The following is a 72,089-nucleotide window of genomic DNA, read 5'->3' on the forward strand; positions in this document are numbered from 1 at the left end:
ATGTACAACTTGCAGTTAAAATAAATTAATTTCATGTACAATGGAATTAAAAACAAGAAAGTACTTAGGAATATATCTTACAAAAAAGTGAAAAGGTTGTACTACAAGGATTATAAACATTATTGAAAGAAATTTAGAAGACCTAAATAAATGGAAAGATCTACCATGTATATAGATTGGAAAACTTAAGTTGGTTATGATGATAATATCCTTTACACTGATCTACACACTTAATATAATCTCTATCAGAGCTTCAGCTGCCATTTTTTTTCCAGAAATTGGGAAACCATAATGCATATGGAGATACATGAAACACAAAATAGCCAAAACAATCTTAAAAAAAAGAACAAATTTGGAGTTCTCATACTTCTTAACCTCAACATTTACTACAAAGCTAAACTAAACCAGATTGTGTGGAGCTTATGTAAAGATAGACAAATAATCAATGGAAGAGACTCAAAAGTCCAGAAAAAAACTCTTACACTTTCCACAATTATGCCAAGACAATCCAATGAGCAATGAATAGTATTTTTTAAAAATGTTGCTGGGACAGCTAGATATCCCCGTATAAATGAGTGCTGCTAAAACCCTACCTCACAATGTACAAATAATTAAATCAAAATAGATCATAATTCTAAATTTAAATGTTAACATTGACTTACCAAGTTCTTGCAAGAAAACAGGACTAAATTATTGGGATTTTGGATTAGCCAATGACTTTGGAGATATTACACCAAAATCACAAGTGGCAAGAAAAAAAAAACAGATAAATTGGACTTCTTCAAAATTAAGAAATTTTGTGCTGAAAATGATAGACTAAAACATAAAATGGCAACCTACACAATAAGAGAAAATATTTTCAAATCATATATCTGATAAGGGGCTTTATATACAATACATAAAAATTCTCACAACTCAATAAGAGAAATAACTCATTTAAAAAATAAACATTTTACCAAAGATTATATACAAAGGACCAATAAGCACATTAAGAGATGCTTAATATTAGCAGCTTTGAAGAAATACAAATCAAACCCATAGTGAGCTCTTACTTCACTATTATGATTATATCATAAAATATGAACAATAACAAGTGTTTGCAAGGGTATGGAAAAATAAGAACCCTCATTCATTGCTACTGAGTTTGTAAAATGATGTAGCTACTCTGAAAAACAGTTTGGTCATTACTCAAAATGTTAAACATATTGTTACTTTGTGGATGTAATTTCAATTCTAGATATGTAATAAAGAGAAATTAAAACATATACTCATGCAAAAACTTTCACACAAATGTTTACAGCAACATTATTTATAATAGCCCAAAAGGAGAAACAATGCAAGTGTCCATTTGTATTGAATAGATAATGGATATATTGAGTGGATGAACAGATTAAAAAAAATTGGTGTATATAAAACACGGAATACTATTTGTCGACTAAAATGAAGCACTGAAACATGCTATGACATGGATAAACCTTAAAAACATTATGCTCAGTGGAAGAAGGTAGTAAACACTAATAACACATTATGAGATTCTATTTATGTGAAATGTCTCGAACTGACAAATATACATAGACAATAGTAGTTGCCAGGAGATGAGGAAAACGAAAATGGAGTGTTACTGCTAATGGGCATGTGGTTTTTCTCAGGGGTGATGAAAATATTCTAAACTTAGTAGTAATGATTGCACTCTGTGAATATGATTTTAAAAACTCACTGAATATACATTTTAAGAGGGTAAATTTCATGGCATATACATTGTATCATAATCTGTACTGTTTTCCATGGAGGTAGTACAAATTTACATACTCACTAATAGTGCACAAGTGTTTCCTTTGCTCCAAATTCTTTGCAACACTTGTTATTTCTTGTCTTTTTGATAATAGCCATTCTAACAGGTGTGAGGTGATATCACGTTGTGGTTTTATTTGCATTTCCCTGATGATTAGTGATGTTGAGAAACTTTTGGTTCCTGTTGGGCATCTGTATGTCTTCTTTGGAAAAATGTCTCTTCAGATGGTTTGTCCGTTTTTTTTTTTTTTTTTTTTTTTTTTTTTTTTTTTGGCGGTACACGGGCCTCTCACTGTTGTGGCCTCCCCTGTTGCGGAGCACAGGCTCCGGACGCGCAGGCTCAGCGGCCATGGCTCACGGGCCTAGCCGCTTCGCGGCATGTGGGATCCTCGCGGACCGGGGCACGAACCCGTGTCCCCTGCATCGGCAGGCGGACTCTCAACCACAGCGCCACCAGGGAAGCCCAGTTTGTCCGTTTTTAAATGGGATTGTTTGGTGTTTTGCTATCGAGCTGTATGAGTTCTTTATGTAATTTTTTGGTATTAACCCCTTATCAGACATACGATTTACAAAACTTTCTTTCATTCCATAGGTTGCCTTTTTATTTTTGATGGTTTCCTTTGCTATGCAGAAGCTTTTTAATTTGTTAATAGTCCCGCTTGTTTATTTTTGCTTTTGTTTCCAAATTCAAAATATCATTGCCAAGACAGATGTCAAGTAGCTTACCCACTATGTTTTTTTCCCAGGATTTTTATGATTTCAGGTATTGCATTCAAGTCTTTTACCTATTTTGTATTAATATTTGTGTATGGTGTAAGTTAGGGGTCCAATTTCATTCTTTTGCATGTGGCTGTCCTGTTTTTCCAACACCATTTATTGAAGAGACTATGCTTTCTCCATGGTATTTCCTTGGCTCCTTCATCATGAATCAGCCGTATATGCAAGTTTTTTCTGGGTTCTCCATTTTGTTCCATTGATTAATGTGTCTGTTTTCATGCCAATAACATTCTGTTTTGATTATTATAGCTTTGTAGTTTGAAATCAGGAAGCATGATGCTTCCAGCTGGTTCTTCTTTTCAAGTCTACTTTGGCTATTTGGGGTCTTTTGTGGTTCCATATAAGTTTTAGGATTGTTTTTTTCTTTTTCTGTGAAAAAAAACCATTGAAATTTTGATATGGATTGCATTGAAACTGTAGTTTGCTTTGGGTAGTATGAAAATTTTAACATTAATTGTTTCAATCCATGAGCATGGAATATCTTTCCATTTATTTATGTCATCTTCAATTTCTTCATCAATGTCTTATAGTTCTCAGTGTACAGATTTTTCACCTCCTTGGTTAAATATATTCCTAGGTATTTAATTTTCTTTGATGCAATTGTAAATAAGGTTGTTTTCTTAATTTCTCTGATAGTTTATTAGTGTGTAGAAACACAACAGATTTCTGTATATTATTTTTGTATGCTGCAATGTTACTGAATTTATTTATTCAAATAGTTTTTTGGTAAAGTCTTTAGGGTTTTTTAATATATAAAATCATGTAACCTGCAAAGAGTGACAGTTTTACTTCTTCCTTTCCAATTTGGATGTCATTTATTTTTCTTGCCTAATTGTTCTGTCTGAGACTTCCAATATTATGTTGAATAAGAGTGGCAAGAGTTGTCTTGTTCCTGAGTTTTGATGAAAAAGTTTCAGTATTTGCCATTGAGAGTGATGTTACCTGTGGGTGTTTCATATATGGCCTTTATTATACACATTATTCTATACTCACTTTGTTGAGAGTTTATCATAAATGGGTGTTGAGTTTTGTCAAATACTTTTCCTGCAACTATTGAGACAATCATATAATTCTACCGTTCTTTTTGTTAGAGTTGTATCACATTGATTGATTTGTGAATGTTGAATATATGTTCTTTTCTTCATTCCATGTTTCTCTGTTCACACTCCCTCATCTCCACCCTAGTTCCTTATAACAAATTTATGTATTTGAGTCACTTTCTCAGGTTATGGTTTTCAGTGAAACACAAACTAAGACAAATGTGAATGTGGATAAGTTGGTAATTTGGCATAATCAAGCTGCCTTCTTGAAGTACTTACTGGTGACATTATAAGAACACAAATTCTTGCCCTGTGTTTACCTCTATCTTCTTTCCAGTAGTATGTATCTTTTCAGTTTCTGTGTAGCCTGAATTATTGCTTCATATACATATAAAATTTTGGCAGCAGCTGAAAACTGAGATTTCTGATCATGTTTTCCTCACAGTCTCTGCCTATTAGGAAATACTCTGCACAGAAAAATAATTTTCATTGTCCTTTAAATTCTTGTTATTTATATCTACAAGTTGGGGAGGGCATCCCCTAATTATGAAGCCCATCTGGGTAGTTATCCAAATATCAATGGCTGTATCTGGATTGACCATAAATAGAGAAAAGAAGAGAAGAAAAGCACATTTTTATCTTAGAAAATTATATTTGTTTTGAAAACTCATACATTTTTAAATGACGCATTTACACCCAAGATAAATCAAGCAAACTCTATAAGAATTATCTGTTTTGACTTTAAAAATTGACTACCTTATGAACACTTTTATTGAAAGGTGAATAAAAGAGTACCCAGAGGCCTTTTCAATGGAGCTTCAATTAGATGAAACTATATTATTCGTTAGCATGCTGTGTTTCCCATTACTTGGTGATCAAAAGAAAAACTCCAAAGATCCTTAGGATGCAAGATTGATTACAGACTGATTCAGCAGTATAATCACTAGCTAGTGCAATCTCAGCATGAATGGAGTCCCCAGAGAGCTAGTTGCTATCTGATAGCACTACAGAAGGGAGAAATCAAATGACTTCTAGAATGTAGATTGGTTTGTGTTGCATTAAACAGGAAAGGATTATATCTCACACTGTCATCCATCCTGGCATCTGAGAACAGTGCATCTAAAACATCTCATTTCCACGGAAGGTATACATCAACTTTGCTGCATTGCCTGATTCAGCAACTCCTGGGAAGAAAGGGAAACTGCACAGTTGCTATGTGAAAACAGCTGCAATTAATTATAGTGTGCTTTTGGTTCTTGTCAAGGACCCAAGACTAATTTTTCATTATTATTCAATTTACATCCCTTATGTTGATCATTCTCCCTTAACATTATACATCCAAAACACAGTATTTTCTGTCTAAAACAATAATTGCAATAACTATTGAAGGGCATTGGGAATAAGGGCAAAAACAATGAAAGACAATTATTGGGATCTAGTTCTAGTTCTGAATTATTGGGATCTGAAGACTGAATTATTGGGATCTAGTTCTAGTTCTGCTAAAATCTAGCTATGTATTTGTAAGTAAATAATTGAACTTGTATCAATATATGCATCAATAGGCTCATCTAAAAATGGAATAATTATATTTGGAATTGCTGTATGCAGGAGTTCTGGATTTTATATTTTTTAATTTTACTTAAAATTTTAGCTATGATTCTCTGAATAATTATACGTGTTTCAAATAGAACATAGCCATTTTCAACAGTGTTGAACCAAATTAACTGTAGTGAATAATTCACATTTGTATTTTAAATTCCTCTTGACCATTTGTTTAATAACTTAAAAGTTTAGCGTAAGGGACAGACTAACAAAACACTTCTAGAAAATAATCACATAGAAATCATATTGCTGAAACATCAAATCTGTGTAGGTTTATAACAGATTTGGAAAAATAAGGGAGAATTTATCTAGTCTTTTCTTTTTTTTATAAGGATCTTTTCAGATCCAAAGTAAAATATAGTTTATAGAAAAATATTAGTGTTGCTTTTTTTTTTCGGTACGCGGGCCTCTCGCTGTTGTGGCCCAGCGGCATGTGGGATCTTCCCGGACCAGGGATCTTCCCGGACCGGGGCACGAACCCGTGTGCCCTGCATCGGCAGGCGGACTCCCAACCACAGCGCCACCAGGGAAGCCCAATCTTAGTATTTCTTTTTCTTTGTTTTTTTTTTGCGGTACGCGGGCCTCTCACCGTCGCGGCCTCTCCCGCTGCGGAGCACAGGCTCCGGACGCGCAGGCCCAGCGGCCATGGCCCATGGGCCCAGCCACTCCACGGTACGTGGGATCTCCCCGAACCGGGTCACGAACCCGTGTCCCCTGCATCGGCAGGCGGACTCCCAACCACTGCGCCACCAGGGAAGCCCAATCTTAGTATTTCTTGATTCACTTGATCATCATCCCAGATCAACAAAAGAACTAGAAGGGGGTTGGTAAGAGTACACTGATGATGCATCAAAAGACCTTTCTTGGATACAAAGGCAGTAAATTGAACCTGGCAAATTGTCTAGCAGGGGAGATGGTTTTCAGTCTAATGAAGAAAGGCCCTTTATAACAACTAACAAATGACAATCAGTGTTATTCTAGGAAACCTTCCATTGAACACTGTCCCTAAGGAGGAATTTAGAATTGTTTACCTAGTTTTTTATCTAGGCTCCATGCTTATTCTAGTTCTGCTATGTCTTCAATGGCTTATATTATGTATTCAGGTATTTTCTCTTTTCCCTTCTCCTCTTTTTTTTTTAATGTTCATCAAAATTCTTTAGACTACATGGAATTAGAACTTGAGCTATTTTTGATGTCCCTGCTTTATTTCTGAGTTTGTATTGAAATCTTATGTATTTCTCTAGTTGTCATATTTCTATTGCTATTCCTCTAGCTCTTTACTACCACATTTAACTCAAAACACAGAAATGGCTTCCTAACTGATTTGTTTTGTCTTTAAACTGTTATTTCTGCCAATCCATTTAATGTAAAACTGCCAAATTAATTTTTCTAAAATATAGATTTCATTCTGCCGTTCCATTCTTCAAAATTCTTCAGAGAATCTCCATTGAATACAGTCTAAAAGACACACCCCCTAAACTGATATTAAAATCAATTTAAAATTTAGTCTTGAAATGCTTTCCTAAACCTACATGAAAATTCTGTTTGTAATACATGGTCATTTGAGCTTGTCTTACTTTTGCTGCTTCTCAGAGAAATGGATTAGGGTTTCACTAGATGTACCTATGCCAAACTAGACTCATATAGATGTGTAAAATCACAGGATTTTCAAGCAGTCTTATTTTGGTTTAATTATATTGTGTTGTGCCTAAACTAAATAATATAAACTATTAAATACAAACCTACAAACATTTCCCACTGTTTGTTCAAGGTATACTCTAAGTTTGTAGAAAGTTTGCTTGCAGAATTAGTTTATCTGGTTATGTTTATATAGCTTAAATAAAAGATACTTGGTACTATATAAGTTATATAACATTTAAAACACTAACACAAAAGTAATTGCCATTAGCCAGAATTCTGTTAATATGTAGAGTGGATTTCATATATATTAGAATCCAAAGATGCAAACCATTAGAACACACACACACACACACACACACACACACATGCACACACTGGTCCTTTAGCAGAAACAAATAACTAAAAACCAGCAGATGTTGAAATAATTTTTTTAGCAGTACAGATCAACAGAATGAAATAATTACACATTGAAAGAATTAGAATGCATTGGAAATTTTTAAAAATCAGACAAAACATTAACTATGTTTTATAGAAATATAAAAATTCCTGTAATTCAACTCTGCATTTTTCATAGGTTCCACTCTGGAAGAGTATGGTTTTCCCTATTTAATATTTGATTAGGAGTGGCTAACCCTACGGGCAATATTTCTCAAAATGAATCATATCTGTTGTCCATACTAAATCTCTAGAGATTATGATATAATTGGAAAACCAATATTTTAAAGCAAAAGTTCTCAGATGACTCAAAATATCAATCAATGAGGAAAACCCCTTTCTATCTAGTCACACATATGTGACATCTTCTTTATTCATTCATTAGTTGACAGTAGCCTAGGTTGTTTCCATATCTTGGCTATTGTGAATAATGTTGCAACAACAAATGAGATCATATATCTCTTCAATATTCTGTTTTTATATCCTTTGGATGTATAACCTGGCATGGAATTACTGGATCATATGGTAGTTTTATATTTAATTTATTGATGAACCTTTATATTGTTTTCCATAGTGGCTTCATTAGTTTACATTTACACCAACAGTACATACGAGATCCCTTTTCTCCAAATCCTTGACAACACTTGTTATGTCTTGTGTTTTTGTTGAAAGCCATTCTAACATGTATAAGATGATATCTCATTGTGGTTTTGATTTGTATTTCCCTGATAATTAGTGATGCTGAGAACTTTTTCATGTACCTGTTGGGCATCTGTATGTCTTCTTTGGAAAAATGTTTATTCAGTTCCTCTGCTCATTTTTTAAATTAGATTATTTCTTTTTCTGTTATTGAGTTTTACAAGTTCTTTATATATATAGTATATTAATCTCATATCAGATATATGGTTTGCAAACATTTTCTTCTATTTTGTGGATTGCTTTTTCATTTTGTTGATGGTTTCTTTTGCTGTAAAGAAGCTTTTTAGTTTGATGTAGTCCTCATTATTGGTTTTTGCTTTTACTGCTTGTGATTTTGGTGTCATATTCAAAAGATTTTTGTCAAAACCATTGTTGAGGAGGTTTTCCCCTATTTTTTCTTCTAGGAAGTTTTAAGGTTTCAGTTATGTTTAATTCTTTAATCCACTTCAAGTTAATTTTTCTGAGTGTTGTATGATAGGGATTCAACTCTGTTTTTCTGCATGTAGTTATCCAGTTTTCCAAACACCATTTATTGAGAAGACTATCCTTTCCCCATTGAGTATTCTTAGTTCCTGCGTTAAATATTGGTTGACCATATATACAAGGGTTTATTTCTGGACTCTCTATTATGTTGCATTAGTTTATGTGTCTGTTTTTATACCAGTACTATACTGTTTTGGTTACTATATCTTTATAGTATAACTTGAAGTGTGATGCCTCAGGCTTTCTTTTTTCTTTCTTTCTCAGGATTTTTTTTGGCTATTCAGTGTCTTGTGTGATTTCCTACAAATTTTAGGATAGTTTTTTCTCTTACTGTGAAAAATGCCATTAGAATTTTGAAAGAAATTTCACTGGATCTATAGATGGTTTTTAGTGGTGTGAAAATTTTAGCAACATTAATTCTTTAATTAATGAACATGAATATCTTTTCATTTGTTTGTATTGTCTTCAGTTTCTTTCATCAACATCTTGTAATTTCATGTACAAGATCTTTTACCTTCTTGGTCAAATTCATTCCTAAGTATTTTACTGTTTTAGATGCTATTGTAAATTGGATTATTTAACTTATTTTTTTCAGATATTTTGTTGTTACTGTATAGAAACACAGCTGACTTTTCAGTGTTAATTTGTATCCTGCAAATTAACGGATTAAATTGAATTTGTTGATTAATTCTAGCAGGTTTTTTGGTGGAGTCTTTAGGATGTTCTACATATAATAGCATATCACCTTCAAACAAAGATGATTTTACTTCTTCCTTTCTGATTTGAATGTCTTTTCTTTCTTTTCTTTGTCTTGCCTGATTGTTTTAGTTAGGACTTCCAGCACTATGTTAATTGAGAGTGGTGAGAGTGGGCACCTTTGTCTTGTTTCTGACTTTAGGAGAAAAGATTTCAAGCTTTCACTGTTGAGTTTGGTGTTAGCTGTGGGTTTGTCATATATGGCCTTTATTATGTTGAGGTATGTTCCTTCTATATACAATTTGTTGACAATTTTTTATCATGAACAAATATATTTTGTTAAATGTTTTTTCTGCATCTTTAAAGATGATCATATGATTTTTATCCTTCATTTCATTAGTGTGGTATATTACAGTTATTAATTTAGGCATGTTGAATAATCCTTGCATCCTAGTGATAAATTGCACTTGATCATGATGTATGATCCTTTAATGTGCCATTCAGTTTGTTTTGTTAATGTTACATTGAGAATCTTTGCATCTATATTCATTAGGGATATTTGTCTATCGTTTTTTGTTTGTTTGTTTTTTATTGTAGTGTCCTTATCTGGCCTTGATATCAGAATAATGCTGGCCTCTTAAAATGAATTTGGGACTATTCCTTTATCTTAAATTTTTTGGAAGAGTTTGAGAAGGATTGACATTAATTCCTTTTTAATGTTTGGTAGAGTTCACCAGTAAAACCATGTGGCCCTGGGCTTTTCTTCTGGGGAGGTTCTTGATTACTAATTGAATCTCCTTATTCATTATTGATCTTTTAATATTTTCTATTTATTCATGATTCAGTCTTGGTAAATGCTCTATTTCTAGGAATTTACCCATTTTCTCTAGATTATCCAACTTGTTGGCATCATTTTTTTTTTTTTTTTTTTTGTGGTACACGGGCCTCTCACTGTGTGGCCTCTCCTGTTGTGGAGCACAGGCTCCAGACGCGCAGGCTCAGTGGCCATGGCTCACGGGCCCAGCCATTCTGTGGCATGTGGGATCTTCATGGACCAGGGCACGAACCCATGTCCCCTGCATCAGCAGGTGGACTCTCAACCACTGTGCCACCAAGGAAGCCCAGGCATTCTAATATTCATAGTAGTCTATTATAATCCTTTGCATTTCTGTACTATCAGTTGGAGTGTCTCTTTTCATTTCTGATTTTATTTATTTGAGTTTTCTCTACTTTTACTTAGTTAGTCTAGCTAAATGCTTGTCAGTTTTGTTTTCTTTTCAGAATATCAACTCTTAGTTTTATTGATTGTTTCAATTGTTTTTCTGGTCCCTATTTCATTTATATCTGCACTGATCTTTGTTATTTCCTTTCTTCTGCTGACTTTAAGCTTATTTTGTTCTTCTTTTTCTAGGTCCATAAAATGAAAGTTAAGTTGTCTATTTGAGGTCTTTCTTTTTTCTTAATATACTGATTTATTGCTATACACTTTCCTCTTAGAATTGCTTTTGTAGCATCCCATAGGTTTGATATGTTTTTATTTTTCAATTTTCATTTGTTTTAAGATATGTTTTGCTTCCTTTCTGATTTATTCTTTGACCCATTTGACCCAGGAGTATGTTGTTTAATTTATATATATTTGTAAATTATCCAGCTTTCCTCCTATTATTAATTTCTGTTTTCATATTTTGTCATCAGAAAAGGTACTTGGTATGATTTCAATCTTCTTAAATTTGCTAAGATTTGTTTTGTGTTCTATCATATAATTCATTCTGAAGAATGTTCTGTGTGCAATTGAGAGGAATGTGTATCCTGCTGTTGTTGGATGGAATGATCTATAATTGTCTCTTAGGTCCATTTTGTTCTAAAGTATGGTTCAAGTCCAAGGTTTCTTTATTCATCTTCTGTTGGGATCATCTATCCATTGCTGAAAGTAGGGTATTGATGTCCCCTACTATTGTATTGTTGTCTATTTTTCTCTTCAGATCAGTTAGTATTTGCTTAACATATTTAGGTACTCCAATGTTGTATACATATATATATTTATGATTTCTACTTGAGGAATTGAGCACTTTATCCTCATATAAGGACCTTCATTGTCCTTTGTTACTGTTTTTGGCTTAAAGTCTATTCTGTCTGATATAAGTATAGCTACTCCTGGTCTTTTTTTATTTCCACTAGTATGAAATATCTTTTTTCACCCATTTACTTTGAGCCTATGTATGTCATTAAAATTGAAGTAGTCTCTTGTCTCTTGTAGGCAGCATATTGTTTTTTTTTCTTTTTTTATTCAATCTATCTAGCCACTCTATGTGACTTTTGATTAGAGATTTCAATTCATTTACATTTATATTAGTTGTTTCTAGGTACGGACTTACTAATGGCATGTTTTAATTGTTTTCTGGCTATTTTTTAGTTCCTTTTCTTTTTTGGTGGTGTTCTTGACACCTTCCTTTGTGAAATAGTGATTTTCTGTATTGGTATGTTCTAATTCTCTTTTCTTTATCTTTTGTAAATCTACTATAGGTTTTTGCTTTGTGGCCACCAGGTGGTTTACATAAAACTGTGTTGCCATTTATTTAGAGTGCAGTGCTTTTTGAACATAGTAGGCACTCAATAGTTCCTATTTTATTTACTAATTAGCTTTTATTGTTTCTTATAAAGTTGATAAATAATTTTAAGATAAGAAGAATAATTTTAAGAAGATTTTAAAATAAACTATCTTTATCCAATTAGACTATGATAGTCATAACATCATATAAGGTAAGATCTTACATAGCAGAAATGACTCTAAGAAAATGCATCATTAGATCCATCAAACCTTAATTCAATGAGGATTGTGTTTATTTGCATTCTATGGAATACCTGATAGAATGCCTTAATGAAATAGTTGTTCATCTTTCTCATGTTTTCTAATATGTCCAGAGATAAGCATTTTAGGATGGGTAAAAACATGATGACATCAAGGAAACAGACATTTTCTAATTATCACTTGGACATTCTAATACCTTAAGGGTATATTCTATCCTTTTGGTTTCAAGATGGCTGCTGCATCATCAGTCACTGCATCTGTTTTCCAGCCTAAATAAAAATAACATCCAAGGGAGAAGGATATGGCCTATAAGAAGGAAAGCACAACCTAACTTCTGCTATGACTCATTTAATGGATCATCCCTGACTGAAAAAGGATGGAGCTGATAACAAGCACCAATTCTAGTTCATGTAGCATAAAGGGTTCTGATGGTAATGAAGAAGGAAAGTATACTTTTTGGAGAAACAATAGCAGAATATTATACAAATATATAATCAGTACCTACTATATAAAAGGCATGACTTTGTGTTCTTGGATAAGTATTATGTTATTTAATATTTATCCTAAGTGATAGGTATTAATTTCATATTGTTTATTCTTTAAGAAAATTAATAAGGACCTACTGAATAGCACAGGGAAGTATACTCAATATCTTGTAATAACCTATAATGGAAAAGAATATATATGAATAACTGAATATAAACATACAGATATATATGTAACTGAATCACTTTGCTGTATACCTGAAACTAACATAACATTTTAAATCAACTATACTTTAATAAAAATAAAACAATTTTTAAAAAAGAATAAAAGAGAAAGAAAAAGGAAAACTAATAGATAAATTATAAGTAACTTGCCTATGGACATTTAGCTAGTAAGTAGAAAAATTCAGATTTGAAATCTAGTCTTCTGAATCAACACCTTTGTTCTTATACACAAAAGATACACATTTTATTTTGTCACCTTATTATGAGTAAAATGGTAGTGAAAGAGGAAAAAGAAAGATGAATTATAGGGAAATTCTCTGGCTTTGGTTAACAGAATTTTTCAGAACAGCACACACTTTTGCAAACAACCAAGGCATTAATTTGATACAAATGTGAGACCTGAAATGTTGCCTTTGTAGAATAGCATCCCAAAGGCAATATAAAATCTTTATCCATTAGATTGAACTTTAGTGTTCTGCAAAATTTTGCCCCTATAGTAGATTACAATAAACAAGAGTGATTAGTCAGCAAGGACAATGTAACACGGATGTTACCACCATCATTCAAAACTATGCACAACTGTACATTATTATTTTCCTGGGCCTAGCTTTAAACATAAGTCTTAAGAGCCTGTATGTCATCATAATGTAAGTACTGCATCATTAGTCTAGCTATACATTTTCTTCATAGGGAAATAAATGGTGTTTATCTTTCCCATTATTTTTGGCCCTTCAGTGCTTGACCTCTATATTGCATGTTGTTCTAAAGAAGATTCAGACCTTGAAAGAAGTTAGGTGTGTATTTGATAACAGTGGACTATGTTAATGTTTGCCTTTTCCCCCTCAATCATAATTTTTACTTCTTATAATTTGTGGTTTACATAACTTTAATTTTATAAGTAATTATTTAAATTTTAATTCATAACAATACAAGTAGAGTTTTATTCCATATTACAACCTTGTTAGGTATAGCACATTTAAAATTTCACTTCGGATTAGGAACTAAGATGGAGGAGTAGAAGGACATGCTCTCATTCCCTCTTGCAAGAACACCAGAATCACAACTAGGTGCTGGACAATCATTGACAGGAAGACACTGGAACTCACCATAAAAGACACCCCACATCCAAGGACAAAGGAGAAGCCACAATGAGATGGTAGGAGGGGAGCAGTCACAGTAACATCAAATCCCTTAACAGCTGGGTGGGTGACTCACAGACTAGAGAACACTTATACCACAGAAGTCGACCCACTGGAGTGAAGGTTCTGAGCCCTACGACAGGTTCCCAACCTGGGGGTCCAGCAATGGGAGGAGGAATTCCTAGAAAATCAGACTTTGAAGGCTAGTGGGATTTGATTGGAGTACTCTGAGAGGGCTGGGGGAAACAGAGACTCCACTCTTGGAGGGCACACACAAATTAGTGTGCGCGTCGGGACCCAAAGGAAGGAGCAGTGACCCCAGGGGAGACTGAACCAGACCTACCTGCTAGTGTTGGAGGGTCTCCTGCAGAGGTGAGAGGTGGCTCTGTTTCACCATGGGGACAAGGATACTGGCAGCAGAAGTTCTGGGAAACACTCCTTGTCGTGAGCCATCCCAGAGTCGGCCATTAGCCCCACCAAACAGCCCAGGTAGGCTCCAGTGTTGGGTTGCCTCAGGCCAAACAACCAACAGGGCGGGAACCCAGCCCCACCCATCAGCAGTCAAGTAAATTAAAGTTTTACTGAGCTCTGCCCACCAGAGCAACAGTCAGCTCTACCCACCTCTGATCAGGAAACTTGCACAAGCCACTTAGAAAGCCTCATCCACCAGAGGGCAGACAGCAGAAGCAAGAAGAACTACAATCCTGCAGGCTGTGGAACAAAAACCACATTTGCAGAGAGATGGACAAGATGAAAAGGCAAAGAGCTATGTAACAGATGAAGAAACAAGATAAAACCCCAGAAAAGCAACTAAATGAAGTGGAGATAGGCAACTTTCCAGAAAAAGAATTCAGAATAATGATAGGGAAGATGATCCAGGACCTCGGAAAAAGAATGGAAGCAAAGATTGAGAAAATACAAGAAATGTTTTAAAAAAAACCTAGAAGAATTAAAGAACAAACAAATAGAGATGAACAATACAATAACTGAAATGAAAACTACACTAGAAGGAATCAATAGCAGAATAACTGAGGCAGAAGAATGGATAAGTGACGTGGAAGACAGAATGGTGAAATTCACTGCTGCAGAACAGAATAAAGAAAAAAGAATGAAAAGAGATGAAGACAGCCTAAGAGACCTCTGGGAAAACATTAAACACAACATTCACATTATAGGGGTCCCAGAAGGAGAAGAGAGAGAGAGAAAGGACCTGAGAAAATATTTGAAGAGATTATAGTCAAAAACTTCCCTAACATGGGAAAGGAAATAGCCACCCAACTCCAGGAAGTGCAGAGAATCCCATACAGGATAAACCCAAAGAGAAACATGCTGAGACACATATTAATCAAACTGGCAAAAATTAAAGACAAAGAAAAAATATTAACAGCAACAAGGGAAAGATGACAAATAACATACAAGGGAACTCCCATAAGGTTAACAGCTGATTTCCCAGCAGAAACTCTACAAGCCAGAAGAGAGTGGCATGATATACTTAAGGTGATGAAAGGGAAGAACCTACAATGAAGATTGCTCTACCCGGCAACAATCTCATTCAGATTCAATGGAGAAATCAAAAGCTTTACAGACAAGCAAAAGCTAAGAGAATTCAGCACCACAAATCCAGCTCTACAGCAAATGCTAAAGGAACTTCTCTAAGTGGGAAACAAAAGAAAAGAAAAGCACCTACAAAAACAAACCCAAAACAATTAAGAAAATGATCATAGGAACATACATGTCGATAATTACCTTAAATGTGAATGGATTAAATGCTCCAACCAAAAGACACAGGTTTGCTGTATGGATACAAAAATAAGCCCCCTCTATATGCTGTCTACGAGAGACCCACTTCAGACCTAGGGACACATACAGACTGAAAGTGAGGGGATAGAAAAAGATATTCAAAAGAAAGCTGGAGTAGCAATACTCATATCAGATAAAATAGACTTTAAAATAAAGAATGTTACAAGAGACAAGGAAGGACACTACATAAAAATGAAGGGATCAATCCAAGAAGAATATATAACAATTATAAATATATATGCACCCAACATAGGAGCACGTCAATACATAAGGCAAATGTTAACAGCTATAAAAGAAGAAATCGACAGTAACACAGTAATAGTGGGGGACCTTAACACCTCACTTACACCAATGGACAGATCATCCAAAATGAAAATGAATAAGTAAACAGAAGCTTTAAATGACACAATAGAACAGATAGATTTTATTGATATTTATAGGACATTCCATCCAAAAACAGCAGATTACACTTTTTTCTCAAGGGCGCATAAAACATTCTCCAGGATAGGTCACATCTTGGGTCACAAATCAAGCCACAGTAAATTTAATAACAATGAAATCATATCAAGCAACTTTTCTGACCACAATGCTATGAGATTAGAAATGAATTACAGGGAAAAAAAGTAAGAAACACAAACACAAGGAGGCTAAAAATACGCTACTATGTAACCAAGAGATAACTGAAAAAATCAAAGAGGATATCAAAAAATACCTAGAGACAAATGACAATGAAAACACGACGATCCAAAACCTCTGGGATGCAGCAAAATTGTTCTAAGAGTGAAGTTTATAGCTATACAAGCCTACCTCAAGAATCAGGAAAAGTCTCAAATAAAAAATCTAACCTTACACCTAAAGGAACTAGAGAAAGAAGAACAAACAAAACCCAAAGTTAGCAGAAGGAAATAAATCATAACGATCAGAGCAGAAATAAATGAAATAGAAACAAAGATAACAATAGCAAAGATGAATAAAACTAAAAGCTGGCTCTTTGAGAAGATAAAACAAAATTGATAAACCATAAGTCAGACTCATCAAGAAAAAGAGGGAGAGGACTCAAATCAATAAAATTAGAAATGAAAAAGGAGAAGTTAGAACGGACACTGCAGAAATACAAAGCCTCCTAAGAGTCTATTACAAGGAACTCCACGCTAATAAAATGGACAACCTGGAAGAAATGGACAAATTCTTAGAAAGTTATAACCTTCCAAGACTGAAACAGGAAGAAGTAGAAAATATGAACAGACCAATCACAAGTAATGAAATTGAAACTGTGATTAAAAATATTCCAACAAACAAAAGTCCAAGACCAGATGGCTTCACAGGTGAATTCTATCAAACATTTAGAGAAAAGCTAAAACCCATTCTTCTCAAACTCTTCCAAAATTTGCAGAGGAAGGAACACTCCCAAAAGCATTCTATGAGACCACCTTCACCCTGATACAAAAACCAGACAAAAATACTACAAACAAAGACAATTACGGACCAATATCACTGATGAATATAGATGCAAAAATCCTCAACAAAATACTGGCAAACAGAATCCAGCAACACGTTAAAAGGATCATACATGATGATCAAATGGGATTTATCCCAGGGATGCAAGGATTCTTCAATATATGCAAATCAATCAATATGACACACCATTTTAACAAATTGAAGAATAAAAACCATATGATCATCCCAATAGATGCAGAAAAGGCTTTTGACAAAATTCAACACCCATTTATGATAAAAACTCTCCAGAAAGTGGGCATAGAGGGAACCTACCTCAACATAATAAAGGACATATATGACAAACCCACAGCAACATCATTCTCAATGGTGACAAAATGAAAGCATTTCCTCTAAGATCAGGAACAAAACAAGGATGTTCACTCTCTCCACTATTATTCAGCATAGTTTTGGAATTCCTAGCCATGGCAATCAGAGAATAAAAAGAAAAAAAATAATACAAATTGGGAAAGAAGAAGTAAAACTGTCACTATTTGCAGATGACATGATACTATACATAGAGAATCGTAAAGGTGCCACCAGAAAACTATTAGAGCTAATCAATGAATTTGGTAAAGTTGCAGGATACAAAATTAATGCACAGAAATCTCTTGCATTCCTATACACTAATGATGAAATATCTGAAAGAGAAATTAAGGAAACACTCCCATTTATTACTGCAACAAAAAGAATAAAATACCTAGGAAGAAACCTACCTAGGGAGCCAAAAGTCTTGTATGCAGAAAACTATAAGACACTGATGAAAGGAATTAAAGATGATACCAACAGATGGAGAGATATACCATCTACTTGGATTGGAAGAATCAATATTGTGAAAATGAGTATACTACCCAAAGCAATCTACAGATTCAATGCAATCCTTATCAATTTACTAATGACATTTTTTACGGAAGTAGAACAAAAAAATCTTAAAATTTGTATAGAGACACAAACGACCCCCAATAGCCAAAGCAGTCTTGAGGGAAAAAAACGGGGCTGCAGGAATCAGACTCCCTGACTTCAGACTATACTACAAAGCTACAGTAATAATGACAATATTGTACTGGCACAAAAACAGAAACATAGATCAATGGAACAAGATTGAAAGCCCAGAGATAAACCCACACACCTATGGTCAACTAATCTATGGCAAAGGAGGCAAGGATATACAATGGAGAAAAGGCAGTCTCTTCAATAAGTGGTGTTGGGAAAACTGGACAGCTACATGTAAAAGAATGAAATTAGAACACTCCCTAACACCATACACAAAAATAAGCTCAAAATGGATTAGAGACCTAAATGTAAGACCGGACACTATAAAACTCTTAGAGGAAAGCATAGGAAGAACACTCTGTGACATAAATCACAGCAAGATCTTTTTTGATCCACCTCCTAGAGTAATGGAAATAAAAACAAAAATAAGTAAATGGGCCCTTATGAAACTTCAAATCTTTTGCACAGCAAAGGAAACCATAAACAAAACAAAAAAGACAACCCTCAGAATGGGAGAAAGTATTTGCAAACAAAGCAATGGACAAAGGATTAATCTCCAAAATATATAAACAGCTCATGCAGCTCAATATTAAAAAATGAACAACCCAGTGCAAAAATGGGAAGAAGATGTAAATAGGCATTTCTCCAAAGGAGACATACAGGTGGCCACATGAACCACATGAAAAGCTGCTCAACATCACGAATTATTAGAGAAATGCATATCAAAACTACAATGACGTATCACCTCACACCAGTTAGAATGGGCATCATCAGAAAATCTACAAACAGCAAATGCTGGAGAGGGTGTGGAGAAAAGGGGACCCTCTTGCACTGTTGGTGGGAATGTAAATTGATACAGCCACTATGGACAACAATATGGAGGTTCCTTAAAAAACTAAAAATAGAATTACCATATGATCCAGCAATCTCACTACTGGGCATATACCCAGAGAAAACCATAATTCAAAAAGACACATGCACCCTAATGTTCATTGCAGCACTATTTACAATAGCCAGGTCATGGAAGCAACCTAAATGTTCATCGATAGACGAATGGATAAAGAAGATGTGATACATATATTCAGTGGAATATTGCTCAGCCATAAAAAGGAATGAAATTGCCTCATTTGTAGAGACGTGGATGGATCTAGAGACTGTCATACAGAGTGAAGTAAGTCAGAAAGAGAAAAACAAATATCGTATATTAACGCATATATGTGGAACTTAGAAAAATGGTACAGATTAACTGGTTTGCAGGGCAGAAATTGAGACACAGATGTAGAGAACAAACGTATGGACACTAAGGGAGAAAAGTGGTGGGTGGGTGGGGGTGGTGGTGTGATGAATTGGGTGATTGGGATTGACTAGTATACACTGATGTGTATAAAATTGGTGAGTAATAAGGACGTGCTGTATAAAAAGTAAAATAAAATAAAATTCAAAAAAAATTCACTTCATGTTTAAATTCTCCTTAGAGAGTAATTCTCTGCTACATTATCAATAGTCCCAAGATACAATTTTTACCCTTATTCTCTATGGTTTCATTGCTTTAATATAGACATTTTCTTTTATAACTCTTTGCCTGTTGAATTTATGTAATGATTTACTAGAAAAAATACAAACCCGGATCTAGGAAAACTGGGTAATATCCAAATGTCATTTAGTAGTTGGGTAATTTTAGAAAAAATACCAAGATTTTAGTCTTTTAGTGTTGTCCTCTGAAATTGGAAGATAATATTGCCAGTCGTGCCTGCTGTATATGGATGTTTCAAGAATCACATGTGTATAAAATATGTATATGCTATAAAATGCTCCCTACATATACAATATTTTAGTATTTATATCTTCATCTTATCTAATACAATATGTGCCCTACAATTCAAGGTCACTTCTGAAGATTATACCTCATATGGACAGAGGAAATTTTAGAACCTTTTTCTAGAATATTTTAGATATAACTGATGGCTATAGATTTTTGTTGACTAGTATTTCAACTTAAGCAGCTTAGCATCTTTGAAAATTAGTTTGCCTTTTATTGTCCTGGATGAATAATTTATTGAAATAAAATGTATTGAAATCTTATTAAATATAGTTACTGAGATTAAAAAATAATCCTTCTCCTTGCAGAGCTTCTTGGAGGAGATAGAATAATCACAACAGTGAGACAATTGCTATAATGAAGGGATAAAGAAAACACTATAGGAATACAGATGGGAAATGATTGATGGTTAAGTTAATGCCAAGATAGTGTGAAATTAAAAATAAAAAAAACAACTATAATCAGAGTTGACTAAGTCGAAACTTTTTCTCATAATGGTAATTGAACTTATTTTGGAAGTTTTCTTAAGCAAATGGCACAATTTTGTCACTTGAGTTATTGAAAGTGATTACATTAGTCGTTCCTCAGAATTGTTTAGAACACTGTGCCAAAAGTTGAGGCATCACAAAGTAAGTTGCTATAGTAAATTTGGAGCAGTTTCAGAGTAGCGTCATAAAGATGATTACAACTATAAAGATAAGCACTAAGGTAAAACATCAAAAGATTTAATATGACCATATTGAAATATTTTTGTGACTAGCTGGAATGGGTCCTTTTAATTAGAAGAAAATATCAAAAACACTTTGAAGATTGATACATGTTGGAATGGTTATTCTATATATTATTTGGTTACTTTTGTCTTATAGCCTTATTAAATAATCTCTTCCTTTTTTAAATTGTTAACTTCCCTGTTTCCTTTCCAAAAAAAAAAAAAAAAGTGAAATGGCTTCCCGTAATCCATCTCCCGATCAGACTCTTGTTTATCTTCCAAAAACACTTACAAGCATATTATCTTCTGTCTTCATCCTTCCTTGATCTTCTTCAGATGAAATTAAACAATTCTCCTGGCTACCTCTAAACTTTGTTCAAGCTTGACAGTAAGAATGACTAATTATGTTTAGATACTCTCAACACCTTAACAGTTACCCATCTATCATCCATGTCTGCATAAATTCATCTTGTTACTAATCCTGGGTGCAGCAGATACAATTTCAGCTATGCCTCCATTCCTCACCCATTCTCTACATAGCTTCATATCTTGGCTAGCCTTTGGTGGTACTTACACTGTATCCACAAGCCTGTGGTAAATTCAACCATGAGTTTTATTCATAAAATTTCCCAAGAAACTGAGGATTTTGCCTTATTTTCTTTGAATATTCCTTCCATTCATTATACCACTCTTATGTTTTCAATCACCCTCTTTACTCATTCATTTTCCTTGGCTACAAAAATATTATGTCACTCACATAAAAACCATTGCCTTAATTTTGTTTACTTCTCAAACTGCCATTCTACTTTTCACTAGTCATTTATCAGAAAACACCTAAAAGATTAGCCTAGTTTAACCTGTTTCCATTTCTTCATAGCTCATTGTATCAATCAGGATAGTGGAATCCTGCCCACAGAGTAACTCAGAGACGTTCCAGAGCTGTACTCTGGATCATGTGGGTCTCCCTATCAGTAGGAGAAGACACAGTGTGGCTTTTCTTGGTAATTAAATAGTTAGTCAAGGTGTAATATTTTATTTTTCCTAACATTTCATTAATCAGTATTAGTTACCTGATCTCACCCTTTTGTAAGTCACAGGGAAGAGTCGACTTTTGTGTGCCTGGAAGAAGAGAACTATATATCAATGAACAATAGTAGCATCTAACACATATACTCTTTCTCCTTTTGTTTGAAGATTTTTATCTGTTTCACTACTAAGTTTATTATTAGTATTTCACTTCAGAATTATTATTTCAGTCTTCATCTCTTTTACTTTATATTCAGTATTTGACAAGCTTGATTATCTCTTCCTCAAATGTTTTTCCTCTGTGGTGTTGGATTTTTCTATCTAGCTCTTTCCTTTATGTTCCTTTTCAACTTATTCACTGGCACTTTTTCTTGTATCCAACTTTTTAATATGCAGGATTATCAAGGTTTTGTTCTTGCCCTTCTTTCCTATGAAATACCATCTATTTACACAGCTTCACTATTTGTGTATATCTTGGTGACTCTCACATATTCTATTCTCTTGACTCCTCATCCCATATTTTTTGCATTAAGTAATTTTTAACAAAGATGAGAACCAAGAACTCATACTTACTATACCCAAAACCAATTCAATAAATTCACCCGAACTTTCTCCCCTCTTGGTGTTTGCTTTCATAAACATCTTAATGATAATACATTATGGCCTAGATACATCTATATAATTTCTCCTTTTACAGTTTTCCCTCTGGTAAACAAAATCAAACATTCACTTAACAGGCAAGTGTTTATCTCCTACAATAAATCTATGCTACATATAGTAAGTACATAAATAAACAATACATGAATTTTTTGTCCTTGAGTGGTTTAAAATCTACATGGAATGATAGATTAAGCAAGTATAAACTGAAAAATACAACATATTATGAGATGTTTTACAAATATTGACACTAGTTTCTGATGAGAACTCAGAGGTGAAAAAGTCTATTCTAGTCCCAAAATCATTTTAGAAAGTGGTATGCTTTTGTATTAGTTTTCTAGGGCTGCTGAAACAAAATACCATGGACTTGTTTGCTTAAACAGCAGAAGCTTATTTTCCTCCAATTCTAGAGGCTGGAAGTCCAAGATCAGGTGTTGGGAGGTTTGGTTTCTTTTGAGGCCTCTCTCCTTGGCTTGCAGATGGTCTCCTTATCCTGTGTCTCTACATGGTCTTTCCTATGTGCAAACATGTCCCTGATGTCTTTTTTTCTCTTCTTATAAGAACACCAGTCAGACTGAGGTAGGTTGAAGTCTGCTCTAATGGACTCATTTGTAATCTAATTAGCTCTTTAAAAGGCCTTATCTTCAAATACGTATCCTGAGATACTGGGGTCTAGGTCTTCAACATATTAATTTTAGAGGGACATCATTCAGTCCATAGTAACTTTCTTCTAGTCTATTCTAAATTTTAAAACTATTAAGTGTTCTTTATATACTTCTGTTACTAATCAGGGTTCTTGGCCTCCTTAATAAATAGAAATTGATCAGAGGCCAAACAAGAAGTCCAGGCAAGGCTTTATTATGACCGCTGCTGCAACAGTGGGGGAGCAAGAGCAAACATGTTCCTTTGTTTCTTTGCTCCCTGAGAGGGGGTGAGCTTGCTCCTTATATGGGGTGAGGGTAGGGGTATGACCAGTGTTTGGGCCAGAGGGGTGGCTTAGATGGTCTGCGCACCCATTAGGTGGTGTTTTGTGCTTGGTGCATGTGCAGTACCCTGCTTTTGCTCTGGAACCACTGCCTTTGCTCATGGATCTTCAAACTTTTCAGTCAGGTTTTTTTGGTCTCTTTGTATCTTTTGTGCAGAAATTTCCCCAACTGTGCATGTATGCAGTCACTTTTAGTCCCATATAGTTTCTTTGTATTTTGCTGCTTGAGGAGAGGTATATCCAGGTGCAAGCACTGCAGCACTGAAGCAAAGTGTCCCAGGTCCCAATCTGTCTCACTTCCAATTCACCTTCCAGAGTGGTTTACCTACGAATAGTCAAAATAAGTATTGATTGGAATAATAAAAGCTTAAATATCAGTGTTTTAAAAAGAAATTATCTAAAATGGCTCTCTACATTGATAACATTAATTTTATATAGGCTTTACTTTTCTCAATTACCTTAAAAGAGAAATCTTATTTGCTTTGCTACAAATATTATCCAACAGTTATGAATCCCTTCAATATATACATGTGTAGCAAAAATGATCAAATATGGAATTATCTCCCTGATTTTCTGACAGGTCCTGGATGAATTCCATGAATATCTGAATAATCATTTTTGTAGATCATTGAAATCCACAAGAGGATTTTTAGACTAAAATCTTGGAATTGTGGAGATTTTATTTTCCAAACCATACCAAATAGCTTTGGGTTTTAAAACTTATGTAGAGGTTTATTGCACTTTTTGTTATTTCTTCTGCATTTTATATTGATATATTAAATAAGTAATATATGAAAAATTTTGACATTTTGTAATTTCAGAGTAGAGATTCATTAGTACAATGGATCTTCACGATTATACAAATGTTTTGTTTTTTAACTATATTTTTTTAAAAATTATTTTTGTTAAGTGAACTAAAATATAAATATTGCTTGTGGGTAAATTTTAATTATAAATGATGTTAAGTTGTAGGGCTATGTTGAAAATTTCTCTGTCATCAAATTAGATAAGCAGGAAATATAAATCAAACAGCTCTAAGTGCACATCAATGGAGTTAGCACTTAGTGAATAGTTAATAAGTGTGAAAGACTCTTCCAAGTTCTTTATAAATATTAAACATTTGATCTCCCAGCAACCACGTGAAATAGATGGTATGATTACTATTACTGTTACTATTTATTACATTTTTTTTTACATGTGAGAACTGAGGTCAACTATTTTGCCTAAAGTTACATAGTCTGTAAGCTGAAAAACCAAGATTCAGTTCTAAAGTTCACTCTGTTCAGCACTAAACACTCTACTATTACAAATATGTCTCTGCTCTCACCAAGCTCACCATCTGTTTCACAAGACAGGGTGTGCAAAGCAATTTAACTAAAGATAAAATTTAGAACATTATCATGTGGACACATTACGTATTGGACACATTATACTTTGAGCTAGCAATCCATATACTCCAGGCCAGCCTTTCCTGGAAAAACTTAATTAAATGTATGGATTAAAAAGTATCCTGAGTAGAACTCAAAATAACCCAGTGTATATATGGCCTCAGTGGTTTTCATATTTACCAAATTCTTTTCCTCAAAGCAGTAAGCACAGTGTTTTCCTGACCCATCCAAAAAACAGACTCTCTTCTGCCCATAAAAAACCCTTCTGTGGACTTGACCCCAAGGTCCCAGGGAGGGAGGAGATGGGATCTCCATGGTTATTAAAATGGTATTTCTCTGTATTTTCCATCTTCTACTACTATAGACTGAATCCCCCCCACCGCCAATTCATATATTGAAACTTAATACCCAATGTGATGGTATTAGGAGATTGGGCCTTTTGGGAAGAGATTAGATCATGAGGGCAGAGTCCTCATGAATGCGATTAGTGACCTTATAGAAGAGATCCCAGGTAACCCTGTCTGTCATGTGAGGACACAGGAAAAAGACAGTCATCTTTGAACAAGGAAAAAGGCCTTCTCTAGACAGTGAAGCTCCCAGTACCATGATCTTAAACTTTCCAGTTTCCAGAACTGTGAGAAATAAATTGTGATTTATAAGCCACCCAGCTTATGGTATTTTGTTATAACAGCCTGAACAAACTAATAAATCTACCAATGTGGTACTTCCATGCCCTTATCTTTCCACATTCCCACCAAAATTATATCTGAGATTACCCCAAAACATATGTGTGTGTGGGTATGTATACTTCCAAAAAAAAAATAGTGTTTTCAACTGCAATATGCTGTTCTTCCTTAGCTACTTAAGTTCCTAATTGTCTTGTTGTCATCCAATGTCTATGGGGACTGTGCAGGTACACAAGCTCAATGCAGTTGTGTGCTGACACTCCCATAGGGGCTGATGTGACACTGCTCACAGCAGTGGCTCTGGTACCAACTCCTGCTGATGCCAGTGCCATACAGTGCAGAAACTACTGCCTCTGGAATGCCCACACTACGGATGTAGCCAAGGTTGTGGATTTAGTTAATGCTCTATGTTCTCTGATGGAGCAAGAAAGGATCACCTACACATACCTTTTGGAGTGATTTACCCTGTTACACCTCACCCAAATAGTGCTGCTTTGTACTCCCAATACATCACAGAGATTTTTGCGATGATGGACTTCCAGGGAGATTGCTTCTTCTTATGGACAAGTACAAATCCATGGTGTCTTGGCAAGAGTTCAGCCATATTCATAATTGTCTCTCTTATTCTATTCTGCGATAGTGTTTTCAGAGCAGGCATAGCTGCCTTATGGTCTTCTTCCTAGAATGAGTTTCTTCTTAGGGAATTCTTCATACCCCATGCAAATTGCATCCTCTGAAATTCATTCCCCAGTCCTACAGGAATGATGAAAGATGACTAAATTCTCGGTTAACACAGCTTAGAGTAAAAATTTGAATCCTTATAATTACCCTCTTGACCCATCTGATGATCGATGTTTTATTAAAGCATTCATGATAAAGCTAGTTAACACTGGTCTTTCCCTTTCTGATTATACCAAAATCTCAAAGGGGTGTTCCCTATTGGCCCATATTGTATACTTACTTTGTTCATCAATTGTTCTGTGTATTCAAATGTTAGATTTGTTTCAATATTTTAAAGTTTTAATGATGTAAAAGTGTATCCTATCCTTCTTTTTGTTTGCTTGTTTGTTTCTTATAGCAGCCACCATTGTAGAGATAACATAGAATGTGCTTTGTAAATGTTTGTTTACATAATCAAATTTTAGAAAATTCATGGTGGTCTTATCAACATTTTATAAAGTTTTTCCAAATGAGAGCAAAACATGGTGCAAAAATATCTGCGCAAAAAGCTAACATTTACAAAGTATTTTTTAATATCTCACCACATACTTTATTGAAAACAGTATTTTGTGTACTATTTCAGCAAAAAAAATCAAAATTTCAAGAAGTCTAAGAACAGAGAATAAATAGAATTTCCTCCCAGGCTAGTGTAATTGTTAAATAGATGGGGATTTATATTTAAAACCATGATTCAAACAAATTTAGCATGACAATCCATAAAATCTCTCAAAATTAAAATTGTGTATTTTACCTCACAGGGCAAACTGGCAGATGTTTTAGAGAATGGCTTTAAATCTGTCATTTTCTATCCTTCTTCTCTTATTTCACATCTTCTTTCCTTCTTGCTTGCTATGCCTCCATTCATCACAGATGAGGCAGCTATAACAGCAGCACTATCCTTCACTCTTAAATCATTGGCTGTCTCTGCCACTGTCATGGACAGTCTTTGAAACAGGAAAAAGAAAACCCAGAACAGCAGTTTCAATAGCACAAGCATCATAAATGTTCCCCAGGACTCCCATCACACAATCCATTTGTGCCAAGTCTAGGTACAGATCTTCTCATGCTACTGACTAGCAAATCATACAAGAAGCTGTAATTGTGGAGTAGATGACAGTCACTCAGCACATATTCCAGGTGAAGAGGAGGAGAGATTTAGAGCTCATGGCTTCCTGAATTTGAATACATCGTGACATCCTCTTTAAAATAGATCATCCACATCAGATCATTTTGGTAACATTGGTTAGAAAAGGATTTAATTATGTCAAAGTTTAAGAGTTTGAATATGACATGACAATAGTCAGCACAAAGAAAAATATTCTTTCCAGGTCACTATCCCATCACTTATCATTTGTGTCATTGGTGTCTGGAAGAATTAAGCAAAGAAGACAAATGATGGAGCTCATCTCTTACTAATAATCTAAACATTAATTTGCTCATGACATCTTTCATTTTTCATCAAATATTGATTGTATGATAGCCCTAAATATAAAAGCACTTAATGATTTTGATGAACAAATGAAAAAATCTACAAGCATATAAATGAAAGATATAAAAAATTACATATATTTTTAAAACTTTCTGAAAGACTAAATTTTATTAGAGAAGATGAGACATATACATACACAGCTTTAGGATAAGGTAGAAGACCACAGCATACAAAGTTTATGATAACAATCCAATGACCAAATTTCATTCATTCTTTTATTCATTTATTACATTTTAAATATTTTAATATTTTAAATTATCAGTACCCATCTGTGATTGATAGATGAACACAATTGTGTTGTTTTGTTTTCTACTTGTTGCAACAGAAGAGAAAGCACATGATGGAAAGCTAAAATGTCTCAGTAATAGGGTAATAGAAAGTACTTACAGGATTTGGCTTTTGTACATGATTTGCAGGGAGGAATCAAAGAACTGGGCTTTGTTCTAAATTGTATGCTGTCAGAATATGAAGATAATTCTATGATTGGGTATCTTAATAGATCTTATCTAGAAGGTAGGAAGAATGAGACATGTTTAAAGCTATAGTTCTTAAAGAAACAGTAGGTCACTTGTATTAGCCAGAATAGAGAGAATTTTGATCATTTTTATGGTTTGGTATATGTTCTGTTTCTTTTTTCTTATTCCTGAGTTCTTCAATTATTAAGGAATGAACATGGTTTCATGTGGATCCATCATGATCCTAGAGAGACCTTGTCTGATGGTGTTCTGTGAAATTGTTTATGCTCCACAGCAGAATACCTTGGCCTAGCTGTGAGTGACTAGTTAGCTCTTAGAAACACCTGACAGTGATAGGTCAGTTCTTGGCTGTCAGAGACTGCTATTCTCTTTCTCAAAATATATCGATGTCCTGGCAATTTAGGAAAGTATTCATAGAAATGAAAAACGATATAAAACCAACATAATAGGGCTTCCCTTGTGGCACAGTGGTTGAGAGTCTGCCTGCCGATGCAGGGAACACGAGTTCGTGCCCCGGTCTGGGAAGATCCCACATGCTGCAGAGCAGCTGGGCCCGTGAGCCGTGGCCGCTGAGCCTGCGCATCCAGAGCCTGTGCTCCACAACGAGAGAGGCCACAACAGTGAGAGGCCCGTGTACCACGAAAAAACAAAACAAAACAAAACAAAAACATAATGGTGAATGAAAAAAAGTAGAAATAAGAGAGTACATACTGTATGACTCCATGTATATAAAGTTGATAAAGCAGGTGTTATAAACACATGGTGTTAAAAGTCAGGCTAGTGATTACTTTTGGAGAAAAACTGTGATCTGGGAAGTGACCCAAGGGTGACTTCTTTTGTGGTGGTGTTGGTTTAATGTTTGAGCTGAGTACTAGGTATGCAGCTGCGTTTGCTTTGGGACCATTCTTTGATTTGGGCTCTTTGGGCTGGTTCATTTTTCTGTATGTATATTGTCCTTTAAGGAATATTCATAAATTACAATAAAAAATTAAAAATTGAAAAAAAAACACAAGTGAATATGACAAATCACAAATGAAAGCTGAATACTTAAGATGACTTCTACCCTGATGACATTTGCATAAAGTTTATTTCAAATTTTCAATTCACTAGAGGCAGGGTATGCAGGAGACATAACCCAGGACCCACTAACACAGGGGACAATTAGGAGCCCCCCATTTCCATGTACATAAACCTGGGAAATGAAAGGACTATTCCTGTGCTTCCTATTATGGTAGCCACAAACCACACGTGGCTCTTGAGCACTTGAAATGTGTTTCATCCAAACTGAGATGTGCTTTAATTGTACAATACCCATGGTTTTGAAAACCCAGCATAAAAAAACAATGTAAAATATCTTGTTCCTTTTTATTGATTGTGTATTGACAAAATATTTTAGAAATATTAGGTTAAAATCAATTATTAAACACTTTGCCTTTCCTTTTTTAAGTGTAAATACTATAAAATTTTAAGTTAGGTTGTAGCTTACATTGTTGGTCCACATGATATTTCTTTTGGGTGTCCTCGATGGAAGATTGATTTACAACTCCCCTAGTGATTGAATTAGGTACTGCTTATTCATACTTGGCATTCAAAGAAGGAGGAAATGGTGTCATTCAATAAATAAGGCAAATCCAAAAACAACAGAATACACATTTTTCTCAAGTGCTCATGGAACATTCTCCAGGATAGATCATATCTTGGGTCACAAATCAAGTCTGGGTAAATTTAAGAAAATTGAAATTGTATCAAGCATCTTTTCTGATCACAATGCTATGAGACTAGATATCAATTACAGGAAAAGATCTGTAAAATATACAAACACATGGAGGCTAAACAATACACTACTTAATAACGAAGTGATCACTGAGGAAATCAAAAAATACCTAGAAACAAATGACAATGGAGACATGACGACCCAAAACCTATGGGATGCAGCAAAAGCAGTTCTAAGAGGGAAGTTTATAGCAATACAATCCTACCTTAAGAAACAGGAAACATCTAAAATAAACAATCTAACCTTGCACCTAAAGCAATTAGAGAAAGAAGAACAAAAAAACCCAAAGTTAGCAGAAGGAAAGAAATCATAAAGATCAGATCAGAAATAAATGAAAAAGAAATGAAGGAAACTATAGCAAAGATCAATAAAACTAAAAACTGGTTCTTTGAGAAGATAAGCAAAATTGATAAACCATTAGCCAGACTCATCAAGAAAAAAGGGAGAAGACTCAAATCAATAGAAGTAGAAATGAAAAAGGAGAAGTAACAACTGACACTGCAGAAATACAAAAGATCATGAAAGATTACAAAAGGCAACTTTATGCCAATAAAATGGAAAACCTGGAAGAAATGGACAAATTCTTAGAAATGCACAACTGCCAAGATGGAATCAGGAAGAAATATAAAATAGGAACAGACCAATCACAAGCCCTGAAATTGAAACTCTGATTAAAAATCTTCCAACAAACAAAAGCCCAGACCAGATGGCTTCACAGGCGAATTCTATCCAACATTTAGAGAAGAGCTAACACCTATCCTTCTCAAACTCTTCCAAAATATAACAGAGGGAGGAACACTCCCAAACTCATTCAATGAGGCCACCATCCCCCTGATACCAAAACCAGACAAGGATGTCACAAAGAAAGAAAACTACAGGCCCATATCACTGATGAACATAGATGCAAAAATCCTCAACAGAATACTAGCAAACAGAATCCAAAAGCACATTAAAAGGATCATACATCATGATCAAGTGGGGTTTACTCCAGGAATGCAAGGATTCTTTAATATATGTAAATCAATCAATGTGATACACCATGTTAACAAATTGAAGGAAAAAAATGATATGGTCATCTCAATAGATGCAGAGAAAGCTTTCAACAAAATTCAACACCAATTTATTATAAAAACCCTTCAAAAAGTAGGCATAGAGGGAACTTTCCTCAACATAATAAAGGCCATATACGACAAACCCTCAGCCAACATCGTCTTCAATGGTGAAAAATTGAAAGCCTTTCCACTAAGATCAGGAACAAGACAAGGTTGCCCACTCTCACCACTCTTATTCAACATAGTTTTGGAAGTTTTAGCCACAGCAATCAGAGAATAAAATGAAATAAAAGGAATCCAAATCGGAAAAGAAGAAGTAAAACTGTCACTGTTTGCAGATGACATGATACTCTACATAGAGAATCCTAAAGATGCTACCAGAAAACTGCTAGAGTTAATCAATGAATTTGGTAAAGTAGCAGGTTACAAAATGAATGCACAGAAATCTCTGGCATTCCTATACACTAATGATGAAAAATCTGAAAGTGAAATCAAGAAAACACTCCTATTTACCATTGCAACAAAAAGAATAAAATACATAGGAATAAACCTACCTAAGGAGACAAAAGACCTGTATGCAGAAAATTATAAGACACTGATGAAAGAAATTGAAGATGATACAAATAGATGGAGAGATATACCATGTTCTTGGATTGGAAAAATCAACATTGTGAAAATGACTCTACTACTCAAAGCAATCTATAGATTCAATGCAATCTCTATCAAACTACCACTGACATTTTTCACAGAACTAGAACAAAAAATTTCACAATTTGTATGGAAACACAAAAGACCCCGAATAGCCAAAGCAATCTTGAGAACAAAAAACAGACCTGGAGGAATCAGGCTCTCTGATTTCAGACTATACTACAAAGCTACAGTAATCAAGACAGTATGGTACTGGCACAAAAACAGAAAGATAGATCAATGGAACAGGATAGAAAGCCCAGAGATGAACCCATGCACATACAGTCACCTTATCTTTGATAAAGGAGGCAGGAATGTACAGTGGAGAGAGGACAACCTCTTCAATAAGTGGTGCTGTGAAAACTGGACAGGTACATGTAAAAGTATGAGATTAGATCACTCCCTAACACTATACACAAAAATAAACTCAAAAGACCTAAATATGAGGCCAGAAACTATCAAACTCTTAGAGGAAAACATAGGCAGAACACTCTAGGACATAAATCACAGCAAGATCCTTTTTGACCCACTTCCTAGAGAAATGGAAATAAAAACAAAAATAAACAAATGGGACCTAATGAAACTTCAAAGCTTTTGCACAGCAAAGGAAACCATAAACAAGACCAAAAGACAACCTTCAAAATTGGAGAAAATATTTGCAAATGAAGCAACTGACAAAGGATTAATCTCCAAAATTTATAAGCAGCTCATGCCGCTCAATAACAAAAAACAAACAACCCAATCCAAAAATGGGCAGAAGACCTAAATAGACATTTCTCCAAAGAAGATATACAGACTGCCAACAAACACATGAAAGAATGCTCAACATCATTAATCATTAGAGAAATGCAAATCAAAACTACAATGAGATATCATCTCACACCAGTCAGAATGGCCATCATCAAAAAATCTAGAGACAATAAATGCTGGAGAGGATGTGGAGAAAAGGGAACACTCTTGCACTGCTGGTGGGAATGTGAATTGGTACAGCCACTATGGAGAACTGTATGGAGGTTCCTTAAAAAACTACAAATAGAACTACCATATGACCCAGCAATCCCAGTACTGGGCATATACCCTGAGAAAACCATAATTCAAAAAGAGTCATGTACCAAAATGTTCATTGCAGCTCTATTTACAATAGCCCGGAGATGGAAACAACCTAAGTGTCCATCATCGGATGAATGGATAAAGAAGCTGTGGCACATATATACAATGGAATATTACTCAGCCATAAAAAGAAATGAAATTGAGTTATTTGTAGTGAGGTGGATGGACCTAGAGTCTGTCATACAGAGTGAAGTAAGTAGAAAGAGAAAGACAAATACCGTATGCTAACACATATGTATGGAATCTAAGAAAAAAAATGTCATGAAGAACCTAGGGGTAAGACAGAAATAAAGACACAGACCTACTAGAGAATGGACTTGAGGATATGGGGAGGAGGAAGGGTAAGCTGTGACAAAGTGAGAGAGTGGCATGGACATATATACACTACCAAACTTAAAATAGATAGCTAGTGGGAAGCAGCCGCATAGCACAGGGAGATTGGCTCGGTGCTTTGTGACCACCTAGAGGGGTGGGACAAGGAGGCTGGGAGGGAGGGAGATGCAAGAGGGAAGAGATATAGGAACATATGTATAACTGATTCACTTTGTTATAAAGCAGAAACTAACACACCATTGTAAAGCAATTATACTCCAATAAAGATGTAAAAAATAAGTAAATAAATAAATAAATAAGGCAAATATGTTGATCCCTGAATATTTGCTTTCCTTCTATTTTCTCTGAAGTTACAACACATAAAGCAGACATCTAGAAGAAAGGAAAAGTTATATTAAGATACAGTAAAATACACAAACAGCGCATGCAGCTCAATATCAAAAAAACAAACAACCCAATCCAAAAATGAGCAGAATACTTACATAGACATCTCTCCAATGAAGGGATACAGATGGCCAAGAGACACATGAAAAGATGCTCAACATCACCAATTATTAGAGAAATGCAGGTCAAAACTACAATGAGATATCACCTCACGCCAGTCAGAATGGCCATCATCAAAAAAATCTACAAACAATAAATGCTGCAGAGACTGTGGAGAAAAGGGAACCCACTTGCACTGTTGGTGGAAATGTAAGTTGACACAGCCATTGTGGAGAACAGTATGGAGTTTCCTTAAAAAACTAAAACTAGAACTATCATATGACCCAGCAATCCCGTTACTGGGCATAGGCCCTGAAAAAAACCATAATTCAAAAAGACACATGCATCCCAATGTTTGTTACAGCAATATTTACAATAGCCAGGACGTGGAAGCAACCTAAATGCCCATCAACAGATGAGTTGTTAAAGAAGATATATACAATGGAATATTACTCAGCTATAAAAAGGAACGAAATTGGGTCTTTTGTAGAGATGTGGATGGACCTAGAGTCTGTCATACAGAGTGAAGTATGTCATAAAGAGAAAAATATTGTATATTAATGCATATATGTGGAATCTAGAAAAATGGTACAGATGAACCAGGGCAGGAATAGAGACACAGACACAGAGAACAGATGTGTGGATGTGGTGGGGGAGGGGGGTGGAATGAATTGGGAGATTGGGATTGATACATATACACCACCATGTATAAAACAGATAGCTAGTGGGAACCTGCTGTACAACACAGGGAGGTCAGCTTGGTGCTCTGTGATGACCTAGATGGGTGGGATGGGGGGCAGTGGGAGGGAGGTCCAAGAAGGAAGGGTATATGTATACATGTAGCTGATTCACTTTGTTGTGCAGCAGAAACTAATACAATATTGTAAAGCAACTATACCCCAATTAAAACAAACAAAAAAAAAGAGTCAAGGAATACACCAGCACAAGCCAGATGAAAGAACTGACCCTAGCCTTAAGCATTGCTCTAAGAAACAAACAGGAGGCCTCCAAACACTGAGTATCAAGAAAATATTTCCTTATGGCTTCTTTTCTGCCCTCTCATATTATCCTGTCTCAGATCTTACTAGGTGAGGGCAGTGGCAAAGGCAGCGCTCCAAATCAACAAGGTGATTATTCTTTGGAAAAATAGTAGCCCTACAAGCGGTGCTTCCTCTTTCTTTCTTTTTCTTTTTCTCCATTTGGGGATGGTAAGACAAACAGTATTAAGTTCCAAATGATGAATATGCATCATCTTATCTGTTGGGTGTGCAAGGAAGATATGTAGGAGTGATTAGTGGTATAATAACAAGCATATCCCACCCTTGCTTTGTTACAAACCCATCAATAGAATATCATTTTTACAAATTTTTTCTTGTAAAGAGAACTTTAAGATTTACTTTCTTAGCCAGTTTCAAATAGGCAATACAGTATCATTAATTATAATCACCATGCTGTACATTACATCCCCATGACTTATTTATTTTATAACTGGAAATGTTTACCTTTTGACCCTTCACCTATTTCACTCACCTCCTACCTCTGGCAGTCAACAATCTGTTCTCCATATCTATAAGCTCTGGGGTTTTTTTGGTTTTTTTTGTTTTTGTTTTAGCTTTTAATATTTGTATTTCTCTGTCTGGTTTCTTTCACTTAGCATAGTTCCCTCAAGATCCATCCATGTTGTTGCGAATAGCAAAATTTCATTCTTTTTTATGGATGAATAATATTCCATTGAATCTATATACAGCATCTTCTTTATCCATTCATCCATTGATGGACACTTAGTTTCTTTCTATGTCTTGGTTATTGTAAATAATGCTGTAATGAACATGGGGGTACATTTTTCCAGTTAGTATTTTTGTTTTCTTCAGGTAAATACCCAGGAGTGGAATTGTTGGGTCATGTGGTAGTTCAAGTATCAAATCTTTTGAGGAATCTCCATGCTGTTTTCCATAGTTGCTGCTTCAGTTTACATTCCCACCAATAGTGCACAAGTGTTCCCTCTCCTCCACATCCTCTCCAACACTTTTTATTTCTTGACTTTTGATGATAGCCATCTAACAGTTATGAGGTGTTATATCTCATTGTGGTTTTGATTTGCATTTCCCTGATGATTAGTAAATTTGAGAACCTTTTTATGTACCTGCTGGACATCTTCTTTGTCTAGTCAAGTCCTCTGCCCATTTTTTTTCTTTTTTATTTGCTTATTTATTTTTTATACAGCAGGTTCTTATTAATGATCTATTTTATACATATTAGTGTATATATGTCAATCCCAATCTGCCCATTTTTAAAATCAGATTTTGTTTTTTGCTATTGAGTTGTATGAATTCTTTATATATTTTGGATATTAACCCTTTATCAGATATATAATATGCAAAAATTTTCTCCATTTCATAGTTTGCCTTTTCACTTTGCTGATGATTTCTCTTGCTAAGCAGAAGCTTTTCAATTCGAGGTAGTCCCACTTGTTGATTTTTGCTTTCTTTCCTTTGCCTTGAGGTATCAATTCCTAAAAATCATTGCCAGGACCAATGTCAAGGAGCTTACCACCTATTTTTTCCAGGAATTTTATAGTTTCAGGTCTTACATTCAAGTCTTTAATCCATTTTGAGTGAATTTCTGTATATGGTATAAGGTAGAGGACCAGTTTCATTCTTTTGAACAGACTGTCCAGTTTTTCTAGCACCATTTATGGAAGGTAACTTCCTCACTCTTTTTTTTTTAAGTGGGAAAATCATATTAGCTAATTATGGATACAAAGACAGGAAGAGGAATATGTCGCTCATTAAAGAAGAAAGGGCTCTGTCTCTTGAGGGAGAGGAAGAAAGCAACAGGGGATGGAAAGCAGAGATGCCACATTGTCTCTACTTTGGAATGAGATAAACCTTCAAAGCACATGAATGAACACATATCTCTATTCATGTATTTGAGGAAATGGATTGGTGAGAGATTAAAGTACATGTAAGATGTGATAGAAAGAACCAGAAACTCAAATCATGAAGATGACTGAGCTGATGAGCTGACTATGCTATCAAGTCAATGGAATATTACTCAGACATAAAAAAAGAATGATGTCTTGCCATTTGTGACAACATGGAAGGACCTAGAGGGTATTATGCTAAGTGAACTAAGTCAGACAGAGAAAGACAAATACTGTATGATTTCACTTAAATGTGGAATCTAAAAAACAAAAGACAATAATAACAAACACAGCAAAACAGAAAGAAAGTTGTAGATACAGTGATCAAACAGGTAGTTGCCAGAGGGAAGAGTGGGAGGATGAGAGAAATAGGTGAGGGAGATTAAAGAGGTACACACTTCAGTTGCAAAATAAATGCATCATGGATATGAAATATACAGGGTGGGCAATATAGTAAAAAATAATGTACTTGTATAATAATAATTGTATGATGATAAATGGTAAGTAGATTTATCATTTTGTAATTTTGTAATGTATAGAAATATTGAATTACTATAATTTTCACCAGGAATTACCATAGTATTGTAAGTCAATTATACTTCAAAAAGAAACAAACAATCAAAAGCTAATAGAAAAATAAACCAGATTTGTGGTTACCAGAGGTGGGAGTTGGAGGGAGGGAAATTGGATGAAAGCAGTCAAAAGGTACAAACTTCCAGTTATAAGATAAATATTAGGGATGTAATGTACAACTTGATAAATATAATTAACACTGTTGTATGTTATATATGAAAGTAAAGGGAGTAAATCCTGAGTTCTCATCATGAGGAAAAATTTTTTTTTCTAATTCTTTTATCCTGTATCTACATGAGATTATGGATGATTACTAAACTTGTGGTAATCAATTCATGCTGCATGCAAGTCAAATCATTATGCTGTACACCTTAGACTTATACAGTGCTGTATGTCAATTATGTCTCAATAAACCTGGAAGAAAAAAATAAAACACTTAGAATTTGGTCTTGCACATATAAGACTATACAGTATTTACTATTGTTTCTATCGCTATCATCATCACCTTAATCATCTTCTAAATTATCATTTTACTACCTCCAGTTTTGGTTTTAAGCTACTAGCATTTATTTTATACCAAAGTAATCATTCAGAAAAGCAGTGTGGATCACATTATGTGCCAGTTTACAATTTGTCTGGGAATTCTAATTGACTGCAGGAAAAATAAAAATGTGTTTATGTGGATTATAAGGCCATTCTCAATTTATCTTCTGAACAACTCTTCAGATTTATATACTACCTCTTACAACATACATCCTCCAAGTTAGCCACAGCAAGCTAGTTTTGCCCTCTAAACCTGCTATGTTCATTTTCTCTTGGTGCCTGGGACGATGTTGCACTCTGCCTGGAAAGATCTCCCTCAGCTGCTAGACGCTTACTCCTCCTCCAAGACTCTTCTGGGGTATCAATTCTCAGGAAGCCTTCTTATTCCTTTGCTATTTTGCCATAATTTGGTGTATCCCAGACTTACATAGCATCATCTTCATATGCTTCTGAAACTGTTCTTATAATACAACACTACTGTCCTCTTCATTTGTCTGTACTTAGTAGATGGTTAATGTATATTTGGTAATAAAACAAAGAATGAGAGGGTCATGATCTGAGGCCAGAATAATGTGGGATTTAAAAAAAAATACTACCATATAACTATGAAGAAGGAGTCAAAATTTACAGAGTTCCAAAATGTCTTTGAAATTCTCCAATTTCAGTGTGAAAAAGTATAGTCAATGGTATGATCTGTCATATTAACCCCAATCTTTTCGGTCCTTATATGAGCAAGAATATCATATACTGAATAAAATTTAGATGGCAGGAGCTCTTCAGATGTTACATATACTTACAACAATCCCATGCAATGTTATCTTTATTTTACAAATGAGAACATTGAGGCTGACAAAATTAAAGTAAAACACTGCGCTGGGTTCAAATAGAGGGCTACTGGAGGCCGAAGCTTTTGCTTGTTCCACTGTTACCATTTTCTCTTTGACAAGAATACCTGAGTTTTGCTATATACATGATATTTTCCCATTTAATCCCAATCCAAACATTATTTAGCTCAAATAACTAAAGTTTATTGTTTTCACTTATTTCTTTAAGCATATTTTTCCAAGGAAAAAGAGAGAATTTACCTGTATGTAGTAGGAAAATAATAAATATTTTGTAAGAATTAGTATGATTTTTTAAAAATAAGAAAGCCTAAAAAGGTAAATGTTTTTCTGAGTCAGAAATTTTCCAAAACAACTATTTAATTTGCCACCAAGTAGTTGTATAACTTTGGGAAAGTCACTTAACTCTCTGGACCACAGCTTTCTTATCATCAGAAAGATAAGGATAAATAAAGAATATCACAGTGTTTTTGTAGCTCTTAGGGTCTATTAATCTCTAATTTTTATCATTCAGTGTCTTCTATCCTGTAACTATTAAAATTATTACATGATCATGTACATTTCTGGAGAGTTAACTAAATTACCATTTACTGTCTACATTATGTCATCCTAAAATTTCTTCTGAATCTCCAACAAACAAAACATTATTTGTATATAGTATTTTAATTTTTTTGGTCATCTGGGACATATTTAGAAACCCCAAATAACTGACCATTCAATTATATGTATTTTTTTCTTTACCTAGTCTGCATAAAAAGACATGTGGTTTATAAAGAAAAAAGTCTTCACCCACAAACTGAACTTTATAACTGTAAAAGGGAATTTTATTTTGTGCACGCATCAGACCAGCAAGAGGAATTTAATTTTTTGATTCTAAATCAATACATTAACCCTAAGTTGATATTTCGTAGAAGCAGATTTTTTAAACATACATAATATAAAAAATTGAATTAAAGATGGTGCACTGTTATATTTTGCAACTTTACTAACAGTTAAGACCATTCAATAAACAAGATTAAAAATACCATACATCTTAAAAGTGGAAGCACTTATTCAAAATTTTAACTGAGTATAAGTAACTGGATTGTGATATATCCCAAATTAATTATCCTTATAAGCCTCATTAAAATATTATTGCATTATTTTTTGCTCTTTAACCATAACATTGACACATGCACAGGAAAGGTGTTTTCACTTGTTTTTATTTGAACTGTTGCTATGCAACAAACTGTCATGCATTTTTGGGGAGGTGTTTGTAAAAATAGCTATTGAAGTACACACACACACATGTGTGCACACACACACACAAACTGATTTGCTCTGTGGAAGGAAATACTGTCTTGACCTTTTTGATACCTGACTCCTCAGACATTTCTTTAAGCATATCTCATATCTGATTATATCATAACCATTTATTCATTTGTACTTAAGTGAATCTTCCATTCATTGTCTGAGGTTCTCTTTATGGGATTTTAGACTATAAAATCACAATGCTGAACAGCAAGGTGAACCACAAATGAGATTATAACTGTGAGTAAAGTTTTGTGAGTCAATTGGGCAAGTTGCTTTGTTGCTCTTCACAATCTCTTTAAAGCCTTTTTAGAGCTCTTTTGTCACTTGAAAGTAAAAAAGGTTTTATTTAGCAAAACAAAACTTTGAAAGAAAAGAAGAAACTAGCAAAGTACCTTCTCATATTTTTTTTTGTTTCATGAAAATAAGTCATTTTTAACTTTTAAGTCTTAGCATTTACTTTAAAATTTCATTTTGATTATCAAATAAAAGGTATCATGTAAACAGATCCATATTGGTTACATCTTTTTAAGGAGAATGCAATTTCCACTCTCATAAATTTCTTAATTTTCCTTCATAATGATCTTGATGAATATTTATTGGGTTATTTTTTCCAGGGAAGTATTCTTGACCAATAATATCTTACTTTATTACATAAATGCCCCACAAACTTTCTGTGCCTTAAAATCTTCATACATAAAATTGGGGAGACTAATTATTATCTCAGTGATGTGTTACAAGGATTACATGAACAAATCATGGAAAGAACTAGAATGGTGGGCTCCTTAATAACAGTGAAAATAATAGAGTCCTAAAAGACTAGTGAGCATGTGGCAGTTCTTAACCATCAGAAGCAAGTGGTTACAATTATCATAATGAATAGATAGATTGGAGTGGCAGCCAAGAAGATTGGCTGCTGAGAGGCTTGGAGTTTGTTAATAAAAAATGGCATTCTTAAGGTCAGCTAAAAATGATATTACTCCATGTATACAATAAAAATAAATCAAGGATGTATCTTCAAAATCAATTGACTGAAAGCGAGGCCAGATCCCCAGGACAGCAATGTCATAGCAAGACTATACGACAATGATTCTCCCAGACCTTCCCCAAATGGTCATACAGCCATTAATTAGTTAACCATATGGTATCGAGAGAGGAACACCTAGAGGTTTTTGTTGTTTTGTTTTGTTTTGTATTTAAAATACTTGTTTATTGTGCTAAAGTATACATAACATAAAATTTACCATTTTCACCATTTTTAGGTATACAGTTTAGTGGCAGTAAGTACATTCACCTTGTTGTGCAACCATCACCACAATCCATCCATGGAAAAGTGTGAAGAACTTTTTCATCTTCACATACTGAAACTCTCTGCCCATTAAAAAATAATCCCCCACCTTGTTGTGCAACCATCACCACAATCCATCCATGGAAAAGTGTGAAGAACTTTTTCATCTTCACATACTGAACTCTCTACTCATTAAAAAATAATCCCCCATTATCACTTCTTCCCATTCCCTGAAAACCATCATCCTACACTCTGTCTCTATGACTTTGACTACTCTAGGTACCTCATAAAAATGGAATAGTACAACATTTGTCATTTTGTGTCTGGCTTATTTCACTTAGCATAATGTCTTCAAGGTTCATCCATGTTGTGGCATGTGTCAGCATTTAACTCCCTTTTAAAGCTGAAAAATATTTCATTGTTTATGTTTGCCAGAGAATTATAGAAAGTGAGAAGACATACTCCTGTCATGATATTGAGTTCTAGTAGAGATGGAGTACTTGTCCTTTTGACAAAAAGTGACTATGTGACAAAATCTAAGGTATCAGCAGTAATTCATCAGAACATGGAGGTAGTACATTCAAATTTAGGCATGGGGCTTCCCTGGTGGTACTGTGGTTAAGAGTCCGCCTGCTGATGCAGGGGACATGGGTTCGTGCCCCGGTCCGGGAAGATCCCACATGCCCTGGAGTGGCTAGGCCCATGAACCATGGCCGCTGAGCCTGTGCGTCTGGAGCCTGTGCTCCACAACGGGAGAGGCCACAACAGTGAGAGGCCTGCGTACTGCAAAAAAACAAAAACAAAAACAAACTTAGGCATGAATAGTCCAAAGGGCACATGTAAGATGCATGAAAAATCATCCCAACTCTAATGTCATCAACCCTGTTACAACTCTGTTCAAATCTATGGTTGCCTGGAGTTCTTTACAGACTGTTGAAGGAGGAGAAATTTAATGTTGGTCCACATGTGAGTAAATCTGGTAATTTAGGAAGGTCAGAAATGAAATCCTTTTTTAAACTGAAGAATAGTTGATTTACAGTATTGCATTGGTTTCAGGTATACAGGAAAGTTATTCAGTTAAATGTACATATTTTTTCAGATTATTTTCCATTAAGGTTATTACAAAATATTGAATATGGTTCCCTGTGCTATACAGCAAATCCTTGTTGATTATCTATTTTATGTATAGTAGTTTGTATCTGTTAATCCAATATTCCTAATTTATCCCTTCCTCTCTCCTTTTCCCCTTTGGTAACCATAAGTTTGTTTTCCATGTATGCGAGTCTGTTTCTGTTACATATACAGATTCATTTGTATTACTTTTATAGATTCCACACATAAGTGATATCATATAATATTTGTCTTTCTCTGTTTGACTTATTTCACTTAGTATGGTATTCTCTAGGTCCATACATGTTGCTGCAAAATGGCATTATTTCATTATTTTTTATAGCTGACTAATATTCCATTGTATATATATATATATATATATACTATACATATATATATATACCATATATATATACATATATATATTTGTATATATAGTATGTATCTTCTAAAACCAATCATCTGTTGATGGGCATTTAGGTTGTTTCCAAGTCTTGGCTAAAAAATGAACTCTAATTGTACCTAAACCATGCTCAGAGGTGGTACTAAAAGATAATAGTGGGCAAAAATCCTACCAAAAGGCAGACCATCAAGGGGTACACCTTATTATCTTCTGAGTGAAAAAGAAGTGGTCTGAGGTAAGATGATATACAGATTCATAAGCAATGGTGGATGACATAGCTGGTTGTTGAGCATCCGAGAAGGAAATAGACTGGAAGTTCAGTGAAAAAGGAGTCTAGGGGAAGAGGCATGTGGAAAACCTGTGGAAAAGGACACAATGTGTGGAGATTGTTGTCTTGTATGTTAACACCAGTCACAGAGGCACTAAATAGAGAACAAATACTCTAATGAGTTGACATCTATTAGACTATGTCATTGGCCACCCAATGCTGGTACAAGGTTAATATGAAGAAGTAGCTATGGCATCAGAGATGGAGGTATTCATGACCCTAAAAACATACATATCAGCATAGACAGATTTAAGTACTGCCCCAGCCTTATGTTTAAACTGGCAGCAGCATAGGTATTTTAAGCCCTCTTGGAGACCAGCCAGCCACTTGTTTGCATACTAACTCTGTATGTCCTAGAAGAGGCAGCAATCTGTCTTGATGGTACTCAATACATGTTTCAGGTATGGGTTTTATTTCCCGTCTTCAGGACCTCAGCCATCACTTTTACCTAAGGACTTATAGAATGCTTGATCCACTGATACAGGATCTGATATGACATTGCATTTGACCAAATGGCCCACTTTACAGTAAAGGAGGTATATCAGGAGACACATAACCATGGGATCTATTGATTATATTACTTTCTGCACTACCCAGGAACTTGATGGAATGACATTTTAAAGGAATAGCGGAGGCAATAACTTGGAGATGTTATTGTGTGAGTATGGAGTGCTATCCTTCAGGACAAACTAAATTGATAACCATTATATGGTAATATGTTCCCAAAAGGTAGAATACATAGGTCCTGGGGCCAAGGAGTAGGCATAGGAGTGACCCTGACTACCATTACTCCCTGTGACTCCCTTGGGAAAGTTGTACTTCCTGTCTCAACAACCCTAGGTACTGAAGATCTAAATATTCAGGTTCCCAGAGAAGATAAGCTTTCACCAGGGGACCCCAGCTGCCATTTTGTCATTTTGTGCTCATTATTGGCAAGAGATCAGCATGGCAGTGGTAATTGATCCTGATCACCAGGATGAGGTAGGTCCACTGTTGTACACTGGTGGCAAGACATAATTCCTTTGCACCCTGGTGATTATTAAGGCATCTCTTTGTCTTCCCTTGATTAATTTTGATGATAAATCGACAAATGTATCAGCTATAATCTGAAAAATCATATGATATGAGCTATGGTTCAAACCACGCAGAGATGACGGTCTGGGTCACCATACCAGATGAGCCACTTAGTCCAACTAACATGTTTGTTCAGTGTGAAGAATGATTTGAAATGGTTAACAGAGAAGCAATATGACAGGTTTTCCTTGTGCCCCTACCAGCTGCAAAGGTAGTGGTTGTAGTTCATTCTATTTATCAATACATGAATTAAGTTACCCTAGGAAAAAACACAAGAAGCTGGATGGAACTGTGCTCAAATAGGATAAAATTATCATAGAAAGAAGTTGATCCAAGTGGTGCCAGGAGTTGACTTTGCAAGCTGCTGTGTACTGCCAGATACCCCTTCGGTAAAGAGGCACACATTCCTTACCTGTTGAGTGTTGCCCACTGACTGCTCAATGAATTCATTCCCAAATGTGTTCCTCAGCTGAAGGGAGATATCTTGCCCCAAATAATAGTTTCTCCTCAGGGGCAGCCCATATCAGGACATTTTCTTTTATAGCACAAAATCCAAACTACTTGTCTCAATCTGGAACTTCTCTGAAAGCCATCCCAGTTCAGAGCTTCCTCATGGGACCAGTTTAGGACTTGGTTGCAAATGCTATAGCACTTTAACTTTTCCTACCCTATTCTACTTCCCTCAATTTCTTAGGTGTTTCTTATTTGCTTATTTGTTTTTGTCTTGTTGTTTTTTCTCTGCAAACACTCTCTAATAAAATTCCTGCTTGCAAATCTCAGTCTCTGAGACTATTTTCTAGGGAATCTGTCTCAGCACATCTGCTACTAAGTGACTTAACATTTATTGGAGAAGATGGACAAGCAAAGATTTCACCAAAATACAAAGTGGAAAAATACAGTGTAAGGAGCTCTAGAGCAGTGATCTGAGCATGTTACTAAAGGCCCAAAGCATCCAGAGAAGCAAGTATATTACCTCTTCTGCCTGGAAGTTGGGGTGAGAGGTCATAAAAAGCTTTATTCTTTACAGTTGGCATTACTACTCTAGCTCCTATCTATAAAACCGATGTCAGCAGTTGGAGGTCCAAATGAATTCTCTGTTGTGGGTCTGCATACCTAGAGGCACACAGAGACTGGTTAGTTCTTTGGGAGGCGATTTGATATACTTCTAATCCTCATTCCTCTCATACACATCACCGTTAAGGCTGAAGACCCAAATCTCCTCCACCTTTCACAGTTCTAAGGATTGAAAACATTGGTAGGGACAATCCTCTGGATTTATTTGGAACTGAAATGAGGATGGAATACCATGTCCCTTATCTCTTGGTTTTTAAATGGATACCTCTCTTACTCCAATACACATTTAGGACAGCAAATGTACATCTTTCTCCTTTAGGCCTCACAGAGCCTGAACTCTTGATTTATATTCCCATTATAATGCTAAACACACCTCTGCATTTACATTTTAAAGTCATCATTACAGTGTTGCTTTCTTATAGCTTAACTCTGGGGAAAAGATAAATGTGTGTGACTTTGGATAGGTCTTATTTGCATGTCAATCTTAAATAATGGATGGAAGGGAAGTTAGAAAACCCTGCCATACTCCTCTAAGATTTCTGGGGTACCAGTAACTCAGACCCTAAGGGCTAGGACATAATCCTTTCAATTAGTAGCTGATGTGAAAGAGAAACAAAGAAATTGGATTTGAGGAGGTTGCAGAATTTTGTGGAAGTGAATAATAGATGTGCATTGTCCCATAATGTAACCACTAACCACATTGCTTAATTTAAAATGAGTAAAATTAATTAAATTTAAAAATTCAGACCCTTAGTCATACTAACCACCTCCTAAATACTTAATAGCCACATGTGGTCCATGGTTACTGTATTGGAAAGTGTGGATTTAAAACATTTTCATCATCACAGAATATTCTATTGAACAAAATGAAATAAACTTAGTTTATGAAATAATTCCATAATTTAAGGTGGAAAGGTAGTAAGCTATGTACCATCTTCAAGAAATGAATAAAAATGAGAAGCATAGTTAATTTTTTTCAGGAGAGGGTTGGTCTCTTTCTGAACAGGGATGTTTGGAAACAAAATATGCTCCATGGAAACATTTAAGTTTGGATGCTTAAGGCAATCAATCTTGGTAGACAACTGAGATGGCAAATCAGAACTTGAAGTCATTGGTCCACTACATTAAACAGCTGCAAATGCACACATATTACATGTGTAATTGTGTACACACACACACACACACACACACACACACACCTTAGATTTTTTTCTATGTTGGTATAACAAGACTTTAGCATAAATGAAGGACATGACAATTTTCTATTGATTTTAGTGAATAAGTAATGCTCCATTTGGGCTATTGAAAGAGATGCATTTCAGCAGATTATTGGATATAATGACTAATAGAAAAAGCATGAAGTTTTTCAGAGTCCTTTGAATTACACATTTAATGTAGTATAGTTTTAGTTACTAATTCAAATGGTACATAATTTTTTTCTAAAATAAATGTATTGGATAATACTTACAAGTTAAAGCAATTGATGTTTTGTAGTATTATGAGATTGTATTTTCAACAATTATCTTAAAAGGTAATAACTGTCATTACCTAATGAACTGATTTTGGGGAAAAATTGATTAAGTTTCTTCAGGTAACACATTTTTATTTTAAGTGTATGACATAATTTTGATATTAAGAATATAGCAATTGCATAAAGCCTGAGCATTTTCATCCTATTGAGCATTTATCGAAAATAATCTTAGAATTATCTTTTGTTGTATCTCCACTCCCCCATAACTCTCCAGAATATGTGTGGGTGAAGAAAGAACAGGCAGGAATAATTATATTCACTAAATATGACTTGGGTTAAATGTCTGTCTTACAATGGGGCCCCTTCTCTGGAAAAGTCCTAAAATGAAGAAGCAAGCCCTCTGTGGTCATTTCTACACTACGTATCCCAGCAAGTGTCATAACAGAGAATGATTCTGACATGGACCGTTGACACAGAGTGGACAGATAAAATTCTCTCTTTCAAGAATTTTAGAACACAGAGGCAGAGGGACATAAAACTTGACTTCAGAGTCAAGTCACATTAATGCCAATTTTCTTGTGGCTAAAGATTCCGATGTTAAAATCTTAGCATAATCCTAATTTCTTTTTTCAGGAACTTTGGTTGTTCAACTCTTTCGTTAACTCCCAGAGATATGCCCACTGTTTTTCTACTACATATATATATTTCTTGAGCAAGTCAACCTTGGTTTTTTCTAGATCTTTGAGAATCAAAATTTCTTTGAAATTCCACTATTTAGTCCAGTACTTGCAAACTCTGAGCCTCTGTGCAAAAGAGGGCATGCAAGTAAGTGAATCAGACCTGGTAGAGACTGAAAAATGGAAAAGAACTTGTTCAGTGTGATGGGGAAGCCACCATTCAGCTCCAACTTTTCCATGTAGCAAGGCAGACCCACCGTGGTGACACTACTGACCAATTATTATTATTTTTTTTGACATTGATGACACACCATCAAACTTCTTCCCTCTTTAAACATTTCTATATGGGTGGCTTCCAGAATTTTACAGCCAAAGAGTAAACCAAAGAGACTTTTAAAAAGTGAAGCTAGTTTCATTTTCTCTTATCTGTAGTATACTTGTATGATATTTGTTTTCACATAAATATTTTAGTAAAGTGAATAATTCTGTTTATTGCTATTATATGATTTCATTGAGTGCTGCTGATTATTTCAAGTTTCTTTCTAGGTGATGTTTTCCTAATGATGTGTATAATTTTACAGAGATCAAAGTTCCCTCTACTTCTCTCACTGATTGTCTTAATAGAATCAGTAACTACTCATAGACTGATTGACACCAGCTTTAATACAGAGTAAGTTTATTCTGTGATTATGGAAATTATAAGGGAGAAAGTATAGAGATATTTGCATAAATTGGGGAAGCAAAATATAATTACATGTTTAAATGTCTCTTTAATAATTTTTACTTCCAGTCAACAAAATAAGGATACATTAAGTACCTACATATTTTAGGTGACTTTCAAGTGGAAGAGCCAGTCTAGAAGTAAGCAATGTTTGTAATTTTTGAGGCAGTTTGTTGGTACCAAAGGACAAAATATCCCTACATGATATTTTTATAAATAACCCAAGATGGTCTCCAATTAATTCCAGTGCATGTATTAATACTGTTCTTTTTCATGTGCTAATGTCTGTAATCATTCTGATTGAAATGTATAAAAGGATAGAAGTTAGGGGTTAATTATATCAAAATGCATGTTTAATTTGTAGTTAATAATGTAAAAACATGAAACTGTACCAAAGAATGGGTTTTGCTATTGGGACAGTGCTTGATGTTGAATCCCAATAAGTTATGTATATAATTAATGGGAATACTGTTAACTGTAACATCTTAATTGAATTGTTCCAATCTTTGTGTGCTCTTCAAATTTTCTTGAATCCTCTTATATGGTCTTACAAGTCTATTTTTACATAATGTCTGTGCAAGCCATTAAACAGCTGAAAATAGTCAACTATTAAATAATATAGTCAACTTCTATATAAGTTTATATGAAGATAAATAACTCATTGTATTGACTTATTTCACAAAATTAGTCTGCTTAGGGATTATAATCTTGTTATAAGTATCTAATTAGATCAAACATAGACTATAGCCATTATGCAAATTAAGAAAAAATAATTTTTTTGACAGAGCAACATGTTCTGATTCATGTCTCACTTCTGGAATTGGTGTACTTTAATTCTTTTTACATTGCTCTGTTTGCTTCAATAGAACATTGATAGGGTTCAGGGAAGGCTGTCCCAATTCATACCACTTTGACATATTGATTATTTTGAGTTAGTTACTTAAGAAACAGCTGGTGCAAGAACAGCACCGACTGTCTTCTGTTTCCCTGAAAACAGGAAATAAATCTCCCATGTGAAGGCATCCTCCTTATACCAGCAGGATAAAAGGCATCCTAATCACAAAGATAGGGAATTCAAGGCCAAAAATGCTGCATGAACAAACTTTGTTACTTTTTCATTAATTTGCTACCCAAGCAAATATCCCTTGGTTTTGTCAAATATTCACAAACTTTTTGTCTCTTTGTCTCTTTGTTTCTTTGTCTAAAAGGTATAAAAGCTGCCTTCCTTCATCACTTCTTTGAATCTCATATCTCTGGGGTCCCCATACATGCAGAATTAAATTTGACTGTTTTCTCCTGTTGATCTGTCTCATGACAATTTAATTATTAGACCAGCCACAAAGAACCTACAAAGATAGAGGAAAATTTTTCCTACCCTACCATTGGTGCAGGCAGCAGGATGAACTTCACTGGCTGTATGCTGCTTCCTCCAGGGCTGCTGCAGCTGAGAGATTCTGGGACTTCTGACAAGTGCCAACAGAAGGTTAAAATTCTTGCCAATGTCAGTTCTCCCAGATCTCCCTATATGTGTGGTCAAAAGAGGAAGGTAAAAATGTTTTGTTCCTTCCTTTTCTAAATTTCAATTAGCAGGAGAAAATATTTGTGGAATTAGTTTCTTAGGTATAGTGACTCTAGTAAAAAAAAGTGGTACAAGTACACTTGGTTTTGATTGATACTTTTCCTCCCAGAGATGGTCACTGTTTTTCTTTGTCACTGTTGTGACATTTGTCATAAGGAGAAAAAAAACAAAACAAAACAAAACTGTAAGTAGAATGCAGGCATAGCCTGTAAGTCTGCTGTTCAAGCTGGCCTCATAGATTGGTAAGTTCATGGTTCTAACCGGACTGGTGTCTTTTTGGAAGAACTTTGCTGCGGGTCCCCTAAGTAAAAACAGAATGAGGTTTTTACTTTTGTCTTTCTTTCAGTGTCCTGAGAGCTTGCCTTTGCGACCAGTGAGAATATTCTGTCTAGTGTCTGCCATCTAGAAAGTGCACTTACTGGGGTGCATCTTGGTGGCCAAATAGACTGGGGTTCTGAGACACAACCTCACAAGCAGCACTCTCTCTGTTTGGCCACACTAGCTCTCAGGGGAAATTGTCATAAGGGGTCCCAGACCACAAGTGGCCTTTGTCATCTCAACTGTTTTTGCTTTGTTAGTGCTCGAAAGCACTACCATCACTACCATTCCAGTGATGCCTGCCCGGTGTCACAGATCAGTGCATCTGTGACTAAAGATAACTCACGTTCTGATAGGAAACCAGAGACAATGTTTTCACTCTATCATTCTTACTACCTATGCAATGAAGGACTTTGCTTTCTTAGGCTACCTTTGGGAATAAACTTTCTGGAACTTATAAGGACCATATCTTCTGCACTCTTCTTAGGGTTGTCTCTTGCATATATGGCTAAGCCGTAAAAAGACTTATTGGTTTGTGTCACTATTAAGAAGATCTTATTCATCAATGGCCAGGCAATGGATCCTTTGAATTGGAAAAACTTCCAAATTGAAACATTTTTAGAGAGAGTTTATCTGAAACAGTTATTTTATTGGTATCCGTGAGAAGATCAAATTGAAAAAAGAACACAAAGAAATATAGCAGCTCCCCTTAGGGACTTATTTAAGATGAAGAAAGAACAGAAATTAAACATAAAATTTTTTTTAAAAAATCTAATATAAATTCCCCTTCTGCTTCCTCTTATACACCCCCTAATGTAAATTCCCCTTATCCTTCCTCTTACACACTCCTTATTCCCAACTCCCTGTCTCTGAACCAGCAGAAGATCTTGGTCTCATCCCCTCCTTAAAACCCAAAACCTTCTCCTCAGCCAATTCTCTTAAATCCTAAAAGACCTCCAACTTCCCCAGAAAATCCCTTAAACACCAAGCTACTTATTTTCACTTCCCTTTCTTTACAAGATACAGAGGACACTCCAGCCTGACCTCCAAACAATGTGTATACAGGTTACTTGAATAAATACTGTATGTCAGAAAATGAATTTAGCAGAGGCACCTGGAACACGATTAGCTTTTCCTTACAGTTCTTTATAACCCCTCCTACTTTTTAGGGCTTGATAAATATGCTCAGCCAATTTCAGATATTCCTATGCACTGTCATTTGTATAGGACCCCTACCACAAAGAATGCATGTCCCCTGGACAATAACAAATCTTGTACAAAGTTCTTATAATTCCACTTTCAAAAGATCCTCCTAAATATAAAGAGAAATTTAAAATATTAATGGCCATTCATAAACCCATTCATAGGGACTTTGATTGCTAAGGGATGTTCTTCCCACCCAAGGTTACACTGTGGTTATTGGATAAGACATAACCTCCTGGAGAACACAACCCTACCTTTTTTCACAGAGAAAACAGATGGCTAGAACCTGTCTCAGGAGCTCCTGCAAATGACTAGATATGGCTAAGCTAGAGGCTAATAATCAAGGTTTGATAGTAATGATATTAGAGGTTTCTTCATATAAAGTCAATTGGACTAAAGTTGAATTATGCACTCAGAAAGGAAAAAACATCCAAAGATCTTTGTTCAACATTTTATACAGACTTTTCAAAGGCACACTGCATTAAATCCAGGAGCTCCAGAACATGAGAATCTTTTAATATTTGCCTTTCTAGAAAATTTTCTCCCTGATATAAAAAGGCAAATTCAAATAATGTGGTTAGATGGGCTAATCACTCATAAACATTATAATGGGAAAGTCTATCCAATTCTTTGAAGATGGCTTACAGAAATGCAGACAAAAAAAGAGTTGGAATTAGCAATTCTTGATTTACAAGTTGACTCTTTAGAAAAACAGAAGCATAACTCTGAAAGCAACTCAAAATCCACTCAGACTCTTTCCTATTTTCCCTCAGACATTTGCAGATATTGTTAAAAAAAAATCAGGACATTGGAAGTACAATTGTACTTCACCTAAGAAATGGAAGGAAAAATTTAAATAGTAAATACCCTAGATTTCTGCTAATAGACAAATATGCTCCAATTTTTTTTTTTTTTTTTTTTTTTGCGGTACTCGGACCACTCACGGTTGTGGCCTCTCCCGTTGCGGAGCACAGGCTCCAGACACACAGGCTCAGCGGCCATGGCTCACGGGCCTAGCCGCTCCGCGGCATGTGGGATCTTCCCGGACCGGAGCACGAACCCGTGTGCCCTGCATCGGCAGGCGGACTCTCAACCACTGCACCACCAGGGAAGCCCATGCTCCAAAACTTTTAAGAGAAAAATTGTGTACTTTCCCTTGAAGATGTAAATCTTAACCGTGCTTTTAAAATATAAACAGCTAAGAAGGAAATTAAAACTCTGCCTAGACTAGAAAATAAAGAATAAGGAACTATTTGGAAATTGGGCAAATAAAAAACCTTAAGTATCTTTCTCACAATTACCCATATCATGGTTAAAATTTTAAAATAAAATTATAAGTTCTGTATGTCTGACTGTATTTCTATGTGTGTCTATGTATGCATTCTGTAGATGTGCAACATCTTCTGCCTCTGGGTGGTATTACTAAAATTAATTCTTAAAAGAACTCTATTTAATTGGCTTAAAAACAAATAAGCACTTATAAATTAAGGACTGGGTATAGTAAAACTCTCAGAAATATAGAAACTAATGCCAATGCTTTTCAGGCTCACATCACCTGGGAAAATATTTGGTATTAAAGCTAGTTTAAGTTTGATTTAATTAAAGTAGACATGTCTTTAAAATTATCAACATCGAATATAATGCAGACATACAACTTTTATTCTACCTAGGTTTACTAAAAGTCAGTAAGCTTATACTATCTCTTTTACAAAATTTGTCAGCCAGAAAAATAACATATGATGATAACTTACTTTGTCTAATGTCTAATGAGGTTTTTATAGGTAATCTAAACATAATCATAATTTGTGAAAAACAAATTATTTAAATATGTGAAAATGGGATAAGAGTTTTTGGGGGAAGCTGTTTTTTTGCAATGATTGTTTTATGATATATCTACTTTATGATATATCTACCAAATCTTTGTTAACTTCCATTCTTAGAATTTTGTGAAGTTAAATTAAATGATGGGTAATTATTGAATGCCTAGATCGTTTCCAGATAAGATTAAATACTGAAATGTTAATTTTAAAATAAGTCTAAGTTTACCTACTTTTTGATTTCTAATGCAGAGGAACCAAACATATTTGGATCTATAAACATGGTTGTACCACACCGAGAAATTTTGCTTTTAGGAAATATGTTTCTAGAAATCATGAAGTTCATTTATAAATTTGCCAATCAAAAAAATGCCGATGTAACAGATAATTCACAATTGCCTGCTTCTTAGTTTTCACTGAAAAGCAAAGATTGCAAATAGTTTCTTTAAAAAGTTGAAAGAGGAGCTGAGAATACAAAATGAATCAATAAGAAAGTATTGGAATGCTAAGAGTGATAAGCATAAATTAACTGCACAAACTATATGCATCAGTATTGCAAAAGAGAATCCTTGCAAAACAGCAGGAACCCCTGTGGAAAGTGAGAAGCAATGGAACTCCTATGAGGGCTTTCTTCTGCTGTGGAATGGTCCAAGATGTTTGAAAACCACTGCTCTCTTACGACAGTAAGTTGAGCAATAAAAAGGTTTGTGCAGCTAACTGAAAAGACCAATACAAGAACAACTACCCTTTTATCCTGTACACACACAGTGATAACTTTTCAAGGCCAAGCTGTAATCACTCTTTCATAGGCTCATGCTTTGTCCCCATGTCTTTTAAGATTTGTGGCCTGACAGCAATTTTTTTTAAAAAACAAAAACAAAAACTTTCCCCATTTCTTATAACTACTTGCAAAGCTGGAAATTCTAGTTGTGGCTTCCCAGATACTTATAGCTTTTAAATTGGTTTAGAAGTTGTTCCATCTTTCAAATATTTATTCTCCCTACTCAGTTTAGAGCCACACTGTGCAGCAGAAATGTGGGAATTCTTTTGGCCCTGCCTGTCCTATCCTATTCCTGGTCTAGCAGAGCAATGTCAGGATGAACCTATAGACATGAGTGGATCTCACACTGTAATTTCCAAAAAGACGTGGTTTATTTTAACTGTATTATTAGAAGGAGTAGAAGGAGTTTATTCATTTAGTGTAGAGCATAGACAGTTATACTATGTACTAAGAGTAAAACTGTAATTATTCTGTAACAACTGCCTTATATCATTTCTTTTTTATGTTTTTGAAATTGAAAAATAATATTTGAACTAATAAAGTTGAAATTGTCAGCCAAAAAGGAGTTTTCTTTTTAAATACAAAATGTTCCCTTGCCAAGACTGATTTTTAAAAAAGCTAAGAGTTAAGGTGTTTTGTTTTTCATTTATTTGTTTAACTACAAATCTACTGGAAGTAATAAGAATGAAAGAAAATAACTGTAAACAAAAAGTAGGTTGTGTGTTTTTAGTAATGGAAATACAGTTTTGATAAGGGAAAAAAAGATTGTTCTAAAGTAGAATGATTATTCCAGAATAAGAAAGGAAAAAGATAGAACAAAACCTAAATGGATATAGAAAGTTGTAGTTTGGTGGAAAAGAAATCTTGAAAAAAATTTTATGTGTGATTAAGTTGCATAAGATTGTATTAATTCATTATAAGAGTTTTTAAATTAAACTTTCATATCAATAGTGTACTTATGTAAAACTTGTACTAAATTTTCTTTCATTTGCAAAAAGATAAATTTCACTTGGACTATTGGTCTGCTCCTGGTAAGAGGTTCTGAAAGGGGTTTCCTTACCTTTTAAGTAATCTGCTTGAAAGCAAAGATTTTGTGCTTGACCAAAATACTATATACACAGGCGCTTCATACTATATATACTGGTCTTTACTTAACTAAACCTAGTCTTCTCAATATTAAAAAAAACTAGAATTTGCTCAGAATTATGTAGCCTTTTCTATTGTCCTGTGAAATCTTTAATTGTTACTTTGGTTAAACAGATAACTAAGTATTTTTCAGTGACCTATGACCTTATTTGGTCAGTGTTTCAAAACTTATTGATATTTTTGACAGACTTCCCCCAAATCAAATTTTAAACAAAGTTTCTTTTGACCTCAAATTAACCTTGGAATTTTCCAGAGAGCCCCTGAACATCTCAAAAGATTGTTCTTTCTCCTTATAAAAAGAGATATTTTGCACTAATTAGTCTTATTTGATATGTTAAGTTATGTGAGAAGTATTGTAAAATATGTAACCTGAACTTTCTTAGTTTATATTTGTGTGGCTACATGTTATTAATATAAGTATACCAGAAATTGTATGAAATTCCTAGAAATCTGATTTGTCTTGGTATGTTATCACTTTAATTCTAGTTATTATCTTAAAGTTTTACGTGTCACAGAATTAACCATATTTCTTTGTCAATTGCAACTCCCATCAGATCTTTAACCATGGCCATTTTAAAGTTTTTATATTTAAGTTATTGTTTTACTCTGATGCTTTTATAAATGTGTTCTTGCAAATTGTTTAAACTTCAGAAAGATTCATGGAAAGGACTTTAACAAGTATTTTAGAATACTGGTTTCTGATAACTTTTCAGATTATACCATTTGAACTAGGTAAGAATTTAAAGAACTCTAGTGAAGAGACTGATGATTTCATAAAACTTCTAATGCAAGATCAAAATCGACAAGAATTAATTACATGGGACTAAATGAACTAAGGAGGATGATTATATTTTTTATCACTTTTTTATTTGAACTATTGCTAATTTTTTAAATGTTTTGATTTTCCAGATTTAAGAAAACTTTTTCAACTATCAATGACTTAAAGCAATTTAGTAAAATATACCTTTGTAAACAAAGATGAAACATTTACTTTTTATCCCTGCCTGATCTCTCCAAGGTTCAGAAACTCTCAGTAAATTTTATTTTCATAAGAACAATATACTTGTTTTCATGAGTTCAATGAGTCTGTTCTCCTCATAAAGGACACAGTTGGAAACACTGGCCATATTACCAAGGCTTTGACTGGAATGTCATCCTAGAGAAAGATATGTATATACTCAGATATGACCAGACAGGAAATAAGACTGACTTTATGGAAATAATATTTAAAACCCCTTGGAAAAACAACCTAGTACCTTGTTTACAGGGTTCCTGGCAGCCTTACCAGATGAGTAAGAAAGGTCACTTCCTGGCAGGTACAGGAATCTCAGGATTCCTCTTTCTGAGTGATTCCACTCAGAAAGACCACCAGAGACAAACTGCAAACCAGGAAAATCTGTCAAATTACCACTGTCTGCTCTCACTCTATCTGAAGAATGCTTTAAATCTGATATCCAGAAACTTTTTGGACTGGCCACCCTCAGAACTCAGAAACTAGATTATAATCTAGTTTCTAACCACTAATCACTAACCATTAGTTTTCTTTCATTTCCATAGAAATGACTTATTAAATACTTGATAGCTTTATAATATATGCTTAACTTTTGGGGCCCTACTGCATCACCACCTCCTAAAGTGAGACACAACTCTTTGACTGAATTGACATATTTTCAAGATTAAGATTAATTCAGTGAAATATTGGAGTGATATACTCACTTATCTTTCTTTTCTTTTTTTGTGGTACGTGGGCCTCTCACTGTTGTGGCCTCTCCCGTTGCGGAGCACAGGCTGCAGATGCACAGGCTCAGCGGCCATGGCTCACGGGCCCAGCCGCTCCGCGGCATGTGGGATCTTCTCGGACCGGGGCACGAACACGTGTCCCCTGCATCGGCAGGCGGACTCTCAACCACTGAGCCACCAGGGAAGCCCTAGCTTATCTTTTAATATAAGAAACTTTCAGGGAAGTGTCAGAGGATGGAGTGGATGGGGTTCAGGGCAGCCCCCCCCAAATATGTCACATTGGCATATTGATTATTTTGAATTAAAGTTACGTAGAAATAGTTGGTTCAAGAATGCTGTGACCCTCCTTTGAAAGCAGGAAATAAATCTCCCATGTGAAGATATCCTCCCTATACCAGGAGGATAGAAGGCATCCTTATCCCAGAGATAGGGAATTCAAGGCCAAGAATGCTGCATAAACAAACTTTGTTAATTCTTCATACATTTGCTACCCCCAAGCTAAAACCTCTTTGTTTTATCAAATATTCACAAACAATTGTTCCTTTGTCTTAAAGACATAAAAGCAGTCTGCTGTGGTCACTTCTTTGAAACTTATATCTTTGGGGTTCCTGTATGTATGAAAAGAAATTTTTCTCCTGTTGATCTTTCTTATGTCAATTTAATTATTAGACCAGCCAAAAAGAACCTAGAAGGTTAGTGGAAAATTTTTCCTCTCCTACAACATATATACCAGAGCAGGTCAGTTGTGTAGTACCATATATGCAATATCCCAAACTGTAGAAGAGTATAAATCTGTGGTTTAGGCTTTAAATATACTCCCTCCTGTTTTTAAGGCTTTGTCTCCAGATTTCCATGTTAGCAGAACACATCATAACAGAATATATTGTCACTGGGACCATCGCAGTCATCCTTAGTTGTCGGACAATTCAAACCCACTAAGACACTCTATATTAAGCTGCTAGGATATACGTATTTTAAGTTTTGAGGTCCTTGTGCTACATTATTACAAATTCAGCAGTTTATCAGAATCAGGTTCAAAAACAGGAAGCATGTCTGATCTCATTTAACAATATTTCTGACATTGAAATATGATGAACTGACAACACAGGAAACAGAAATCATATTTTGGCATTGGATAAAAACAACACTTGAGAAAAAGACATTCTGGTTGCATTTAACATTCTTTAGTTTCTATTAACTCTGAACATTTTGAATGGTACATAATCTTATGAGAGAAAAGTAATGAAAATTCTAAGAATATTCTGGATTTATTTCAAATTGTAGAGATTAGATAGTGCAAAGAAATGAAAAGAAAGTGACTAATTATTCCAGAATTACATTTTCAGTGCTGTATTAACTGCTCCTTAAAATAACAGGCAGACATCTGATTGAGAGGAAAAGAAATTTTTCCTTGTAAACTTCAGCATTTGATGTCCAGTGAAAAGACAAAGTAGGTTAACATCTCAGTCTTCTCTGAATGATGAATGACAATGTCAGATCTATTTTAGAAGGAGATATCACTGTTGCTAAAGTATCTTGAGGCTTATGAGCCCTTTTATTGAAAATACACAAAGAGAAACAGTGATCAAGGTCATCATTTACTGTGAACACCAAACAACATAATGACATGGATTATTGGAAACTTCAAACATTCTATCAAGCAGGAAAAATTGAATTACTGAAAACAAGAATACCGTGAAGCATCAGAAACCAAGAATAATTTAAAAATGCTGGACTAGCATATTTTGAACATCAAAATCTTCACCCTTTTGATCAAGCAGATATGTGGGAGTAGTAAATTAATCACAAATACACTGTGCATTAGTCACTTTTAGCACAGGTCAGTATTTGATATTGGAAAGTAACATTTTCTCTGGTTAGACTTTTAAAATGTGCACAAAGTAACCTGCTGTACACATTATTTGTTCATTGGACAGTGAAGTTGCAGGCTATTGAGGATAATCTAATACACTGAAGAGGGGAAAATACAAATAGATATTTTAGGGAAAGAACACAAATTATATTGATCAGCATAGGCACCAGATATGGTAAAATGAGAGACTCTTGGGAAAGAATTGATTAATAGAAAAAGGGAGGGCATACCTTTCTATTATACTAGTTTTTTTGAGGTATAGATAATTTTCACATTAAAATATATTTGATATTATTCCATATTTAGACCTATACTTATGAACAGTCAACTGTTTTAAGAAGTTTTGAGTTTTGAGAAGTTTGTTTAAAAGTGCTTTACTGAAATTTAATTAACTATTTATTTTGCATACATTTTGTTTAAGAAACTGATAAGAAATCCAGAAATATTAAAGAAAAAATTAAATAAGAAATCTCTTCTTTCATTTCCACACTTTAATTTTAATATTTTCGTCTCATTTAATTATTTGGCATTCATTTTATGCAGAAATATTATTTGAATTTATATAATAAATGACTATAGCTTAAGGTTTTCCACTAATTTAGTTATACTCTGTCTCAGCTTATAATTTCTTTATGGAAGAATACTATATTCTGTCTTTTTTTTTTTTTTTTTTTGCGGTACGCGGGCCTCTCACTGTTGTGGCCTCTCCCGTTGCGGAGCACAGGCTCCAGATGCGCAGGCTCAGCAGCCATGGCTCACGGGCCCAGCCGCTCCGTGGCATGTGGGATACTCCCGGACCGGGGCACGAACCCGTGTCCCTGGCATCGGCAGGCGGACTCCCAACCACTGCGCCACCAGGGAAGCCCCTGTCTTTTATTTCTTTTCATTTTTCTCACTATTCCTTTAAAATTATTTTTTTATAATATCAATACATAGGGTGTACTTTTTTGATATCTAATTTGATATTTAGTTTATACTTATCTCTGTTATGTTTTATTTAATCTATTTTAATCTCTGTATTTCATACTTACAGTTTTAGATAAATCCACAGTGAATATATGCTCATACTTCATAGCCTTTAAACAATCTAACTTTTTTTATCCAGTATGTAAATTACCCATTTAAGACCTTACCGTTAAGAAATCTTTCAGAAAGAAGCACCTAAATTTAAACTGTAAAAATTGAGGTCTCAAATATTTTTAGATGGATAGATTTAACCCAGTAATGCACATAAAAATCTAACATATAGACATAGATGAAAATAATTTTTTCCATGTTATTGTCTCTATTTCTTTGCAACATAACAAACTTTAAAAAACTATGCAATAAGTATATTTTAGTATTTTGGATATTATATGTTCTTGAGATTTTACTCTTATCAAAATTGTACAGGGTTTCCTGTGGTGGCACAGTGGTTGAGAGTCTGCCTGCCGATGCAGGGGACATGGGTTCGTGCCCCGGTCTGGGAAGATCCCACATGCCGCAGAGCAGCTAGGTCCGTGAGCCATGGCCGCTGAGCCTGTGCATCCGGAGCCTGTGCTCCACAACGGGAGAGGCCACAACAGTGAGAGGCCCGTGTACCACACACACAAAAAAATTGTACATGTATCAAAAATTATTTATCCCATAAAGTAAGCTATTTTAATTGACAAACTCATAATAAATAATCATATATCTTTTTTAAAATGTTGTCATTAATTTCTATGCAGTGGGGACTCTTGGGTTTCTCTTGGTTAGAATAAGCCAGTCTAATTATGCTAACATAAATAATGTTTAACAACACAAATGGTTATTTATCTCTGTTATTTATCTCTGGATCCAAGCTATTCTTTAGGGCAATTCCTCCAATCAAAGACTCAGCAATCCAAATTGAGTAACTCCACCATTTTCCTCCATGGGTATCCTTCACAATATCTTTGGCAGGAGAAGCAAAAACCTGGATAATTGAGCTTTTTACTGCCTCAGTTCACAGTGATCTACATTTCTGCTCACATTTTATTGGTTGTATTTCCCACAATTTTGTACAACTTATAGTGAAGCTGAAAATATAGCTGTTTTATTTTTTCATGTATACTGAAAAACTGTATTTTTCAATTAGAATGTGGCATCCAATAACATTAATGTAATTATAGAAATGGCTAGATTTTTACCTACCGGTTTGCTTCCTGTTTTTTGTTTGTTTCTGCTTTTCTTCCTTTTTTTTTGATTATTTGAATATTTTTTGAAAGTATACCTCATTTATAGGCTTTCTAGCTGCACCTCTTTAAATTATTTTTCAGTGGTTTATCTACAAATTAATAGCCATCTTAGAATTCAATAAATAAATTTGAAACCATATAGGCCCATTTAACATCCCAAACCCCACACCATTTCATCCTTTATGCTTTAGACATATGTAAATAACCTCAATAAAAAGTTTTCTGTTTTATAGCATCATGGGTATAATAATGAAATCCAGAGGAAAATTTATTTTAAAATCTACCAGATATTTTTCAGAGCTGATACTTATTCCTTCATGAACATCAAAATTTCTCATTGGTATCATTTCCTTTCAACCTGAAAAACTGTCTTTAGTATTTCTTATTTTGCAGGTCTCCTGGCCATAAATCCTCTTATATTTTTTACCTAAAAATATATTTAATTATTGTCCATTCTTGAGGGACTTTTTTTTTTTTTTGCTGGATATAAAATTTTGAATTTATGGTTTTTTTCTTTTAATATTTTAAAGATGTTTATTTTCTGGCTTCTATTGTTAGTGATGAAAAATTAATGGTCTTTAGGATTGTGGTTCCCCAGTATATAATGTTATTTTCCTCAATGAATTAATCTTTGATTTCCAGTATTTTGACTATGATTAGCCTAGGCATGGTTTTCTTTACATTTACCTTTCTTGGGATCTGCTGAGCTTCTTCAATATATAGTTTTATGTCTTTCACAAAATTGTGTCAATTTGGTGGGTCATCATTTCTGACACTCTGTTTTCTCCTTTCTCTCTATAGAACTCTAATACACATATGTTGGACTTACTGATATTGCCCCATAGATTTCTGTGTCTCTTCAGTTTTTCCAATATTTTATTGTCTCTATTGTCACATAGGATAATTTATGTTGAACTATCTTCGAGTTTGTTGATTCTTTTCACTGACAACTCCATTCTGCTATTAAGTATATCTAATAATGTTTAAATTTCAGGTATTATGTTTTAGAATTCCTTTCTTGTTCATTTTTTTAAGTGTGAATTCTGCGCTGATATTTCCTATCTTCTTATTCACTACAAGCACATTTTCCTTCATCTCATTGAGCATAGTTCTAACAGTTGCTTTTAAAAGTCTTTCTTGGGCTTCCCTGGTGGTGCAGTGGTTGAGAGTCCGCCTGCCAATGCAGGGAACACGGGTTTGTGCCCCGGTCCAGGAAGATCCCATATGCCATGGAGTGTCTGGGCCTGTGAGCCATGGCCGCTGAGCCTGCGCATCCGGAGCCTGTGCTCCACAACGGGAGAAGCCACAGCAGTGAGAGGCCCGCGTACTGCCAAAAAAAAAAAAAGTCTTTCTCTGATAATTCCAAAATATCAAGATTGATTTACATTGATTTTACTTTCTCTTAGGAATGAGCTACATTTATCTGGTTCTTCATATGTCAAGTAATTTTGGATCATATACAAAATGTTATGTTGTGTAAATTTTAGATTCTACTCAGTTTCTCCCATGCGTGTTGATATTGTGGTTTTATCTGGCTATTAACTTCGTTACACAAAACTGAAAATTCTCTCTTGTGCAGGAGCTCATATCTCAGTTAAGGCCCTTTTTTTTTCCATTAGCTGGGTTGTTTATAGTCTGCCCATGCATAATGGCCTTGGGGTGAGCCTGAGATTTGTACAGTATTTATATATAAAAATTTGGCTCCTCTCTTTGACTCTTCATTTTCTATTTTTATCCTACATTCTACTGGCCATAGTTGTCCTAATCTTTGTCCTCTAGCCTTTAAATCCCAAAAGACTGTGAGTCATCAAAGTTGTAACCAGCCAATAAAGGATGACTGAAGCATGCTCACAGGCATAGCAAAAAAAAAAAAAAGGGGGTGGAGAACTGGTGGTGGAGTATACCACATGCTTGTCATCCAAGATTCTCTTTCCTTCCAGAATCTGCCTACTTTTGTTCACATTTCAGAGCCTTTAGGTAGTTTGTTTTATGTTGCCCAGAATTTACAGTCGTTATCTGCAAGAGTGTTGGTCTGTTAGGAACTTATCAGCCATACTAAAAGTGGAAACAAGTGTAGACTTCTTTGTGCATAGAAAGGAAGATAAACTGAATATTGGTGTATATTGGTGACACTATCTTCCAAAACTTGGTTCAGTTCACACCAAAATCTTTTAGTAGAAGAATTGCAGTAGAAATTCCTGTTTAAGATAAATTGCATGATAAAGTAGTTTTTCCACTTAACTAACATTTGAAGTGCACAAAAATAGATATTAAATAAACCCTTGTTACATTAGTACTCCATAAAGACTGAATAAAGCATAATAATTTTTATCTAAAAACTGAGAGATATTTCTTGAATTTGCTAATTGAACTCACTAAGTATAAGAATCTAAAATATTAGATCAATATCATATTTTAATGTGGCAATTAATGTACTAAAATATGAAATTACTATATAATTGCTTGAGAGCTCATTTTGACATCTTTTACTACAGATTTAGAACTGAAAGAATATGAATAGATTCTTTCTGGTAGTAAGCCAGAAGCTCAAAGCAAGCATGCCATCTTCTTGGAATGAAATGGTAAGAATGATTTCTTGAAGACACAATAATTCTCAGAGACAAGAAATTTTATTCAGTCAAATATAGTTGAATAAATGGATAACTACAATTATATTCTGGTTTTCAAATATATAAGGAATTTGTTTTGTGACAATTAAGTTGGTCATGAAGTAATATTCCATATGGTGATATTAAAAGGGGCATTAACTTCTTATTAAAAATGAAATTTAGGGCTTCCCTGGTGGCGCAGTGGTTGAGAGTCCTCCTGCCGATGCAGAGGACACAGGTTCGTGCCCCGGTCTGGGAAGATCCCACATGCTGCATAGTGGCTAGGCCCGTGAGCCATGGCCGCTGAGCCTGTACGTCCGGAGCTTATGCTCCGCAACGGGAGAGGCTGCAACAGTGAGAGGCCTGCGTACCGCAAAAAAAAAAGAAAAAAAAAAAAGAAATATATATGATTTAACGTAACAAATACCTTCGAAGTTCCCTCCATTTGTTTCTTCTGACTGTATATACTAACAACTGAATAGAATACCTTTAATCCAGAATACAATTCATTAAAAAGAAATAAAGTAAATAGAATTGGAAGACAAAGTAAAATGACATGTTTGCAATATAGAATTATTTGTTGAATCTAAGGTTTTTAAGGATGTTAAACATATTCATAGGGCAAGGAACACTTTATTACAAAGATCAAATTTGCATTTAAAAAATCAGCTTAAGCTTTATTATATTTTAAATACATTTTCTTTTTCCCAAGTCCATATATATTGATTATTGCTTTGAAGTATAATTTTATTGTAGTCATAAACTATTCAAAAAAGAGAGTTTTATAGTAAATAGTCACAACCTAAGAACTAAATGTAGCCATGAATAGATATCTTTACACTTTGGAGTTGAACATTTACCAATACATTTTTTTCTGAAAGTGGCTTAATAAATCTGATAGTCTTTATCTATGCTACTTGGTCTCAATTTATATCTTTAGTTCATGCGATATTAAGTCAGTCAGTCATCCTAAGAAATTTATCCTAAGAAATTTATGAGACCCACCAAAAACAACTAGAATAGTGTATAACTAACACTCACACATATTACATACGGACACACACAGTGGCAGAAAAATTCTAAGATGGTTCTCAATGATCCCTACATTTTTGTATTCCAAAACAGGAGCAATGGCAGCCCAGGTCACAATAAATAATTGCTTATAATGCTCATATCCTAACAGTCTTCAAAATCATTGGGACCTAATACTTAGGACTCCTACTTATCTTTTCTTTATCATTGTGTTTGGCAGAATAATGTCCATGTCCTAATCTTCAGAACCTTTGATACGTTATCATATGGGAAATGGGAGTTTGCAGATATGATTAAGTTAAGAGCTTAATCTGGATAAGCCCAATTTCACCACAAACGTTCTTATATGAGGAAGACTGGGGCAGGGGGTCAAAGTTAGTAGTTAATAGTAGACTACAGTGTGATGGGTATAAGGAGTTGGAATTATAAAGAAGGGACCATGAGACAAGGATTGCAGGCAGCCTCTAGAAGCTGGAAAAGACCAAGACATAATTCTTTCTTGAAACCTTTAGAAGTAATGCAGCATTACAACACCTTATTTTAGAGTTTTGATCTCCAGAACTCTATAAGAACAATTTTGTATTATCTTGCACCACTAAGTTTGAAGTAATTTGTTACCACAACAAAAGGAAACTAATACAAGCAATAACTGCTCTGGCTGAGTATGTATATAAAACCTATGAACTAAAAATTCTACTCACATTTATATACCCACTAGACTATTTACCAAATAACATGTACTAGAATTTTTATAACAGTAATATGTAAGTATCAAAACTATAGATATATTGTAAATCCATCAAGAAATCATGGATTTAACTCAGGAATATCCATAAAATGAAATGTTATAAATCAAAGAGAAAAAATATATTATTGATATACTCAACAACATGGATGATTCTTACAAACAGCATATTAAGAAAAAGATGTCAGATCAAAACAGATAAATAATATATAATTTTATTGATTAAAAAAAGGTTTATAAACAGACAAATAATCTATGGTGTTAGAGGTAAGGACAGTGGTTTCCTTAGTTAGTTGTTAGTGACTGGGAAAGATCATAAGGGACTTCTTGGGTGTTGAGAATATTCTATTTTCTAATTTTGGTGGTGGTAACATAGGTTGGTTTATTCTGTGCAAATTAACAAGCTGCAAACATATGATTCATATAATTTTCTGTATATGTTACACTTCAATGAGGAGTTTACTTTAAAAAAAAAAGTAAAAGTACCTATACAAAACAGCCCTCTCTAATCCTTAATTAAAAGAATTGAAAGAGAATGCAGTTAAATCAGATTGTCTCAGTTTGGGCATAGCACTACATATCAGGCTGGTCCATAGCTATAGGCTAGCCTATGAATCATGGTGCTTGGTTCAACTGCCCTGTTCTTGTTCAACTAAGTGGAGGACACAGTGCACTCACAGGAAGAAATGTAGATAGGAAAATTTACCTTAAAAAGAAACTGAAGTATGTCTGATTGGAAAAGTTATTATGTTTCACTACAGGAAACTTATATAATCACAATATATTAAGGCAGTCAAATTTGATGATCTGAGCATTTGAAAGGAACTTTATAAAGCTTTCACAGCCCTAATTAAGGTGATTTGGAAGCAATAACTTTAATGTTGATCATTAAGCATGACAGTAAATGGTAAACAAGAGATGCTGAGAAGCCCAGAAGTCCCTGCTGTTATTTCAAAAGCAGTATGTTTGAAATAAAATCATTGGGACTAAGGACAAGGTGATCTGGGAGGTAGGTAATATCGCCTGTCAGAATAAATGGTCTTGTTTCCCCTGGTGTATCTTAATTATTAATTTGGGCTCACCATTTAATGTCTAGTCTACATTTTCCTAGATCTCAGTAATCATGACGCCTACTAGAGTAAAATAAAATTAATTAGAAAAAAAAGGAAGCAATTTCAAATAATATGATTATATCCATTGATCATAAAATCACCAAATTAAGTCTTACTTACCAAAAAAATGGCAGTTTTAAATTAGTTGAACTGCAGTTATTATGGCCTAAGATGATAAACTAAAAGCTTGATATTTTAAAAAAATGCAATACAAAATTATTTCCATGCTGTTTTATTTAAAGAATAGAAGTTTGAAATTTTAAAATAACTGGAAAGTGTAATTGCTATTGTTTACTTTCAATACATTTCTTATGAGAAAAACTAGAAGAAGCTGAATAGGCTTTGTTTTGTTTTGTTTTAATAATATTTTAAAACCCAAATCCATTTTATTAGATTTTTAAGATAGAATTAAAGTTTGGAAATTGTCATTTTTGATTGAAAGTTGTTACATAGCTACCAGATTATAATAACTTATTTTAGAGATAAGTTTGACTATGTGAACTCTTTGAAAAGGAAGATTCTGTAGAAAAAAGAGCAAAGTTTTACATAGCTACCAGATTACAATAACTTATTTTAGAGATAAGTTTGACTATGTGATCCCTTTGAAAAGGAAGATTCTGTAGAAAAACGAGCAAAGTTGTGGACTATAAATCCATTAAACTAATTGTTTCAAGAACTTTGTACACTATTTTAACAATAAATTATGCATATATATGAGTGATATGTTCATTCAATCAACAAATATGCACTGAAGTTGTATTACATCTATTTGTAAATCCTAAATTTTTATTAATTTATCCATTTGAAAAGGAATATTTTGAGCATAATTAGACCATAGCAAAATAACTGATATTGGATGAGTCCTTCATCATAAACAGTTGAGAAACTGATAAAAATATAAAAGGCAACTATTTTCAAATATTTTCAGGTATTAGGCAAAAGACAGTGAAGGACTACAATCCTTGACAAAAGGGAAACATGTAATATGAGTTCTACTTCCCTGACTCCCTGCCTGTGGTCATACTCTTGACTGTGACACATGAAAGTGGGGAGCAAGCAGAGCAAGGTAGCCTGAGTAAGGAAAGTAGAAATAAGAATTCTGTGCAGCTTATGCAGCTTGAACTTATGGAATATAAAAGAAAGAGCCATCAGAAAGGAGGACTGTGCATATGCAAGGTGAATTTTCATAAAACCTAGCAGAGAGTAGCTTCTGTGGCACTCAGAACAGAATAGAGATACTACACAGTAAGTAGGACTGGGAGATTTTGGAATTCTGGCTCAATCAGGGTGGGCATACTTCACTGAGGACTTCAGTCATTTGGCTGAGAATGCAGAACAAACAGTAAGAACTATTACTCTATAGTAAATAATATACTCTGGGACTAAGGTAAAATTGAAAATATATCAGCTCTAAAAAATAAGAAATCAAGTCTGAAAGGATCGAGATGATTTGCCACAAATTTAGCTGTTTGTCAGAATGATATTCAAAACTGTTAAATGTAGTCACAAATATCTTCAGTGTATCATGCAAATGTACAGCATAAAACAAAAAGTATAAGTCAGTGAAGAAGCAGAAAAATGTGAAATAAAAATGAGGGGGGTTCTTGCAAGTTCAATTGATGCAGACAGTACAATGACCTAGGTGGTGGAATTAATGTTGGTGGGAATGTAAATTGATACAACCACTATGGAGAACAGTATGGAGGTTCCTTAAAAAACTAAAAATAGAATTACCATATGACCCAGCAATCCCACTACTGGGCATATACCATGAGAAAACCATAATTCAAAAAGAGTCATGTACCACAATGTTCATTGCAGCTCTATTTACAATAGCCAGGACATGGAAGCAACCTAAGTGTCCATCAACAGATGAATGGATAAAGAAGATGTGGCACATGTATACAATGGAATATTACTCAGCCATAAAAGGAAACAAAATTGAGTTATTTGTAGTGAGGTGGATGAACCTAGAGTCTGTCATACAGAGTGAAGTAAGTCAGAAAGAGAAAAACAAATACCATATGCTAACACATATATACGGAATCTAAAAGACAAACAAAAAAAGGTCATGAAGAACCTAGGGGCAAGAGTGGAATAAAGACTCAGACCTACTAGAGAATGGACTTGAGGATATGTGGAGGCGGAAGGGTAAGATGGGACAAAGTGAGAGAGTGGCATGGACATATATATACTACCAAACATAGAATAGATAGCTAGTGGGAAGCAGCTACATAGCACAGGGAGATCAGCTCGGTGCTTTGTGACCACCTAGAGGGGTGGGATAGGGAGAGTGGGAGGGAGGGAGATGCAATAGGGAAGAGATATGGGAATATATGTATATGTAAAACTGATTCACTTTGTTATAAAGCAGAAACTAACACACCATTGTAAAGCAGTTATACTCCAATAAAGATGTTAAAAAAACCCAGAGCTTTAAAATAGGTATTTTAAATATGTTCCAAATTCTTAAGGAAAAGATGGATATAATTAGTGAACAGATAGAAAATTTCAGAAAAGAAAATGAAAAAAGTTAAATAAGAAACACATGTAAATTCAAGAAGTAAGTACAATATCTGGAAAGAACCATATATTTGGTTAGGTTTAATAGCAGAATGTAAATTGAAGAAAAATGTAAGTGAAAAACAGCATATACTATTTGTAAAAATGATAGCTGAATAGCTGAACATTTACTAAATTGGTGAAAAAATCAATGCATTTTTATGAAGCTCAGTGAAATCCAAGTAAGATACAAACAAATAAAATCATGCATTATAGATACCTTATAAAACAGGGATAAAGAGAAAAGCTTAAAAGTAGAAGGAAGAAAGTAACATAGAGAGAAACATACAAATGATAACTGACCTGGAAACAACAGAGGCCAGAAGACATGGTGTTTTTTAACATGACAGGAGGAAAACAAAAAATAGAAAAAATCACTGTCAATCCAGAAATCAATATCAAAATCCATATCAATCTAGAAATCAATCTAGAAAACAAAAAACAACAAAAAATGAAATTGGAAATTGTTACCTTAAGATCAATAAAAAACCAAGAATACTCTTTTAAGAGCAGGAAAAGCAAGCACATTTTTTTCTGATGATTTAAAAATGAATTTGTCTCCAGTAAATCTGCACCTAAAAAAAAAAAAAAAAAGAAAAGCTCAAATGAAGACTTCAGCTTGAAGGAAAATGTTGTAATGTTCTTACAATTTACCAAATTACATGAAGTGGAGAAATATTAATATTAAGTATATGATACTAAGTTAAAGATGCCTATTGTATTCCAGGATTAATCTGTGTAAACAATAGTGTATGGCAGAAGGTATATCACTTCCAAGAATGTACTATAAAACAATGCAGATTATATCTTTTGAGATATCCCTCTCCCGCAACCTCTATCTTCTGGGAGAGACCAATTAGCGCACTTAGGCAGTTTTTGGGAAGACCATTATAAGAGATGTAGGCTTCTGACTGACAGAAATTTCTGGCCAGTGAGAAACTGAAGTCTGCTAACAGCCTTATAAATGAACTTGGAAGCAGATTCTTCAACCCCATTTGAGCCTTGAGATGATTGCAGTCCCATCTGACAGCTTGATTGCAACCTCATGAAAGACCCTGAGAAACAACTACCCAGTTAAGCTGCTTCTGGATTCCTGATCCTCAGAAATTCTGAGACATAATAAATGTTGTTTTTAAGTTGCTAAGTTTAAAAGGAATTTGTTATGCAGTGATAGTAACTTACATGACAATACATTTTCAACATCGATAAAATAGACAATTTTCTTGAAAGCTACAAACTGCCAAAGATCACTCAGCAAGAAATAGATAAACTGCATAGCTGTCTATTAAAGAAATTAAAACATCAAGAGTGAAACTAAAAAGTAATGTATTTTAAACTGAGTGAAAAAATTTCAGCCCTGAAACCCAGCAGGACCCTGTGAGACTCCTGTGTACAGAAGTGTTTCTGTGTCCCCTATTCCTTGTTTGTAGGGAACAGACTCCAGCATCCATGACCTTCCCTGAGTTCCAAAGGACAGATTCAAACAGTTGCTAATCAGGGAAGGGAGGGGAAGCAGAGACAAGGGAGCAGCAGCCAAGAGGCAAGATTAAAGGAACCAGAGAAGTTCATCAAGATTAGGAGACCACCTGAAATGAGATTAAAAGAGTGCCGGCCCTGCACACACCCTAATCTTATAAGCAACCCCACACTTGAAATTGCTATAAAAACACCTCACCAATTCCTCCCAGGTTGGGACACATAGTTTTTGAGGGCAGAAGCACACTGTGTCCCCCTTTGCCTGGCAAACCAATAAAGCTATTATTTTCTACTTCATCCAGAAGTCTGTCTCTGAGATTCGATTCAGCATTGGTGCACTGAGGCTGAATTTTTGGCATCAGCGTGAGACATCCAAATTTATGGGTTACTACTAAAGTAGTTTTATAAGGGAACTCCATAGGTTACGGTTATGTTAGAAAAGAAGAAAGGTCTTAAATCAATGACTAAGGCTTTCATCTTAAGAAATGAAAGAAAAAAGAAAAGGAAATTAAACTTATGATAAAGAGGAGAAAGGAAACAATAAAGAGTAGAGATTATCAGATAGAAAACAAAAAACAACAAAAAAATGAAATTAGAAATTGTTACCTTAAGATCAATAACATTGATAAAGATCTTGCCTGACCAAGACCAAAAAAAGAGACAATTTTTTTTTTTTTTGTGGTACGTGGGCCTCTCACTGCTGTGGCCTCTCCCGTTGTGGAGCACAGGCTCCAGATGCGCAGGCTCAGCGGCCACGGCTCACGGGCCTAGCCGCTCTGCGGCATGTGGGATCTTCCCAGACCGGAGCACGAACCTGTGTCCCCTGCATCGGCAGGTGGACTCTCAACCACTGTGCCACCAGGGAAGCCCAAAAAGAGACAATTTTAAATATCAGGGATGATAGAGATGATGTCACTAAAGATTCTATAGACTTTAAAATGAATAATTTATTAGTATCAAATTATCTAATTTATTAGTATCAAATTATACACTTGTTAAATTACTCTTACTTCCTTAATAACTGGCTAGTCACTTGCATTATTTTGGTAATATTTCTTATATGAAAAACAAGGCAATGAATTTTTTTTTAAATAAATTTATTTATTTTATTTTTGCTGCGCGCGGGCTTTCTCTAGTTGCGGTGAGCAGGGGCTACTCTTCATTGAGGTGTGCGGGCTTCACATTGTGGTGGCTTCTCTTGTTGCGGAACACGGGCTCTAGGTGCACAGGCTTCAGTAGTTGTGGCTCAAGGGCTCAAACTGCTCTGTGGCATGTGGGATCTTCCCTGACCAGGGCACGAACCCATGTCCCCTGCATTGGCAGGCAGACTCCCAACCACTGTGCCACCAGGGAAGCTCAAGGCAATGAATTTTTATTGGTCTTTGTATGTTAGAAAAAAATGTAAAGAACTTGCTTTAATTCAATTAGTAAAATATAAAAATTCACTATCACAGAACTACTTAATCATGATAATTACAACAATAAAAAAATGTGAATGTTTTATATCACTGGAACATAAGGCTATGAAAAAACTGGTTCATTTAGTTCAGTATCTGTAGAGCTTATTATATTGTTGATATGATATATAGGGAAATCAATAAACTTGTGCTGCATGAATAAAGATTTCTAGTGAGCAGGTTTAAATATTGCTAATGGTCTGAATTTTTATAGGGAACATTTCTAACTTATTCAAAGGAAAATATTTCTCATTATGGTGCTTTAGAGAACAGTGTTAAATTTCAGCTAAAAGTATAGAACAAAAATTATGTGTACACTAAAATTATATGAGACCACTGTTATATTATTTTTACAAGAATAGCAATGCAATTAGCTTTATGGAATCACATTTATTTGAGACACGCGTTCTTTCTTCTAAACATTCTTGAGTACCCCCAAGCAACTTTATGGCCAAATATATAAATAGCAGTTTTATTTCTAGTTCCTTGACATAGCAACCTGTTTTCAAATATTGATATTTCAGTGTCTACTGGAAAGGTATACTCTCTAAATGGAATCTGGAGGACATACCTAGACACTTCTGTTTTATGGAACAGCTAGCTTGACTCCTGTAGGCTGAA

The sequence above is a fragment of the Lagenorhynchus albirostris genome, chromosome 4 (genome assembly GCF_949774975.1).
Source record: "Lagenorhynchus albirostris chromosome 4, mLagAlb1.1, whole genome shotgun sequence".
Lineage (NCBI taxonomy): Eukaryota > Metazoa > Chordata > Mammalia > Artiodactyla > Delphinidae > Lagenorhynchus > Lagenorhynchus albirostris.